This window comes from Engystomops pustulosus, chromosome 8 (genome assembly GCF_040894005.1).
Source record: "Engystomops pustulosus chromosome 8, aEngPut4.maternal, whole genome shotgun sequence".
NCBI classification, from domain to species: domain Eukaryota; kingdom Metazoa; phylum Chordata; class Amphibia; order Anura; family Leptodactylidae; genus Engystomops; species Engystomops pustulosus.
In genome coordinates, this window is record NC_092418.1 from 41,823,374 (window position 1) to 41,895,462 (window position 72,089).

The 72,089-nt window shown below is 44.4% G+C and overlaps 1 protein-coding gene across 1 annotated transcript; it reads left to right on the top strand.

Annotated features, from left to right (window-relative positions):
- Positions 1–8,005: 8,005 nt before the first annotated feature.
- Positions 8,006–30,857, top strand: TMEM114 (transmembrane protein 114). Its single transcript, XM_072120771.1, has 4 exons — positions 8,006–8,439; positions 8,531–8,611; positions 18,073–18,210; positions 28,083–30,857. The coding sequence occupies exons 1-4, from the start codon at positions 8,256–8,258 to the stop codon at positions 28,310–28,312; spliced, it is 633 nt and encodes a 210-aa protein (XP_071976872.1). The 5' UTR covers positions 8,006–8,255; the 3' UTR covers positions 28,313–30,857.
- The last annotated feature ends 41,232 nt before the right edge of the window (positions 30,858–72,089 follow it).

A 72,089-nucleotide genomic window follows, 5' to 3' on the forward strand; every position in this document is an offset into this window, starting at 1 on the left:
TACAAATCCAGGATTGACCAGTAGAACACTTATTGAACATTGGTAAATGGAAGATGAGAGGAAGGATAGGGAGGGGGGAATGCAGATCCCTTTATGCAGCTTGTTAATTTGGTTATTTTATGAAAAAGGATAAATATTATGTTTGCGTACAAGTTTGTATAAAAGCCTTATGTGATTCCTTACTGTAGCAGTGAATCTATGAACTAAGCTAAGCATACTTTAATATTGTTTAAGTCTTAGATTCGTGGTATGTCTACGTTTAGTGTTTTCATTTCTTTTAACCAGTCTGGGATTTTGGGAGAGGTTGGTTCTAGCCAATCTCTAGCTATCACCATTTTGGAAGCTTCCCACAAGTGAGAAACAGTCTTGTATTATCCGCACGGTTTTGGTGTATCAAAAAAAACGATAATTTTTTTTTCATTTTCAAAATAAATCAAGTATTAAAATGAACCCATTACACTGCTCCTATGTTCTTGGATCAGTTGGAAAGACTGTGTGGGACCTATTTCAAATAAAAAATAACTTTCTATATACTAAATTGTTGTAAAGCAATGTCTCTACTGAACTAACGCCTGGTGTGCAATCAGGAGAAACACGGCGTGGCTTCTCTTTTGGCCTGGTAACTAAAGGCAGGGTGATGTATAACAATGAACACTGATGTACAACGACATGAAATATGAGATCTTGCTGTGCACAATACACATAAATGTCAAATGCAATGACTCCATAGAAATAAATAAGCCTGTGTGCATTCAAGATTGTTATGAGCAGATGGTAGGTATTGGCATGGCGTGGAAGATAGTGACACCGCTGTCATTCATGGCATAAGTTTAAACAAGGAATGATTTGCGGTGAATGATCATGTAGAATCCATATGACGGCATAATGCAAAATAAAATGGCCACATAAATTGCTAAGTTTGTGCCACAAAAAGCAGGAAAGAATTAAGATTGAAAACTATTATCTACCTCCTCAATAACTGTTTTTATGCTTCTTTCAAAAATGAATAACAATACAAAAATAAAACTGACTACATTACTTTATTTGTGACAAGCAGGTTATAGGGGATACAAGCTCTTGTTGTAACAGGCAATGAAATAGACCACAATAAAAGTGTTAGTCACATGTTATGCGGCATTGAAGAAGGCAGGAATACCATAGTCAACTAACATCAGATTATCACTTAACCAAACACACACACAAGACAACACGAACAAAGTCACACCCTCCTCCAGGGAGATAACTTGAAGGGGGGAAGAGGGTGCGATCACAACCGGGCCCAGGAGGCCTAGGGGCCCACAAGGTGTCACTTTCCCATATGAGAAGACTATTACTCCTCAACGCCCCCCATAAACAGGGAAAATAGATATAGTAGGCAATCATATGGCAAGATGGGAATATGCAAACCATTTTGAACAGATGAAACTAAACTTTTGAGGAGTATAGTACATATCGAGTGGTAGTGAGGTCTGCGAGGGGGCTCTTGATGCTACTGAACATTTAATCACCATGCAAACATAATAAAGAACAGACCCGAAAGAAAATCTTGTCATAATGACCCCACACCACTTCCTATATCAGTGATGGCGAACCTTTTGGAGACAGAGTGCCCAAGCTACAACCTAAACCCACTTATATGTCGCGAAGTGCCAACATGACAATTTAAGCAGTAACTTATTGATCCCTGCTGTATCACAGGTTTTAATCGTATTGGCGTCCTGAGTTCACCAATACAATAGAAAGATGATGGAGAAATTTGGACTGTAGCTTCCCTAAAGGGTCCCCTGAAGAGGAAGAGTCAGGTAACCCAGAGTAGGAGCTCCAATGATAATCCATCTCTATCCACACCTTCTTGCTCCTCCAGTAGTCCTGGCAGCCAAGGATGTTGCTTGAAAATAGCACTGAGTGTGGCACATCCTGGGCTGTATTGGATCACAGGAGAAAGCCTTGAGTCCTATCTGGCAAATTGGGATGAAGGCCTGGGTGCCCACAGAAAGGGCTCTGAGTGCCACCTCTGGCACCCGTGCCATAGGTTCGCCACCACTGTCCTATATTATGCAATAACTGTCTTAACCTATTATTAAGACAGTTGCCCATCCACCTCCTAAATATCTGCTCTCTAATCTATTAGCATTCAAGCATACCAACAGCATTCAAGGAACCAGGCAGTAGAGTGGAGTAGTTAAAGGGGTTGTCCACTTTCAGCAAATATTTGATATGATTTGTGTAAAGAAAAGTTATACAATTTTCCAATATACTTTCTGTACCAATATCTCACAGTTTTCTAGAGCTCTGCTTGCGGTCCAGCTATAAAAGCTTCTATTTTTACTTCCAGTGGATAGAAATCTGTCCATGTGATGTGCTGTACAGGCAGGTGCAGAAACCGTTATTATTAGACAGCTCCTATTACTCTCTGTTATAATAACAGTTTGTACACCTGCATGTCCATAACATCACATGGACAGATTTCTATCCACTGGAAGTAAACAAAGAGCATCCTGTAGCAGGACAGCAAGCAGAGATCTAGAAAACTGTGTGGAATTCATACAGAAAGTATATTGGAAACTCTTATAAATTTTCCTTATACAAACCATATCAAATATTTAATGAAAGTGGACAACCCCAGGGCTATTCCCATCTTATCTATTCATTCATCTATCCACAGGATATACCTTCAGTTAAGGTCCCATTCAAATTTAGAATCAAGTGAAAATGATGAAAAAACACATTTGCGCCGTTTTCTTGTGGGCTTGGATTTTACAGTTTTCCATGAGCGCCCCAAATCACATGTCTAGTTTGTTTGGTTTGGTACGATCACGAGGATACTAAATTTGTACAGGTTTTATAATGTTTTCATACAAAAAAAAAATTCTTCATTTTGCCATGTTCTGGCACTAATAACTTTTTTATACTTCAGTGCACGGAGCTGTGGGTGGTGTCATTTTTTGCAAATTTTGATGACGTTTTTAATGCTTTCATTTTGAGGACTGTATGTGCTTTTGATCACTTTTTATAGAATTTTTAATATTTTTCAAAACGGCAAAAAAGTTGCATTTTTGACTTTGGGCGACAATTTCCGATACATACACCCCTAGAGGCACGAGGACGATATAGTTCGTCCTCGGTCGGCAAGGTGTTAAAAATCAAGAACCCCCCACTAACAGTAAACAATAATAACAAAATATACATGTCCCATGTATAACGCCATCAGCGCAGTTTTATCAGGGAAGATTATACCCTCTGAGGAACTTGCACATGTAAAATGTGTAATCAATCAATTGAAGAGATACAGATGAAGTGGGTTCAGGTGTAAACTGAATTTTTCCAAATTACAGACAGATATTTGGTGAAATTCTGCAAAAATTCTAGATTTTTTCGAAATTCAAAATGTTCTACTTTTTGTCATAACGGCAAAAAATTTGATAACTAATATTTAACAAATGTATGTTTTATGGTGACCTCTCATTTTTGTTGGTAGTTATGGGGCTTTGAACTTTAGGTGCGATTCTTCACATTTTCATAAAAAAAGCAAAATCATGCTTTTGAGGGACCTGCTCAGATTACACTTAGGTGCTCAAATTACACTTAGTACATTACACTGTGTTATGTAACACACTGAGCATCCTTCTGGCAGAAATCACTTCATATCCTGTGGAGAAGGGTGTCACACTGTAATATACAGCTGACACCTGCAGCTTCTGGCACGACTTATTTCGGCAGCCGGTGCCAGAAGCGGGATGTAGTGGTACGTCACGATGCTGCAATTCCTGGTGGCCCATGACTTACTACGTCGAATATCGATAAGGGGTTAAAAATTCAACTCAACCCACAAAAACCCAAGCCTGAAAAAGTTAAAGAGAACCTGCCATTGAAATTAACGCACCCAAAGAATATATCATTAAAAACTATTATTAAAAAGCATTGCCCTTATCCCTAAATGGCTACTTTCCATGGCTGCAATGTCAAAAAAATCAGTTCATAAACTTATATGCAACTCACCTGAGTTGAGTCCAATGAGGTCCTGCATATTCACTGGTTACTGCATTATCCTACATCAGTGGTGGCGAACCTATGGCACTGGTGCCAGAGGTGGCACTCAGAGCCTTTTCTGTGGGCACCCAGGTCTTCACCCCAACACAGAGTTTGCCAGCTACAGCACTGGACGTGCCAAGCTCAGGGCTATTTTAAAGCGACATCCTTGGCTGCCAGGACTACAAGAGGAGCAAGAAGGTGTAGATAGAAATGGATTGTCATTGGAGCTCCTGCTCTGGGACCCCTGATTCTGCCTCTTCAGGGGACCCTGGAGGGAAGCTACAATCCAAAATTTTTCCATTATCGTTCTATTGTACTGTATTTGTGACCTCAGGACGCCAATACGATTAAAACCTGTGATACAGTAGGGATCAATAAGTTACTTCTTAAATTGTCATGTCGGCACTTTGTGACATATAAGTGGGTTTAGGTTGTAGCTTGGGCACTCTGTCTCCAAAAGGTTCGCCAACACTGTCCTACATCCTTGTTTCCAATTGTCAGGTCCAGAACATGCTGCTGTATGGCACATTGAGAGAGAGACCTGTTATATTATTGGGCACTTGAAATCACCCTGGCCACATGAGTTTATCTAAGGTCTTGTTATCTCTGCAACAGCTACGACATGTTTGCCTCCATGAATTTCTACTCCTACCCATGCCTCCATGGAGTTTTACATCTTATGCTGTGACATGCTGTGATTTCATGTGATCAGATACATACATACAAATTGGGCACACATTCCAGATATAACAGGACCTTAGATGACATCACCCTGGTCATAAAATGAAGTGCTGAATCCTTAGAAGAGGCATTCGACATAAGGAGGAGTAGAATGGAGGGGCTGGCCAAGCAGGGCAAGCCCACTCTAATGCCAGGGAATATAACAAAGTTGATTTATGGGGATGTAAGGGAAACAATCTTTAGCTAATAGAAGGTTGTCAGTTAGTTTATATGGCTCTATGGGAACCTGTCAATAGCTGTATTTGTGAAAATGTGGTGACAGGTTCCCTTTAAACGTTATGGTATTTGAAAAGTGAAAAAGTTAAGAAATTTGCTTGGACATTTTGGTACACAAAGGCTGGTCACTAAGGGACTGATGTTACAGAGGACATGTTTTTTTTTATATCAGGAGACATCAAAATACTATACGGGGGCCAAGATTTATATTAGGGTGAATAGGGGCAGTATCATGCCTGGACATGATTTGTATAAGTGGAATATATCAGGTGAAAATATCAGGGGGCAAAATATAAAAAAGTAGGCAATTTGAAGGGACATTATTTGTAAAAGGCGTATTAGGGGAGTTTGGGGGCAGATTTTTAGAAAGGCAATATTTGAAGTTAATGTTTTATATAAGGAGGATCAGGGGCTATATTAGGAGTTATTATTTAAATAAATGGGCAATGTTATTGGGCATTACTTATATAAGAGCAGCCTCTTTCAGTGACCGTCTCTGTCGCCGACAGACTCTTTCAGTGACTGTCTCTTTCGCTGGCATTCTTTCAGTCACCGCCGGTCTCTGGCAGTTTCTTTTAGTGACCCCCTCTGTCGCTGCAGTCTTTCAGTAAACCTCTCTGTTGCCGGCAGTCACATTCCAGTGACCGTCTCTGACACTTTGTCTATGGGGAGATTTATCAAAGTGTCTGAGAGCAGAACTGCTCTAGTTGCCCATGGCAACCAATCAAAGATCAAGTTGTTTGAAAAAATATTTTATTTATTTATAAAAATACAGCTGATCTCTGATGGGCAATTGGAACAGTTTTACCTCAGACATTTCTGATAAATTTCCAGCTATCTCTGTATCCTCCCTATCCATCTTACCTCACACATAAGTATCTTATACTCATTACCTATAGTAACCATTCATAGCTCAGAGCTCATATTAATGACCTGATGAGAACAGCAGCCAATCACGGCTTAGCTTCCAACTGCCACAGCAGCAGACAATGGCTCCTGTGCATGGTGGTTAATAAGTGGATTTTGGAAAGTGTGGGGTGAAAATTTTGTCTCAAAACCTGTTGTATGAAATTCCCAGAGTCACAGGCAACAACTGTGAAAAATTTGGTGATTGTAAACGTCCTTTAGTGGACATACATACATATATACATACACACACCCACACACATATACACTCAGCTTTATATATATTAGATTAGGTTATGGACCCAATGGGTATATTCTTATTATTTGTGGGTTTTCGAAAATTCTAAAATAGAGCATAGTACATACAAATTAATCTGCGCATGCGTTACTCTATGCCGCCGCTTGTTAGGCATAAAGTAGCGTATGCGTACATAAATGCGGAGACTGTGCGACTGGCTCTGCTTCATCTGTGCATGTCTGGCCGCATGCTCTGCAGGATGCTGACTGCACAAGCGCAAGAATATCTGATGCAGTTGGCGAGGGTTGCTGAAGGGGAGCGGATTATCGATTGGTGATGTCCACGGGGAGAGGGAAACATGTCAGGGGGCGTCGATTTACCGGGTGATGGCCAGTTTTAGACATTTTAAAAAGACACGTAGAGAAGGGGTTTCCTCTGGGTGGGTGGGGCTCCTCTATAGCCACTCCCAGGGGATGAATGGACTAGTTACTACTCACAAGGCATTGTAAGGTAATATATACCATATATTTTTTCCTGTAAAACTGTTTTTTTATACCAAAACTTTGGCAGTGTATGTACTATGCTCTATAGGGACTAGGTGGATGCTAAAATTGGGTCTCCTGGTGACAGGTTCCCTATAACATCATGTGGGTATGGATACCCTTTGAATTCTAGTAGTATTTGTTAATGGCGTACCACTTTGCGTCCGGCTCCAGGGATAGTGAACCCACTGGACCACGACGGACGATGACGTAAGTCAACACCTGAGACCCTCTAAGTGGCACCCGGTTTTCACAAAAACCTGCTGCAAAGTGGGTTAGACTTGCTGTTGCGTGGTACCACCAGGTCGTTACACAGGTGCGACTTTGTCCGCAGTGGCAGCCAAGGCGAGGTACAGAAACGGAAGGCAGGTTCGTGGTCGGGGACAGTCAGGAGGTCAGGACAGGCAGTACAGGATCAATGTCAGAGGCAAAGCAGAAAAACAGGGCTGGCAGTGGAGGAGCGTAAACGTGAATGGGTCTGGGGTCACAATGAGAAGTGAATACATGAGCACGGGGCAACAATACAGGCTTTCTCAGAGGCATAAAGCACAAAGATCCGGCAGGGTGTGCAGGGAGAGGCAGGCTTAAATGGTATTCTGGGAAATGGGCAGCGCCAATTAACAGCGTGCCGGCCCTTCATAACGTCTGAAGGCGGCGCATGTGCAACCTTTGAGTTGGGGGCATGGAAGGCGAGGAAACAGAGACAAGAGCGGGGATAGGTAAGTGGACTCCGTGGGAGACCAGAACCACGTGTGAGCCTGCGACCCGAGACATGAGTCGCCAGAGCACCCGTGAAACTTCGTTCTAGACATCATATGTTTACCATTGTGGATCCCCAGTGTGACACTAATGTCTATGGTCATTAATGCCTCCATGTCTGTATCTAGGTCTTATTTTTCAAGACAGTTTGTAACTTAAAGCCTACTGCAGTAATGTATGTGGGTCTTGAGGTTAAGGCGAGATATCTAGTCCCACTACTGTCATGTTTAGTGTGGCTAAAGGTGTCAATTTGATAATATAACAGAATTACAAATAAAGCAATTAAATTGGATATTTTTAAATGACACAAAGGTGAACCTTTATTTTATATAAAAAAAATTAGAAGTACAACCAAGAGATCAATAAAGGGCCATATATATTTCATAGTTCTGAAATTCATCAATAATAAAAATGATCTGACCTTACTATTTATTCTAGAATTGACTAATTCATTACAAATGTATGTATGTTTTGCCATTGGCAAGGTACAAGGGGACTCATTACATGTGCAGTGCGTGTGCAGCTCCCAATACTGGATTCCTCTCTCCCTTCTTCATGGCTTATTTATAAGTGAGAGCAGAGAAGCTTTCAGTGCTCAGCTTGTTGCATGCTCAGAGCTGTGGCTGCTGAATTGTCATTCCTGCCACCGGCTGAACTATAACATCACTGGAACTGTATGAACCTTGAAGAAGACAGAATTTTGCAGTGGAACCGATGGGACTAGACTATATTTGTTTCATTCTGATGGAAGAACATTCCTTGGAAATCTTCTACCTATTTGACTACTGACTTATTGGAGTATATTGATAACCTTGTCTGCAATGAAGCTCAAGTTGAGTATCTTGTCTGTTTTTGTTGCTTTTGTGGGTATTTTAAGCTTTATATTTTTGGTAGTTGCTATTGGAACTGATTTTTGGTATATTATTGATGCCTCCAAATTGGAAATAAAGAACAACTTTTCAGAGACCATGAGCTCCCACTCAGGACTGTGGCGGATGTGTAAATGTAAGTATCATCAATAAGGTGTGAATATCTAATTTACCAGATGTCACTCACTTCCATTGTTTTCATCCAATTTCCCTTCTTTCTCTTTCAGTTAAGGACAAATGTTCCCCTTTGATAAATCCTTTCTGGCATGGGAACTTAAACTTTACAGACCCACAAAAACAACTTTTAAGTGAGTTTACATTTTAATTTCTATTTTGTGTGCTTAAATAACAATAATTTTTTACTCATTTTTTAATATTCCAGTAATGTCTCTCTGTACTAGAATAATATTTCTAGTATATTCCCTTCACAAATGGAACTGTAATAGATGCTTCTGGGGGAGTTGGAAGCAATAATAATTTCCAATAATTTATAATAGTTTCCATTTGCATGATTAAGTTAAAATTAAGTTAATTGTCTCCTATTTACAAAAGACAGTAAATGTTTATTTTACTCAGGTTACATTTATATACTAGAAAATTAAATTAGTATTTATGAGTATTTTGGGGATTTTGTTTTGTCTAATAATAACAATTGTAATCATAACAATATAAAAATGAATTTTTAAAATAGAATTTCTATTAATTATACAGTTTTAATATTTTCCTTTTTATATTTTCTGAATGTCTTTAACCTTGTAACCAGTGTTCCCCAATAACTCAATTAACACAGCTTTCACATCTATTTCATAGGGGAAAATAACTGAGCACCTCATATGGGTATAGAATGTAATTTTCTTCTTCTTATGTTACATTACCACCTGCAGGAAAGGTCTAGTATTGCCGTTAAATGTGAGAAGTTAGATTACTTAATTATTTTAATACTGTGAGTTGATTTTTTTTTTTTTTTATTATACATTGTATAACAAATAAATAGCAAATGATACTAAAAATGTTAATAAAGATAATTATACTACAATAGATACTTTTTAAAGTAAACTATGTTTATTTAGCTTTATATTTCTACAATAAAATACACATTTGATATACTGTATATACTGGCGTATAAGACTACTTTTTAACCCCTTAAAATAATGGCTACAGTGGGGGGTCGTCTTATACGCCGGATATACAGGGGCCGCACTGTGTGAGGTGTTTTTTTTCCCCGTCAGCGCGCAGAGGGCCGCTTCCTGGGACCGCCGCGCATGCGCGTCAGTCCGCCTCTCACAGTCATTAGAAGAGGCTTAGTACGCGCTGACGGGGCGGCGCGCTGTATGCTAATGCAGCCGCCCTGTCACAGCGGTCGGCGTCACAGAGCTGGGGGTCACAGACGGCACTTACAGAAGCATGTCGGATCTTCATTAATATCGCAGCTTACAGTTATAATCACCAATGCTCTCTTGTTTGTTTTGCAAAGTTTTAAGCAGACTTTTTTTCATTTGGGAGAGGGGTAGTCTTATACAGTGAGTATATACCAAATTCTATATTTTTAGGGCAGAAGTTGGGGGTCGTCTTATACGCCCAGTCGTCTTATACGCGGGCATATACGGTACATTAAATATAAAAATAAATTATTAGAATAATGTTTCCAGCTACAAAAACAGATGACGGACTGAAAAAAATATTCACAAAGTGATCCAAATTATTATTGAACATGTGTTCTTATTAGAATTCTGAACTATTAACCCCTTGCTTGTAACTATGGAACACCTCAGTTGGAACCAAAAAGTCCACATTGGATTAGATGTTACATCATGAGGCACAGGCAGATAAATAGTCAATGGGGCACATTTACTTACCCGGTACGAGGAGTTCACTGAAAGTGCATTGTCCGACGATCATGCACTCGATATCCTGCATGTGTCCCTTCCTCGCTCAGGTCCGACGGAGTTCACCTTATTCTTCCTGGTGTGAGTAAGTCCATTGTCTTGCGACACAATTTGAAACTTAAATCCCGCGCTCAATCCGAATCAGTCGGTTCGTCTGACAGCACGCCCCCACAATTTCTGTCGCATGAAAGCCAACGCATCTGCATCCGCCACAATCTGATCACGTGCGACACAATCCCAGTGCAAACCCTGTTAAATACCTGACAAAGCTGTGAATAATAATAGTGAATAAACTGACAAAAGTGCGATCCGCGACCCTTAGTAAATAAGCCCCAATGAGTTTGGTATAAATAAACACGTACAAAACTCTGATGACAAAATAACAATCCAATCTCATGACTAAGATACTGATAACAGATAGGATAACAGAAAATCACTGAATATCACTTGGGGATAGTTCCAACTAGACATTATCTATGCAATCATACACATATAGAGGACCATTGATGAATCTGGAGGAGTGACAAGCTTTTGTGGTTCACATGGGATAGATTATGCATGGACTATGAATATATATGTTGTTTGAGTACCGCATTAGTCACGACTTTACTGGAAAGTGAATAAGAGAATATCACTGTTGGGAAATACAGTGATTTAGATATATTGGCAGAAGGAAGTAAAGAAAGTCCATTATTGAACTTGAAAAATAGGTCACTCAAAACACCTTGACATGTGATAGTAGCATCATGTAATCGTAATGGAACACATCCTGCAGTCCACAGAACTGTATATACAAAGGTGTATGTTCCTGCTAAACATAAGGTTTAAATTGCAAAAGAAAGTCTAAGATACATATAATGAAAAATAATTAAAGTAATGGTAACAACATTTTGGTCCTGAAAAAAATTTAGTGAGGCAACTTTCTTAAATTGCATCTTTGTGCAGTTAAAAGCAATACATCACCAATTTTATTTCTATATTTATTTAATATGAAAAAATGGCTTTTTAAATTTTGTTTTCTGCACATGATTCTGGGACTTCCTTGTGACATGATATGCTTAACAGCAGTTTTATAGCTGTAAATGGCAATTGTGTGGGTTGGCATGTGAAATAAACAATGACATCACCTATTGTCAGTAGTGATGTAATGATAAGTCAGTGTAAGTATATAGAGACACTCTACTAGGAGGGGGTAGAGATAAACTGTGACATCATCTATTGTCCGTAGTGATATAATGATGGCTCAGTGTTATCTATATAGAGGTCATTGACCAGGGAGGGGGAGGAGATAAAGTGTGACATCATCTATTGTCAGCAGTGATGTAATGATGGCTCAGTGTTATCTATATAGAGGTCATTGACCAGAGAGGGGGAGGAGATAAAGTGTGACATCATCTATTGTCAGTAGTGATGTAATGATTGGTCAGTGTTATTGAAATAGAGGTCATTGTACAGGGAGAGGGAGGAGATAAGCTTTGACATAATTTATTGTTAGTAGTGATGTAATGATGGGTCAGTGTTCTTTATATAGAGGTCATTGTACATGGAGGGGGAGGAGATAAGCTGTAACATAATTTATTGTTAGTAGTGATGTAACGATGGTCAGTGTTCTCTATATAGAGGTCATTGTACAGGGAGGGGGAGGAGATAAGCTGTGACATCATCCATTGTCAGTAGTGATGTAATGGTGGGTCAGTGTTATCTATATAGAGGTCATTGTACAGGGAGGGGGAGGGGATAAGCTGTGACATAATCTATTGCCAGTAGTGATGTAATGATGGGTCAGTTTTATCCATATAGAGGTCATTGTACAGGGAGGGGGAGGAGATAATCTGTGACATCATCTATTGTCAGTAGTGATGTAATGATGGATCAGTGTTATGTATATAGAGGTCATTGTACAGGGAGTGGGAGGAGATAAGCTGTGACATCATCTATTGTCATTAGTGATGTAATGATGCGTCAGTGTTATGTATATAGAGGTCAGTGTACAGGGAGGGGGAGGAGATAAGCTGTGACATCATCTATTGTCAGTAGTGATGTAATGATGGGTCAGTGTTATGTATATAGAGGTCATTGTACAGGGAGGGGGAGGAGATAAGCCTTAACATCAACTATTGTCATTAGTGATTTAATGATGGGTCGGTTTTACATATATAGAGGTCATTGTACAGGGAGGTGGAGGAGACTGTGACATTATCTGTTTACAGTAGAGATATAATGATGGGTCAGTGTTATCTATAAAGAGGTCAATGTACAGGGAGCGGGAGGGGATAATCAGGGACATCATCTATTGTCAGTAGTGATATAATGATGGGTCAGTAAAACCTCTATATAAGTCATTGTGCAGGGAGGGGAAGGAGATAAGCTGTGACATAATCTATTGTCAGTAGTATATTAAATTAGATCTATGATTTAAATAAGTTGACTACCAGGAGTAACCACATACTGAGTTAGTGTAGCATCCATGCCAATATAATCTTATATCTGCGGAAGGTGACTTCAAAGGTGTTGATTCTCCTCATTGCTTTGTGTTTGGGAACTGTGGCTTAAGTTTCTGCTGATTTGGGATTCTTTGAGGCACATGCAGTTCCTCTTCAGCCCAGACCTGTCCACCTGTCCTTTCATAACATACGTTATGGACAGGCGATCCCGTCAACTGCTGGAAGTAGCAGACAGGAACTCCTTTATATATCTGCCCAGCTCCATTACACCTTGCTGGTTCTACTAGTATCCTCTTATCTATTCCTGATTTTTAATGATTATTACCATGCTATTCTGTGTATCTGACCTCTGCTACGTTTAATCAACCTCTCAATTAATTTGATTCTGTGGCTTTGCTGCCATCTTGGTTTTGACCCTTGTTCTACCCATCTCCGCTTGTTTGTCTTTATCTGTTTGTTCTCTTTACGCTGGTCTGTTTCTAGCTTCATCTTACACATCCGCTCCAAAATCTAGCCGCAGCCTGATGAAGTAAGCTCTCTCTATCCACTTACAGGGTCTCTTAGGGTAAGTTAGCAGATTCCGGATAGTAGGTTCACCTTTTTTAGGGTTGTTCATCTGCTTAAGGCTCCATGCACAAGACCATGTGGAGGACCTATGCACGGCCGCAAGCTTGCGTGAAGCACAATACCTTATCGCTCGGTACACGGGGAAAAGATAGGACATGTCCTATCTTACCCTGTGTTACGGCACCTTGTATCTCTATGGAGAGGGGAGAGGTCACCCCCTCCTCCTTTCCATGGTGCTGGACGTGTGCCTACTTGGCTACGGCCGGGTGGTCACACGTTTGTGGGCATGTAGCCTTAGGAAGGTCTGTAGCCTGCAGGGACATTGCAGGGTGAGTTCGCCACCTCTTACCCACACTTACAGAGAAACCACAACCAGACTTGACACAAGCTGTTTACTAGATAGGTAGCTGATAGGTAGTTTCAATCTATTATTAGGCTTAGTGGCCTAAATTCAAGATATTTTGCTGTTTAGTGACATGGAAATATAATATTAAGTATATTGGAAATTCTAGGTATAAAAATAGGTTAATTTTTGGTAACAAATTCTCTTTAATGTCCGCAGGATTATATTCTCAGTAGATAAGACCCAGGATAGTAGCATATGCTGTTTTGGGGACTGCAGGCTGTTTTAGTACGCTTAGTTGTCACTGGAATGATTTATTACACTTGCCTCTTATCAGCTTGCAGTCCTATCATCAGATTTGTACTTTCATGCTTATCTACTGAAAATATGTTTTCATTGTTATTAACTCTTTGCAGGCCATTTAAATCGCATATGGGGAAAGTTACAATGCTAAAAAGACCCGTGGCATGTTGAATAGCAGTTTGGTCTATTGACTCTAAAGTTGGGAGATACTGAAGAAACATATTAAGTACTGTAAAAAAATAAACATGTAATTAACTCCCGTTGCCCTCCAGACTGCAATCTCTATGGTCCATGCCTCATGTAAACCAACAGGGACACGGAAGCAACACTGTGCTCAGCTTTCGGCTGGCCACACCCACCTGTCCCTGTCCCCGGCATTGTATTATGCGGGCGGGTGGGAGGCCACCTCAGCCGGCTGGAAGCTGAGCGCAGTGCGGATAACCCACAGCGTGGATGACCCACATCCTGAGGAGAGTAAAGCTACAAACTACAGACAGATAAGAGCGCTAGAGAGATCATGAGGTGTCTACTTAGAAAGTCCCTCACACACTCTGGAATTTTACTCTGACCATCACTGAGTGATAGGAGCTAAAACAGCAATAAAACTGAGTTAAATTGTAAAATAATGGGTTAAATTATTTTTATTGTGTAAAAATCCCTAGGGGATTAAAATTTGAGAATTTTCTTTAATGGGCAATTCATTCTCTTCAAGAATTTGTGACGATTATAAAAATTATTACCAAATGAAATACCTTTTCACTAATATTTTCACTTTCGTGCACTTTCATATAAAATAAGATATTTGCACCGAATTTTTAGAGGAAAAGTGTCTGATCACAGATTTGAAACTCTGACAGATTCTTATCTAAAGTTTCCCATGAAGTGAAGGTAACTCATTCTGAGCACCTCGCTACTGTGCTCATTTTGACAATCTCCTTTTCCTCACTAGCGGCTGCATGTGTTTGATAAAGATTTAAATAGCCAAAAACGTTTACACATGCCGCAAGGAATTTTTCACTTTGCATCAAATGAATGGTGTGGCAGGATTTAATTTTTGCTATACTTCCTAGTTGTCAGGTCAGGTGAGGAATAAGGGTAGGTGAGCCCTGATACTAATCCCCCAGCTGTCCCTGCCTACCCACAACTACCCTAGGTAATGGCCTCCAAATAGGCAAAGTTCCATACACTGTACAATGTGAGGGATAAGAAAAAGTGAAAATAAACCGGAAAAGTTGGAAAACCGGGACTAAACCAGGAGAATGTGTCAAGGCAGTGGATTTGAATAATAACTGGCAGTGAATCCAAGACTTGAAGGGGTTGGCCAATTTAATTTGTGTATTTTTAGGGTGGAGGGTAGGATGTTAGGTAATTTACCAATATACATCTATTAAAGGGCATTTACCACCAGGATGAAGGACTGCATGCAAATGAGCCTGAAGGGCGCCACGCTCCATAGATGTTAATAGAGCCTGGAGCCCATCAGGCTCATTTGCATACAGTCCTTCAACGTGGTGAAAGATGCCCTTTAAATGTTATTTCTTGAAATGTAACGTAAAGTCTGGTGCATTAATGTCTTTTGCACACATTAGTGTCTTACACACACATTACACAAACCCCTATAAGAAAGCTTTATACCTGGCTTATAAGCTGGTTGAGAACGTCCTATATGCTAACTCTTATCCACCTCACAGCTCAGAACTAAGAGGTGTAACTAGGAGAGCTACAATCACACATTTATACACTCATACGCTCACATATAGACTATATACACACACATAGAGTGCCTTATACAAACATACAACAAATATACATACATACATACAGCATATACACATCACAGATACAACATATATGAAGCACATATATGTTATAGATATATTATACTGTACAATCTTCAACATAATATGTATGTTATGGTGCACATCCCCTCTCTTTAGTGTGCCAGGTTAATGATGGAGCGCCCTAACACTGTGGGCCCCATAGCAGCTGCTATGGCTGCAACCACTGTAGTTACACCCCTGCCCACACTGCCACTTGTTTAACTTTTAGACACTATTAGTAAATCTATCTAATTTTAATTAAATGATTTGGACATGTCACCTTTCCCGAAACATCTGTTTTAGTATATACTCCATGATCATTTTGAAGGTGCTCTGGAAGGGTAAATGCAAAGTTGTCAATGCATAGATTTCTATGTGGGGTATGCAATATTAACTAAGACATATAAGAAAATCTTGCTCTAAAAATTCTGAATTTCTCTAGCCACAACCAGGTGGAGTTTAGGTTCTTACACAAAACAATTCTCATTTAATTCAATATATATTTGGTTTAATTGCTTGGCTCTACTGTACTGACATTTCAATTCATAATGAATGACCCTAGTCCAATAAGGATGTTAAAAGCCAGCGTAGGATTCAACGCAAGTTTGTAGTATCATAGTATAATTCAATTATAGTATATAAGGCTGGAAAGTCCAACCTTTAAGAATTAAATAAATGTTTTATCCCCATAACCCGTGATATTTTTTCTCTCCAGAAAGTCATCCAGGCCTCTTGAACATGTACATAGAGTTCGCCATAACAACCGGCAGAGAGTACTATAGCACTATACTGAGGTGAATTCTCTCCTACTCAGCTCCCTACCTACAGATTGCATTAGGCTAGGAGATCAGAGTCAGCTGTTTACTTACTGGCGTTACTTACTTGACAGCTCTGTGGCTTGAAAAGTGTATTTTTCTTTTAAAGTGTTTATAAGTGTAATAGTTAAAAAGACTTTAAAATAATAATATAGATACTGCACAGATAGATCATCTTTTGCACAGCAGACAGTAAATTGAATATGTTATTAAAAACACCAAAATTATATTAAAGGGTATTAAAGGGAACCTGTCACCATGGAGCTCATTTTCACTAAAAACAGGTTGGAGAAGCCCATTACAGCTGCATTGCACATATGCTGTCCTGCTTTCGCTAATAATTTGCTTTACAATACAATTGTGTGTTATAATTTACCTTGCACCCCAACAGAATCCTCTGTGTAGTCCCAGGGGTTGGGCTTTGGTTTGTATGTTTGTATGCAAAAACAACATGTGAATTGTCTGTGCTGCTCACTCCTCAGCTCTCAGCCCCCACTTTTGTGGGGAGGCATACAGGAGCACAAAGGTGGGGGTTAAGAGCCAAGGAGTTTGCCGCAGAGACAAGTCATGTGTTGTTTTTTTAAAATGCATCCAAAGCCCAGCCCCTGGGACTGCACATAGGATTCTGTCAGGGTGCAAGCTAAGTTATAACACACAATTATATTGTAATGCAAATGCTTACAATAGTCAGAAAGGTATATTTGTAATGTCTTTTGTGAAAATGAGGTCCCTGGTGAAAGGTTCCCTTTAAATTTCTGAATAAATTTTATTCTGTTCTTTACCAAAAAGGGATTTAAGTAGTAAATAGAACTTGCTAAAACAAGCCTGTTATGATGAAAAAAGTTTTAACAGCTATGTATTTTTGAACGTGAAGTTAAAGGGCCCCAGGCTCCATTAACACCTATGAAGCCTGGATCCCCTCTGGCTCATTTGCAATCAGTCCTTCATCCTGGTGGTAGATGTCCTTTAAAAAAAAACAACCAAAAATGCTTGGAAATGTAACTTTTAAATCAGGTTAGTCACTAAGTTGGTAAGTACAAAACTAATATTTTTATACAGCAAGCCATGGAGCTAAAGCAAGAAATAGAAGAAAAAGTATATCATGTTCATAAGAAAATGGGGGGAATTTAACATACCTCGTCCGCCAGTTTTTGGGCTTATTAGGCAGGGATAAAGAAGACCAATTTCTGATAGGGTGGGCAGGGTGCAGCAGGTTTGTAAAGGGTATAACAGGGGAAGACTACATCTGAAATCTCCACCAGTCAGAGTGCACTAATCTTATTAAATTTCTTCCAATGTGCTGTTGTTTTTGATGTGACATTATCCTTAACATTTTAATGGTCATGAGCGGAATCCAAATACGTGAATAATGTAATTACACATAATAATTTGCTCCAGAACATTGAAAGCATTATCTAATTCAAAATCCAATTCATATTTTAAGCTTTTCCTTTGTGTTTTTGTTCACGCAATTATCCAGGATCAGATTGATGCAAATGAATAGATAATTGAAAGCTGTAGTTATGTGCTCCACATTAACACTGTGAACTGGAAATCATTACTTTTTAATAACAATCAACATTTTTTGCAGGTATGCATGGGACACTAGTCATATTACTACCTCTCAGTCTCATCCTGATGATATTCGGAGGAATGACTGGTTTTGTTAGTATACTTGCAAGGGCATATCTACTCCTTCTCCTGACCGGAATGCTGTTTCTTTTTGGAGGTAAAGTATACATTAATTACTATATGAATCACTGCAGCTATGCATTTCATATCCAGTGATTATTAATTCAATACAGGCGGTCCCCTACTTAAGGACACCCAACTTACAGACAACCCATAGTTACAGACAGACCCTCTGACCTCTGGTGAAGCTATCTAAATGCTTTACTATAGTTCCAGATTGCAATAATCAGCTGTGAGGAGTCTGTAATGAAGCTTTATTGATAATCCTTGGTCCCATTACAGCAAAAAATGTTTAAACTCCAACTGTTACTGGGGCCAAAATTTTTTTTGTCTGGATCTACAATTATAAACTATACAGTTTTGACTTACATACAAATTCAACTTAAGAACAAACCTCCGGACCCTATCTTGTACGTAACCCGGGGACTGCCTGTACTCTCTAGACCCTCTATAGCAGTGGTGGAAAACCTATGGCATGGGTGCCAGAAGTGGCACTCATAGCCCTTTCTGTGGGCACCCAGGACATCACCCCAGCATCTTTTGCTAGACAAGGCCTCCTTCTGCAGTTTGGAGAAGACCAGGACATGCCATGCTGAGTGCTATTTTAAAGTGTCACATCCTTGGTCTTTCTGGAACTAGTGGAGGAGGGGGAAGGGGGAAAAATACATTATCATTGGAGCTCCTGATTCAGGCCTTCTGATTCCACCTGGATGCAAGCTTCGATGATAATCTGAATTTTCCCACCTTCTTTCTACTGTTTTGGATTGGTGTCCTCAAGACATTGATAGGTTTGAAAGCTGTGGCAGGACAAATGACAAAATAAGTTACTGCTTGACCATGTTGGCACTTTGGGATAAATAAGTGGTTTTTGGTTGTAGTTCAAGCACTCGGTTTCTAAAAGGTTTGCTGTTAATCTACATTTTCTACAGAAAATCTTTCATTAAAGGGGTTCTCTGGAGGTGGAAAAACATGGCTGCAGTCTTCAAAAAACAGTGCCTCACCTGACCATGGGTAGTGTTTGGTATTGCAACTAAGCTCCATTCATTTCTATACAGCTGAGCTGCAGTACTGGCAGTAACCATGGTCGGGTGTGGTGCTGTTTTTGGAAGACTGCAGCCATGTTTTTCCACCTCCTGAGAACCCCTTTAAAGCTACATTCACACTGCCATATGGGGGGTGTATATTGGCCGTATATACTTCGGCCGTATATATACGTCCTCCATGTGGCAACATATACGCCGGCCGTATATATACTTCCCCCATAGAGGGCAATGTGGCACTGTACCACTCTGTACCCCATGAAAAGATAGGACTATCATTTCACGGCATACAGCGCCATGTGCCATGTATCCATATGGAGAGGGGCGGGGGTGAGCAGCGCTCACCTCCTCTCCCCGTGTGCTTCTGTGCTAGGGCACGGCGCGCAACGGCTGTGTGAATCCAGCCTAAGGCTTAAGATAGAAGCACCCATTGTTCTCTATTGTTGGTCAGTGATTTCACGTTTTTTCAAAGACAGTATTTTAGTGACATCAAATGCCCTTTTGTGTAAAAAAAAAAAAAGAATTACATAACATAAGCAACTCTCCCCCCTCAAAAGAAACCTTAGTCAATCTAATTTCATTAATTATATAGTTATGCACATTTTATGGTTGGGCTTAAATCATAACAATATACAGGGCCGGATTAAGGGTGGTGGGGGCCCCTGGGCGCAAACTGGTGGGGGCCCTTCCAAAAATGATTTTGGAGGTTGGTAACCTTCCAGCCCCCCTGTAGTATATAGCGTGCCAGCCCCCCTGTAGTATATAGCGTGCCAGCCCCCCTGTAGTATATAGCCTGACAGTCCCCCTGTAGTATATAGCCTGCCAGCCCCCTGTAGTATAAAGCCACCAGACCCCTGTAGTATAAAGCCACCAGCCCCCTGTAGACTATAGCCGCCAGTCCCCTGTAGAAAATAGCGATCTTGGCAATCTCCCCCAGCGAAGGCAGCTGTGTCTCACTGACACAGCTATCATCCTAGACCCCTATGTGCATTGCGAGCGGCCACCGGCCGCTGCCTATTGTGCACAGAGACACAGAGCTGAGCTAAGTCGCTAACTGTCCGAAACTGGTGGGGGCCCCTTAAAAAGTGAAAGTGGTGGGGGCCCAGGGGCTCGAGCCCCATGAGCCCCTCCTTTAATCCGGCCCTGACAATATATGAATATATGAATGTATAAATACTAAAGGAGATACTAATAAATAATTAAACGTAGCTAGAAATACTATTTTCATGATGTATAAGGTCATCACCTGCCCTTTCTAAATCATGTCCTTGAGTTTAATATAAAGAAACCTGAAGAGGGACACAAGCGGATGTTTAAGAATGCAAATGAGATGAACAGTGGAAAGAGGGATTTTTTTTTTATATTGTAAGGAAACCGTATTGTAAACCCCACTATTCTGTTTCTTTTTTTTTCCCAGAGAGTTTGAATGAAGTTACAGTACGATTGATTACAGTATAATAACCAGGGCATACACAATCAATGGAGCCTTGATGGCCCTCCTCAAATAGAAAACTAAAGTATCATAGGAATATGGTAGGCTAGGGGTTTTACTTGCGGTCATAGAATGATAAATTCATCTTCTTCTACAAACCATCACCATCACCATTAGGGTGAGGAACAATCATGATTTGTGGGAACCTTATGATGTATAACGACTTCTGTGGCGTCATAATAGAAATATGTTAAGATCTTAGACTATGCAATGAAAGATATGCAGAAGACTGACCAGTTGATTGCAAGGATCGGGAAATCAGTATTCTAATAAGCTGATGTAGACAGTGTCACGGGAGGCTGTGATGTAATGCAATATATATCAGAAATAGGTGTTTGGTAGTGTGTTACATTTGTATTAACTTATAATCATTCAACTATTTCTATTCTCTGGAATGTTCAAGTCTTTGTGACCCCACAGCTCCAGTGGGGGGGTGGATTTGGACTTGGGGCTATTGTTTGGTAATAAATTCCGACCACCCACTACTAGGTGATTACCAGGTAGCAGAGGAGGTGGGGGTGGAGTTGGGTGCAGGGCTATTGTTTGAGACTGGTTAGAGGCAGTTGTTGAGGAACCTCTGGCTGGAGAGCAAGCTGCGGCGCTCTTCCAAAGGACTTCGTTGATATGTAACTTGTTATTATACTGGAATAAAACCTCAGGAAATATCGCTCAGTGCTTGTCTTCTCTGATCACGAGAGCCTTCCGTGACAGACAGTATGGTTCTTTTGTCTTCTGAATGGTAGATCGTTGATTGCAAGGATCGGGAAATCAGTATTCTAATAAGCTGAAGTAGACAGTATGGTTCTTTTCTCTTCTGAATGGTAGAAGTAAAAATCTGTCTGATAACAGGAACATAAACAGTAGATCAGTAGATAACTAGTAGATCTATGTTATTTGTAAGGGGTCCAAAGAGTTGTAGAGAGATTGGAGAAGAACAAGGCTCATCAACAGGGTTGGATTGGGCCACCAAAGAGCCAAATGATCCTCTTGGCTCTAACACAATAATGAGTCTCAGAGGTTAAGCAGAAGACAACTTAATGTGGAAGCAAGTAGGGCTTTTTTTTCCCAAGGAATGATAATTGGTGGTCCCCCATTAAAATTTTATCTTGTTGGGCCAGAGGAATCCAAGTCTGAACTAATCATAAATACTCATTCAGGGACAATGATACCACTTTTTCATTTGCTGATATCCAAATAGCACAATATTTACTAGACTTTTGGAAATGACACTAAAATATGTCATAACAATGTGCTCCCTCTAAATAGGACACCATATTTTCATGAAATTTTTGCTTTAAGGAAGTTAAATTATTATATATAAGGTCACGTTTCAATTTATTTTATAGAATACAAATGCATTTGTATCTCTGCCATCAATAGATGGTTTTTCATAGCATTAGCAAAGCTCAAGAACGAAAGCTCTAAGAAATGACTTGTAATACGTTCCACTAGAGTGCCATAGAAACCACGTATAATACTGGATGGATATAAGATATCTATGCTTTTAGAAATGTCTGAACACAAAGTTCAGAGGTAAATCCCTTGATATCATCTGATGGAATGAAAAGTGAATAACAATCATATATAGAGCATCCATAAACCAGATGGCTCAGAGAATATATTGAATCTTGAGGGAAATCCATTGTGTGATCAACATCTGTCTAACACACTTGAAATCAAAGTGCCAAAAAAGCATTTGAGTATCTATTTCACTTTGGGTGTAGACTCTTATCGTTTTAGAATTTGGACCAATGTATGGTGAGAACATCTATTTTTTCGTTGTGTGTGCTTTAAACAAAAAATACAAAAACAAATAAAACAACTGCAAAATCTATTAAATTCTATTCATGTACAATGACAGTACAGTATATTACTGGTTTATATCAGTAGACACATCCATTTGACCCACTTTCAATTCTGAAATTAGATTAAAATTCCAAGAAAATGAGTATTTAATTACTAAGGATGAGGTTATAGTAATGGAGGCACCTTACTAACTACAATGTGAAATTGATTAGTTAGCCATTAATATTATTATTATTATTTTTTTTAAATCAGATAACGTTTATTAAAAGACAGTAGTAAATGACAATGACATGTTTGTGCGATTATTGTCTAATAATATTACAACAATTGTACAGGAAATAATTGTTCCCACAAAACAAGAACAACCCACCGCCCCCCCCCCTTTCTTAACCCTACGATCCGGCCCTTTGTATATCAATCACATTAAATCCCTTATAGGAGTGCTTTTTATTCTTTTTATTTCAGTATCACCGTCACCCACTTATGCCTAGGTAGGTGATGTCTAAAGTCCCATTAGTCCACCAGGTCTAGCTCTCATCCAGCAACGCATCAATTCCTCAGACGCTATCCCTTGACAGTCTACCCATTTCTTCCACTGTTTCTGAAACTTAGTTACCGCCTTTCTCTTCACATACACTCTCAATTCCATACGAATAGTATTATTCAATATACCCTTTATCTCCCCTATTACTGGAGGGGACTCATCTAACCAATGGCTTGCTATTGATTTTCGAGCTTGATACAGAATTTTTGCCACCGCCAACTGTTCCTTCTGAGGGACCTCCAGTTGACCTACGCAACCAAGCACACACACCTTGGATTCACTCGGGACCTGCACCTCAAATACCTCATAAATAAGTCTGCGCACATCCTCCTATAACCTTGACAAGCGAGGACAAGACCAGAACATGTGCATCGCATCAGTCTCATCCGCTCCACATCTTGGGCAACATGCATCTCCTCGCACCCCCATTCGCCTGAGCACCAATGGTGTCCGATATACTCTGTGTAAGAGAAACAGTTGTGATCTCCTCTGGGCCACATTTAGTGATAATACACTGGGGGACGCCACCACATCCTCCCACTCCTCATCCAATATGGGTCCCACATCACCCTCCCATTTTTCCCGGACAGCAGCCATCGGGTCTCCCAAGATCTTATCTAGAATTTCCCTATATAGTATGGATATCAGGCCCCTCATGGATGCGGCTTTAAGCACACCTGTCATTACCCCTAGAGATGAGAATACAGCCCCCTCCTGTTCAAACTGTGCCTGCAAGGCGTGCCTAATTTGCAAGTATTGAAAGAACACCGATTGCGGCATGTCAAATTCGTCCTTCAATGCCTGAAAGGTTTTCAGGACACCATCCTGATACAGCTGTTTCAAACACTGTATCCCCTTTCTGTGCCATACCTGCATGCCCTCCAACATATATATTTCCCCTAAATAGGGGTTATCCCACAGTGGAGTGTATTGAGTCCATGGTCCTATCCCCAACAGCTTCCTATACGTACCCCAAACTTTTTGTATAAGTGCGAAGGTAGGTCGATGCCTCACTATTCTTCCTAAAGTCCTAGCCTCCAACATCGCAACCGGTGCCAGTCGTCCACCAAAATGCCTCAACACCCTTGGACACCATGTTCCCTCCTCTGGTACTGCCCACCCACCAAACTGTTGGCACTGTGCAGCCAGAAAGTACGCCCACACATTTGGGATGGCCAACCCCCCTTTATCTTTAGGTAGCTGTAATTTTTCCAAACGAATCCTGGGGACCCCTCTTTTCCAAAGTAGGTCCCTAAACAGACTGTGCATCTTCCGGAACCACAACTTTGGGATCCAAACCGGCGCGTTATGTAATACATATAACAACTGGGGCAACAATATCATTTTGATCAAATTAGCACGTCCCAGAGCTGAGATGGGCAACTTGTTCCATACCTGAACCCTATGACGGATCTCTAATAACAGGGGGGCTAAGTTCATATCAATAAACTCAGAGACATTTCTAGATATCCTTAAACCTAAATATTTAAAAGTATCTACCACTGGAATGTCCTCGTTCTGTACCTGGGAGTAGCCTGTGGGGGACAGTGGCATCACCGCAGATTTAGACCAGTTGATTCGTAGCCCAGAATAGTTACCAAATTCAGTAATGACACTTATTGCCACAGGAAGAGAGCTCTGTACATTTGAAAGAAACAATAACATATCATCCGCATATAGAGCGACTCTTTCCTCCCCCCCCCTATACCGGAATCCCTGCAATTCGGAGTTTTGTCGTAGCAAGCATGCCAACGGTTCGATAGCTAAGGCGAATAGCAACGGCGACAGCGGGCACCCTTGCCTTGTGCCCCTCTCTAAGCTGAATTTACGTGAAGTCAACCCATTCACCCTTACATTCGCCAGTGGTGTCTTATTCAGTCTGCGGTCCCCCTCCATCTCACCACATTGAATAGTACCCAACATTGGAGAGTGGTCCGACAACCTCCGTGGCAGATAGGAGATATCCTGGACTCTGGGCAGCATACTTGAAGAGCCCAGCATCATGTCGATGCGTGACAGGGATCCATAAGTAGAGGAAACACAGGAGTATTGACGTATCCCTATGTTGCGTTCCCTCCATATGTCATGCATACCCATTTCCGCACACCAACGTCCTAGAGACGTGAGTCCACCCCCCCTTCTACCGTCAACCGTTGGGAACCTATCCATTCCTGTATCACACACCATATTGAAGTCGCCCATTATAAGTAGTGGGGCCTCCGGCATAGTGGATAAACGCAGTATCAGATCCCGCAAATGCGTACTTGAGTATGGAGGCGGGACATACAAGACCACCAACACACAATCCCACCTATATAACCTGCAGTGAACTCCAACATACCGACCCTCCGGGTCCGAAAAAGAGGCATGACACACAAATGGGATCGATCTATTAATCAACAGGCTCACGCCTCTAGAGTAGGAGGTATGATAAGAATGGAAACTATGTCCAACCCACGCTCTATGAAGCATCTGTACTGTCTCTTTCGTAAGATGCGTCTCCTGCAACCCAACAACTGAAGCCGAGTGTTCCTTAATGCAGTTAAACATTGCTTGACGTTTCCTAGCATTACCTAAACCCCGGATATTCCAGGACATACACTTAACCAATTCCATCATGCTGATTTGAATTAAAAAGCGTAGCACTCACCACCCAGAATAACCAATATAACCATAAGGACCAGAATCTCCCGGGCCGGATCTCCCTCCCCCCCTCCCCCAACCTAGTAAACATTAAACCTCCCCTCCGTAAAGGGTTAGGGCTATCAGATAGCCTTCTATCGAGTAGTGCAGAGTATCTGCCGTTACAGCGCATCTCACTGAAGTGGGGAGAAACAACGGCTCCCCTGAGACTACGGACGACCAGCATCCTACGCGCTGCCACAGCACCACTCAGAGCACAGAATAGACTCAATAAACGTATAACAATCTGCATTACAACACAACTGCTTGCTGTCTCCTCCGCCGCTACCACACAGTAGTATTCAACCCTTTGTAACTATGCCCTCGTATATGCTACTAAGGGTACCCTTACCCAGCACCCCCACTGGCATACAAGTATGCCATACATGTCAATCCCCCTCATTGTACAGCACTGATATTTAACCATACTCAGAAAAGAGAGAAAAAAAAAAAAATGAGCAGATAGAGAAAAAACAAAAACAATCACAATCACTGTCCTCCAGGTGCATTTTGGTGCCTCCGCAGCCGCGCCTCGTTGGCATCCAACCACTGCAGGGCAGCTCCCGGGTTGTCAAAGAACTGAGTGGAGCCCAAAGCTACCACCCTCAGGCGAGCCGGGTACATCATAGAATATGAAACTTCCAGAGCACGAAGACGTCTTTTGATGTCTTGAAACTGTAGTCTCCTCTTTTGAACCTCTGCTGAAAAGTCCTGGAAAAATGCAATGTGCGCTCCATTGATGGTGATATCATTACGGCTTCTTGCTAGGCGCAATATGCGGTCCCGGTCCTTATAATGTAGCAATTTCACTAGCACCGGACGTGGAGGCCTCCCAGGCGGGCCCGGTCTAGTAGGCACCCGGTGTGCCCTCTCCACCGCAAATAAAGGAGTTAGGTTATCTTTACCGAAGACTTCTAGTAGCCATTTTTCAAAATAATCATCAGGAGTTTGCCCCTCTATCTTCTCCGGGACCCCAATTATTCTAACATTATTTCGGCGTAGCCGATTTTCAAGATCGTCGGCCTTAGCCTGCAACTGTAGTACAGCATGGGATTGATCTCTCATCTCTTGGCGCATCGGAGGTAATGCTGTTTCAACCTCCCTCACTCTGGATTCCACCGCAGTCGTTCTTTCAGCCACCTTGTGCAGGTCGTGTCTCACCTGGAGAATGTCCTCTTTCAATCCTCCCATCTGCCCGGTGAGCTTTACAAGTGTGGCAGCATTAGATTGTACTGCACGCAACACATCTGCCAATGTGGGCTCCCCTTCCTCCTCTGCCTGGGGCTCCTGGGTTTGCACACTGTCCAGACACTCTCTCCCCTCAGTATCACTATCCTCCTCCTCTCCGGACTGCATGTCACTCAAGACCGCATACCTGGACCCTGGTGAGGCTGCTGATGACTGCTGCCGGTCCTCCGGGTGGCCCTGCTGCTTCCTTCCCCCTCCTGACACTTCAGCACGGGCAAAGCTGCCTAACTTAGCAGCGGTATCCGGTCGCAGAGGCTTGGCCGCGCGGCTGCCTGCCGCATGGCGGCCGCCATCTTGTGTGCCGCGATCTGGCTGCTTATCTCCCGCTCGCAGGCGTTTGGGGCCCGTCATACTCTGTCGCCCGGTGGAGGATCGTGTCCCCGGTGTCTGGGTGGGTAAGTCTGCCGTTCCCGGCTGTCCACTGACGGGTAAAAGGATGCTTGACAGGATACGAGCGGCGGAGCTCCGGCACCCTGCGTCCTCTTACATTCGCAGCTAGGCCACGCCCCCGTTACCAATATTATTATTATTATTACAAATTACAAATACAATACACATTTATTAAGTAAATGGGCACTTTACCATTTGCATAATTTTCGTTTTTTAGTACAGGCAGTCCCCGGGTGACATACAAGATAGGGTCTGTAGGTTTGTTCTTAAGTTGAATTTGCATGTAAGTCGGAACTGTATATTTTATCATTGTAATCCCAGCCAGAACTTTTTTGGTCTCTGTGACAATTGGATTTTAAAAATGTTGGGTTGTCATAAGAACCATGATTAACAATAAAGCTTCATTACAGACACCTGTGATAACTGTTATAACTGTTGATTGTAGCCTAGGACTAAAGTACAATAAATTACCAATATCCAGTGGTCCGTTTGTAACTAGGGGTCGTATGTAAGTTGAGTGTTCTTAAGTAGGGAACCGCCTGTAACTATATTTAAATGCCTCCAATTCTACATTGATTTCTATGGAACAAATTAACAAAACATCTTATAATCACTGTAAAGCATTAAGGTATTTATGTATGCTAATGTTATCATTCATGTTTTTCAGTTTCATGGCTTAATCATATTTCTTTTTAATTCTCCCCTAGCATTGGTGACCCTGACTGGAATCAGCATCTACATTGCCTATTCTGCTGCAGCATTTAACTATGCTCTGTACTCCTTAGGCAGTGCAATTCTCTCTGAAATCGACATACGCTTTGGATGGTCCCTGGCCCTTGCGTGGATATCCTTCATTACAGAAGTGCTCACTGGGATGGCATTTCTATTGGCTGCCAGAGTTACCGGTCTTAAACGAACTCGAGACCAGGTTATTTAAATTATAGACAGAATCCTGAAAACAGTGACTCAATCTTACCATCACTTTTTCACATGTAGAGACCTGTCATGATATTGGATATGTACTCTATTGGATATTATGGGCTTTTCAAAGGAACTTTGCCGAGAAGACTATGTTTTATTTACCCCAAAGTGGGAGATGGACTTTGTATGTATAGGTATCGGTTACTTTAGAGTATCTTAATAGTGAAAGGGGTTTTCCAGTATTCTGGAAAACATTTAGGGTGGAAGTATTTGTATAGAAATATAAGTTACACTTCAATGATGGCTTTCTACTGCTTCTGGTACCTTCAGACCCAAAGTCATAATGTCACCTACAATGGGCATGTGATGGTTCAGACAATTTTTGGCCGAGCGGTCTGAATAAACAACACAAAGTATGCCAGCAAAAAATGTGTGCGACATCATGACTTTGGGAAGCGGAAGACATTGGAGAGGCGTTGCTACAACCAAGGCAATCTTCCAGAGAGGTAAGTATTTTTTCCCATTTTTATACAAAATGTTTCCACCTTAGGATTTTCAGGATAAGAAAATACCACTTTAAATTTGTTTTCCCTGCCCCGCCCCATGCGTTTACTACAGAAGATATAGATGGATGTGCCTTGTGATCATCAGTGTTACCTCACTTGACATGTGTTAATATTGTAAACATTGACTTTTGTATTAAATGAACGGAAACTTCTTGGAAACAATCATAAAAACAACCAATTTGTAGTAAATGAGAGTATTAATTATCCAGGTTTTCTGAGCTAATTTGCCATAATAAACCTAATCATGGAAAAACAATACTGTAATATAGTACTATTCTGCACCTGGATAGAGGAGAGATTTCAACTATATACTACTTGATGAGATTATTGCTACAGTAACCAGGCAATTAGAAGAGTAGCTAATGTATCCACAGAACTTGAGATGCCTATTCTGCCGTTTTGGTGGTTCAACAGCCGGGATTCTCTGGATAGGGAATAAATATAATTAATGACATAACCCCTTTAAGAGACTTGCCTATCTAAGTGGTAGGTGATTATTAGTTGAATGGTGGGAGTGCAGTAACCAATACTCTCACCGACCTGCTGCTAGGCTCTATGATTAGAACCCGAAGTTCTGTCCACAGTGTATTGGCCATCAGCATGCATTGCATGTTTTATTCATTTTTATGCTTATTCACTACTAACATGGATGATTTCACCCACAATCAACTCTTAATCACATGTTCTATGGAAAGTTCAATAATAGTTTTGGCCTGAAAACTTTTTTAAGTCTCAGCTCTACTTTTTTACAACTGACTAGCGTCCCTTTATTTGGTAAGAACAACACTTTAATTTACATAAGTGACTACTTATTTTGCAACACATTGTTATTTATGTTAGGGGTAACTGAGCAATATATAATTTTCATTTTTAGAAAAAATATTTGAAATGTAATGAAAATGTGGGTGGAAAAAAAATCACAATTTAACTCTTATTATTTAGTATGTGAAGAATCTCTATCTATGCTTGTTTGGCATCATTTTAAGGCCTTTTTATTTTATTAGAATATCAGAAGGTTTTTTTTTCAAGTAAGAATCAAATTTTTATGGACCAATAGAGTGTGTGGCATTATGGATGTGATGTTGGTTTTGAATAGCTGTAACTACATGCTGGGTTATACAATTGCAAAGGAAATAATCTGACACTCAGGAACTATTGGATACTTACTGTAGGGTGATATTTGCTAGTTATGAGATGACTACCTTGGCTTTTGGCACCACAAGCTTATTTGCCAGAAAAGTGTTTATCCAGTATTGACTAAGCACACTTTATATACAAATGTTGAGGGGTCAGGTTAAAAACACACATATGATAGGTCTATACTTCAAAAATGATTTTAACTTTACAATGGTTGTCATGGGCTTTATAGCAATCTTCCAAAGTTTGTAGCCATCCTAAGGGCTGGACTTAAATGTATCACTTAAATGGTGTGATATGTTGAAAGTTACCATGGGTTACTTTGTTATGGTTGATTCTTGAGTGGAAAGGGTACCTTGGCAAAAGGGGGACAAATGAATTGGGGCTTGGGTAATGTATAATAAGTATGTGTTGCACAGCCATGGCAATATAGCCTGCAATGGGTTGATATTTGCATAATGTCCCACTGGAAAGGACCACAGATGTAAATAAGTAGGAATGTCCACCAAAAATGTGGTGGTGACATCCTTGTGCCATGACACGGAACAATACACAGTCTGCAAAAGACATATAGAGATGAAAAAAACTACAGGTACCATGGTTCTCTCTGTATTAGACTGTGTAGACTAGGATCGCTTGCCATACGACAAAAGGGTCAGAGTCTGACAGACTGCAGGTGTCAAGGAGAAATCGGCCAGGAGCCAATGTCTCTAGAACACAAACTCAGTAGAGAGAAAAAGACAAGAATGGGAGTGCAAAGACTAAAAAGCCCCCTAAAGGAAAAGTAAAATGGACCACAATCAGCCATCTGCTTCTGTACCCACTGTTATAGTATGCTCAATAAAAGTTGGTAAAGTTTTGGTGCCATCTTTGAGTCTTTTCTCTCTCCAAGAAACTGTTTAAACAATAGAAGGTACAGGACAGGGGAAGTCATATAGATTACAACATTCTGCAGGTACCATTAAAATACAATTTTGACCTTGCTATTTTTTTCTTTATTAAATGTTATTAAAAGTTTTTTTTTACACTTAATAAAATATTATCCTTTTTTTACACATAACAATTATGAAATTGAACGAAACTTATTGGATATCAGACCACTGCAAATCTACGAAGACTTGGCCTAACTCTAAACCTTCATCTCAAACAAGGAGAAGACTGATCAGATATGTACCCAAGAGGCCCGCGATCAAGCTCGATGAACTGCAGAGATCTATAGCTGAGGTGGGAGAGTACAACAATCAGTCGTTCACTGAACAAATCTGGCCTTTATGGAAGTGGCAAGAAAAAAGCCATTTCTCAAAGATATCCATAAAATAACAAGACAATGATCCAAACATAAAGCAAAATCTACAATGGAATGGTTCACAAAAAAACATATCCAGGTGTTAAAAAAGCCAAGTCAAAGTCAAGACCTTAGGCTATATTCACACTGACGTATGGGGGACGTATATACGGCCGACGTATATACGGCCGATATACGTCCCCCATAGACGGCAATGGGCGCACGGCGCCCTACGGGAGCGGTACGGTGCAGCACACGTGCACCATAACTTCCTATGGAGAGGGGCGGGGGTGAGCTTCACCTCCACCTCCTCTCCCCGTGCACTGCCGTTGCCCGCTACGGTACGGTACGGGCGGGCAACGGCAGTGTGAATATAGCCTAAATCCAATCAAGAATCTGTGGAAGGAGCTGAAAACTGCTGTTCACACATGGTCTTCATTCATCCTCACCGAGCTCGATTTGATTTCCAAGGAAGAATGGGCAAGAATTTCAGTCTCTTGATGTGCAAAACTAATGCCCCAAGTGACTTGCAGCTCTCATGGTAGCAAAAGGTGGCACTACAAAGTATTAAATTAAGGGGGTTGCAAGCCCTACTTTTCAGTTTGTTATTTTTTTACAAATGTTTAAATATCCAATAAATTTCATTCCACTTCACAATTGTGTCCCTCTTGTTGTTAATTCTTCTCCACAAAAATTACTATAATTACATTTTAGATCTTCATGTTTGAAGCCTGAAATGTGGCAAAATATAGAAAAGTTCAAGGATGTTCCTCATATATCACTATATTTGATGAAGGATAGCTACATCCTAATAGAATTTTTTTTTTTGCCTTCCATGACATCTTTCCCTTACTCTACACCACTCGCCCCCTCCAAAAAAAACCCCACATCCTCTCTGTCTATCTATTGCTATTTCTCTATCTTGACCTTACTACTAGTGTTTGACATGTAAACACTGACATTTTAAAACCCTATAGTAATTGCATGGATGAAAGAGCACTAAAAAGATTTCCTGTAATAGTTGCTATCTGACCCATGTCTTGCCCAGTTCCTACAATTAAAGGGATATTCCCAGATTCTTAAATATACTCAGGATAACAAAATAATATACTCTCTCATTTAGTGTTATTAGGAAAAATGCAGCATTCCAGATATATAATTGTAACCTGTTTCTATCAGTACTGTTGTTTACAATTAGCTTGTTCCTGGATCTGACAGTAAACTCCTGACTATGGTGGGGCACATTCTTTTCATGAATAGCTTCTCTTGTCTGCATGCTGCAGTGCTCCCTACCTCCTGCTCATCCCTCAGCATTACAAGACCAGCATACAGACAAAGGTAATTCCTGCCGGCAAGCAGCAGCGTGCAGAGACTTACTCTACTAGCTACCGACAAGATAAGGTCTTGATCCGAGGGGAGGGGGAGGCATAGCAGAGCTGCCTGTGCTTGTTATAGGTGAGATAGCAGAACTCTTCGTTGCGTCTTATATCCATCTCATTACTCTGAACGGTCTCATTTCTCTTTTACTATTTGTCAGAAGCTAGACTGTTGAGAAGCTAAATAAAAGTGAAGATAAACCCCTTACTGTGATAACCTAAGAACATTGTCAGCACACAGCATCTAATAGCACAGAGGAATCATGAAGTGTCTGCTTAGAGAGTCCCCACCCACACTCTGAAATTTTTACACTTACCAACACTGTGAGAGTCCTGAAAACAGCAGTTAAATTGCAAAGTATGAGGGTTAAAAATTATTTATTTTATTGTGTAACTATCACAAGGAAATTTTGATAACTTTCTTTCATGGGCAAACCCCTTTAATGATCAATAAAAGAGTGATATTGAAGTGCTTATCTATGTTCTGTGCATGCAAGGTACCTCATTTATCAGAGCTGAGTACACAATAAATATGTTAAATACACAGACATATGAAGCTAATAGCAGAGAAATATTGACATTTACATTGTTAAATGAGGAGAGAAATAACTCACTAATTGCCGTCTCATGAAATTTTACTAGTGTTCCTCAGAATAAAAATGAAAAGTATGGACTGAACTGTTTATTATAAAATTATATTTGTATTTTAATTTTGGATACATTTCGATTAACCCCACCCCCCAGTGAAATATGACTTTATCAATCTGTGAATAAAAATCATAAATCCTTTCTTTTAGTAACAGATGGCAAACTCTATATCAATTATATGCCTTAAAGCTGTCTACCCTCATATTCTTCAACGTAATTGTAAAACATCTAAGAATCTTCACCTAAACATCATAAGGAGTAATAATTATTGTATGCTCATTTTCACAGATGTTATGACTTTGCATGTATTTTTTTCTTTTTTTCGTTTGATTTGTAATCAGTGTAAACATTATATATATCTTCAGGGACAATAATAAAATAATTTTCCTAATAGGTTTTCATGACAAATTGTGATTGGTTTGTTTTCTGTAGATGCTTGTTTTTACATCCACTGCAGGCTTGCTGGTTCTTTCTTCATAGCAATCTTTTTGAGGAACATCTTGCCAGATCACTCCATTCTTACTTGTATTCTTCCACAGTGCTGCGGTGGGACCATGAATTGTGTACTGTGTCATGAACTGGCCATAGTGGGGCATATTTACTTACCTTATCTGGCGACACAATTTGAATTTTAAATCCCGCGCTTGGTCCAAATCAGTTGGGTTGTCCGACGGCCACGTCCCCCGATTTGTGTCGCGTGAAAGTCGGATTGCGCGCGCCAAAGACACCTGTTAAAAAAAACCCTGTGCAAATTGGACCTTGGAAAAAGCATAATACTTTGTGCCAAGCACCTTTTTGTAATTCCTATTCACCTTTGTGATGTACCGCCACTCAGGTCACAACATGGGGTGCACATACAATAGGAAGCTTCACAATTTAACACATAAAAGCCCACCCACCTATCCAAGGTGGTATTTATGCTAAATTCTACTCTCTTGTTGCCCAGCTATACTTTACTTATACTTTACTTACTAAGAAGACGATAGACACCTATCTACATAAATTCCTCAACAATTTAATACGGATGAACCAATTAGCTATAAAATTCCCTAAAATGAGTACTAGTAGCATTATCCATCATCCCTATGAAAACTTAAGTTCTGTAAGGCTACAAGTAGACTTATTAGGTTTTAAAGATTTAACACAAAGATGTGCAGTGCAAACATAAAAAGATGAGTATACTGCTATTTTCAAAGAATATAAATACAATACATATATAAATAGTTATAAAATAAAAAGGGCAAAATAAATATGATGTACTGATGAATAGTAGAATTACTTTTGCCTTTAAGTTTCAGTAAGAATGATTCAGACTGCTCCTCCATGTGAATTCCCCAAAACACTGACACCTGGGCATTCCTCAGCTCACTCTTTTAAGACTAGTGGGTTTTAACCTCCCACCACCAAGCTTGTGATGTCACTGAGAGGGGGATATTCACAATCGAATGTGGCTGACCCTTGTACTCAGTGAGGAGTTTTTTCATTAATCTTCATAATAAAACTGTTATTATTGTACGATTGCCTCCAATTACCATTACCTATCACTCCATAGAAAGGTGGACTAAAATAATGAAAGAAAACCATTTTTCCTGACTACTACCACAACCTCTATTAGAGTTCCAAACAGAGCATAGCTCTGCTACCTGAGTTTTACATAAACTATTCTCATCCTGCTTGCAGATGATTAAGATGGGCAAACCCTTTTAAGTTAAGATGGTTTCTACCAACAAGTTGTCCAATATTATAGTGCACGGAATCTGGGACTACTAGTATTAATCTATGCTTATGAAAGAACTTGGCACCATTGGTTAAATTCAATTGTGGAGTTGTGGAGGCCATACAATATTTTATCCTTTAATGGGATACACACTGCTGAGTCTCTGCTGCACATTGCAGTAGGCTGGAAAGCAAGATGTCAATATAACACACCCTGTGATTCGAGATTCGAGATGCAAGCCTATGTTTAATAAACAGAAATGCCAGGTTGACCATGAATGATGCTGAATCTACAAAAATAAGAATTATGCTACTTATTTGTGCTATGTTTAGCAATCCAACAAGCCATTTCCTTCATGTTGCAAAAAACTGAATCATAGATAATCATTTATAATCTAAAAACTGAATCATATTCATTTGATGCAGAATGTAATCTAAAGGGATACTGATGTTGATGTAGATGTCACACTGTTATCCTTGTACATTCTAACACATTGGAAGTCAGCCTTAGAAAAGTGTAACAAATCTATTTATTTGCAGCAATAAATAAGCAAAACCATATCAAATATTATAGAATTTTTCATTTAATGGAGCCATGCGTGCCTTAGATCCACAGGGTAGGGTGTAGGAGAGAGAACACATCTACGCACATCTAACCACCTCTACATTTGCATAAAGCCGGGCCAATACATACTGGTCAACATTTATAAAAAAACAAAGCAAACAGCACTAGGTGCAGTTTGCAAGGGCTGCCAAATTTATGAATTGTGGTGCACGTTCTTCGTTAATCTGGCGCACCCTGCACCAACTTTTTTGGTGCACCTATAACATAGAGTGTGCAACACAATTCTGTCAGACACTGCATGATAAATGTGGCGCATGGTCCGACTGTGCATTGGAACACCTGTTACAGTGGAGAATTTTGTCTTGTGTCGGTTATAGTGCAGCTATGACACAAATGTATAGATATGGACAAGCAGTTTGCACTGAAAAAATCCCACAAAAAAACGTGCAAGGGTTTTAATAAAGGTGGCCATTATGTGCAAATTCAATTCAGTCCCTTCTTGGCATAGAACATACACTCACCGGCCACTTTATTAGGTACACCTGTCCAACTGTTCGTTAACACTTAATTTCTAATCAGCCAATCACATGGCGGCAACTCAGTGCATTTAGGCATGTAGACATGGTCAAGACAATCTCCTGCAGTTCAAACCGAGCATCAGTATGGGGAAGAAAGGTGATTTGAGTTTCTTTGAACGTGGCATTGTTGTTGGTGCCAGAAGGGCTGGTCTGAGTATTTCAGAAACTGCTGATCTACTGGGATTTTCACACACAACCATCTCTAGGGTTTACAGAGAATGGTCCGAAAAAAGAAAAAAAAAGTGAGCGGCAGTTCTGTGGGCGGAAATGCCATGTTGAAGCCAGAGGTCAGAGGAGAATGGGCAGACTGGTTCAATAGAAAGGCAACAGTGACTCAAATCGCCACCCGTTACAACCAAGGTAGGCAGAAGAGCATCTCTGAACGCACAGTACGTCGAACTTTGAGGCAGATGGGCTACAGCAGCAGAAGACCACACTGGGTGCCACTCCTTTCAGCTAAGAACAGGAAACTGAGGCTACAATTTGCACAAGCTCATCGAAATTGGACAGTAGAAGATTGGAAAAACGTATCCTGGTCTGATGAGTCTCGATTTCTGCTGCGACATTCGGATGGTAGTGTCAGAATTTGGCATCAACAACATGAAAGCATGGATCCATCCTGCCTTGTATCAACGGTTCAGGCTGGTGGTGGTGGTGTCATGGTGTGGAGAATATTTCCTAGGCACTCTTTGGGTCCCTTGGTACCAATTGAGCATCGTTGCAACGCCACAGCTTACCTGAGTATTGTTGCTGACCATGTCCATCCCTTTATGACCACAATGTACCCAACATCTGATGGCTACTTTCAGCAGGATAATGCGCCATGTCATAAAGCTGGAATCATCTCAGACTGGTTTCTTGAACATGACAATGAGTTCACTGTACTCACATGGCCTCCACAGTCACCAGATCTCAATCCAATAGAGCATCTTTGGGATGTGGTGGAACAGGAGAATCGCATCATGGATATGCAGCTGTCAAATCTGCGGCAATTGTGTAATGCCATCATGTCAATATGGACCAAAATCTCTGAGGAATTCTTCCAGCACCTTGTTGAATCTATGCCACGAAGAATTGAGGCAGTTCTGAAGGCAAAAGGGGGTCCAACCCGTTACTAGCATGGTGTACCTAATAAAGTGGCCGGTGAGTGTACTTTCCACAAAAAGTCACATTAAGTCCAATGCACACATTAAGACCTCATGTGCCAGATAGTCTAAACCACTATGATAAACCTGACATACAAAAAGCATAAGCCAGTCTAAAAACAACTGGTGCAAACAGTTTGCCTTATGATAAATCTCTCTCCCTCTGAATTCTCTTTAAAAAAAAATGAAAATAATGGTCCATAAAGTCAGCTGTCTTTTAAGAGGGCATTTTATGATCTGGAGCTGCTTTTTTTTTAAATATTTCTTACTAGACCTTTTGGGCATAGGTCTATGTATCGAACAAGATTCTTAAAAGGAACCTGTCATCAGCAATTGGCCTAATAAACCACTACCAGTATATTGTCAAACATCCTAATACCTTCTAGCTTTTTATTCTTTCATGGCCCAGTGTGGTGGCATCATCTAGAATATCACCTTTGAAGTGAGATGTAAATTGGTTGTATAAAGTCAAGGTATTGAGCTCTGAACGCCTCCTCCTCTGTGATTGAAAACATGCACCAGACTTCAGGAGATCTGGTTAGTGATGTCTCTGGATGCAGGACATCATACAGTGAAGGGGCTTTCTAAGGAAGAGAGAACTTGACTTCAGTGTTAAACTCTCCACCTCCTTGACTTTATACAACCAATTTAAATCTCAATTCATAGAGGATTTTCTGGATGATGCCACCACACTGGGCCATGAAAGAAACATGATTTGGAAGGTGTTGAGCTGCCAGATCAATATACTGGTAGTGGTTTATTTGGTCAATTTCATCCATTTAAAGGGGTTTTCCATTGAAAGTCATTTGTGGCTTTTATACAAGATATATAATAAATATCGGACAGAAAAAGATCCATCCTATCTCTAGAATATCACCCACTGTGCTGCTGTTTTCTATATAACATCAAGTTACAGAAACTTGCAGAAACTGACTCAAGAGGTATTGAGGAATATTAGACAATATTATAACATAACTTGTATTAATGAAATATATACAAATTATTAACACAGGGATTAAAGTCCTGGCACAGTCAGGTAAGTAAAAATAGAGGGACTTGTATCAGTAATTGGCTTCCAGTGAAGATTCCTATTGTGATGGGGTTTTATTAGTTTCTGGCATACACTTATGTGCACCGCTAGTTGGCAACCACATGTGTTTGGGCATACAATGATTAATAAATTGTAGTGCAAAAAAATAAACTAAAAAGTGGGAATAATTTGTTCCTAGTCTTCGTAGGGAATATTTTCTCACGTCTCTTCTCAATGTGTTGGAGATACATCAGGAGACATGACAATTACTGACTGTGTTTGTCCATGCACCCTTATAGATGGTAAAGTGCCATAGCCCAATCACAAAACCTAAAGTACTGCTTAGCTGACTGGCTGATACAACAGGGATTGTAAGCTGACTATTGATGATATAGGCCTGCATACAAGGCTTTTATGCATTGTGAACCAAACATACCTTGAGAATGCTGTAGAGACACTGATGCAGAACATATCTTGTTTAATTCCTCAACGGAGTGGTTTTGCTGAAAAACCAATTATAATGAAGCTCTTACCCTAATTATGCTCTCCTCCAGCATGCATAAGGCTGGCTCATCCTGCCCCCATACCCCTTCCGAAGAACTTGTGACGTCAAACAGATTTCCCAGTATCCTGCAGATCATTATGATGCAATGTCATTCAGGAACTTTGGAAAGCTGGGTGCAGGCTGGTTGCCATGGATAAACACATTATTTCCACATACACAGGAGCTGTCTGCACTTCCCAGGCAGGACTTATCAACCTGAGCTGGATGACTCATACACAGCAGCTCGGGGATGTTGCAGCAATTGATTACTTCTTCCAGTCAGGGGCAAGACAGCGCTCCAGGCTTATGCCGGACAGCACAAGGCTGGAGTAGTGCATAATTAGGGTAAGAGGAGAGCACTCCCCCGGGTGGCTACTGGAGCGACAGAGCCTCATTATAATCATTTTATAATTGTTTTTTTCAGCAAAAGCACTCGGATCAGGGATTAAACCAGATATGTTTCTGCATATGTTTAGCTACAGCATTCTTAAGGTATGTTTGGTTCACAATGCACAAAATCAAATGGTAGATTATATTTAATAAAAGTTACGTTTTAATGTAGTTTCATATTCCCCAGTGCCTCTTGAATCAGTGATAGTTTGTATGTAACAGATAAATATTAAAGCATTACATTAAGAAAATTGTATCTACAATGTAATAAAAGCATTACAAAATAGAACTAATCTTATAGCAGGTTTAAACACTCCTGAATATAAAAGCATTTTAATTTAATAATATTAAAAAGAAACAAACAATAGCTCTTGTCTTCTTGATAAGAATGCTTTTTCTGCCATCTAGTGTTAATTTAGAGTAGCACATGAACAACACAAAACTGACAATATTCCAAATGGCATCTACCTTGATGTTACCTGTAATATAACGTATACCATTTCTTTTTCAGTGAGCAGACAGGGATTCATTGATTTAATTTGGAGAGTGATTTTGTTATGGATTTTCCAAATGACAAAAACCATTGTGTGCCTTAGAATTCTGCCATCTAGTGTTCAATTATAGTAATACATAAATAGGAGAATAATATAGTACACCAACACTAGTATAGAAATAGTATATTATTCGACCAAATATACTTTATCAAAGTAATATGTTTGAACTTCCCCATTTCCCTTCCTTTGTTCCTACTTTTAAAAGTGTGTAAAAAGCAACTTTCTGTTCTGTACTATACTGACAAATTATAGATAAGAAGCTCATCATTACATAACTCTTCAGTGCACAGTCTAAGATACTTACAGAACTGAATCATCAATGGCAATATTCACTAGGTATGGAAAGAGTTCATCTTTAGCCTCTTGTCCTTATCTATCTGATGGGTTGGAGTAGATAAGCCTTTCGGATCCACTTGTCACTGCAAGAGAGAGTAGAAATATTTAACAAAGTATATTACAGAGCTAACTACCATCACCTGCTCTATTAACTCACCCCAGACCACCCACTGATAAAAGACGTCAGTGGTAGCGGGTCACGTGTCTACAGCAACATCTGACAATCTCTCTCCATATTTGGTTTGACAAAAATGCATGGAAAATGAGAGTGACATAAAGTATGCCAAACCAGATCTGACCCACATTGCTAAAATGAAGCTGGAGCAGGCCCATAGATTAGTGCCCAGCCTAGACGGTAATAGGAGAAAAACCGGTAATTACTCACCGGTAATTGTGTTTCCTTGAACCACGACAGCACCCAACCAGAGAGAGGGATCCGCCTCCAGGGATAGGAAATCCAGACTTTAAATTGTGCGGTACGCCCCATCTCCTTCAGTGGATTACAGAGACTGTATGGGACTTAATGTTCTTGATTATTTCTGACCACCGTATCATTCAGTATCACTTTCAATGAGAGATTCTCACACCTCTGTGACACACACATAACGCTTAACACCCAAGTGTGAAACTGAAAAGAATTTACAAGGGAGGGAATAACCAGGGTGCTGTCGTGGTTCAAGGAAACACAATTACCGGTGAGTAATTACCGGTTTCCCCCTCTCACCACGACAGCACCCAACCAGAGAGAATAACATAGACGAAAAATTTAGGGAGGGATTACCGAAGACAGAACTCTTCGCCCAAAGGAAAGCTCCTGTGCACCTACTACGTTCAGCCTATAGTGCCTGTAGAAAGTGTGAGGAGAAGACCAGGTGGCAGCCTGACAAATCTGATTAACCGATACCTCTCTAAATTCTGCCCATGAGGAAGAGACTGCTCTGGTAGAATGGGCTTTTAGACCCTCTGGTATCGGCTGGCCTGCTGCTACATAAGCGGAGCTAATAGCTTGCCTGATCCACCTGGCTATAACTACAGCTGAGGCCTTTTGCCCCCTATTCTTGCCTCCAAAAAGAACAAAAAGACTATCAGATTTTCTCCAATCTCTAGTCCTATCTAAATAAACTTCAATGGCCCTTTTAACATCTAATTTGTTAAATTCTCTCTCCCTATCCGTAGAAGGGTTACTACAGAAGGATGGGAGCCTGATCTCCTGGGATCTATGGAATCTAGAGACTACCTTTGGTAAAAAGGCCGGGTCTGTCGTCAGAACTACCCTGTCATCCAGAACCTTAAGGAAAGGCGCTCTACAGGATAGAGACGATATTTCTCCAACCCTACGGGCTGAAGTGATTGCTACCAAAAATACTACTTTAATAGTCAACCACTTTAGTGAACAAGTCTCCAGGGGGTCAAAAGGGTCTTTTATCAGATAATTTAATACCAGAGTGAGGTCCCAAGAGGGTCATAAATGGGGTCATACGAGATGCCGCCTTTATGAACCGAGATATCCAGGGATGAGAGGCTAAGGGGGACTCAAACAGGGAGCTAAGGGCAGAAATCTGTACTTTAAGGGTGGCTGGTTTTAGGCCCTTATCTAATCCTGCTTGCAGGAAATCTAATATCTTAGCTATATTTGGATGAGCTAAGTCTATTTTGTCTGGAGTACAAAAATCTGAGAATACTCTCCAGACCCTGAAATAAATTTTAGAGGTAACTAACTTCCTACTCTTTTGCAGGGTTGTAATGACCTTGTCCGAGAGGCCTTTTTCCCTCAAGATACGCCTCTCAAATTCCAGGCCGTCAGATGGAGGTTCGCAATCTGCGGGTGGAATACTGGGCCCTGGGAGAGGAGATCGTGACTCTCTGGGAGGATCCAAGGGTCTGATATCGATAGCTCTCTCAGTATTGAGAACCATGCCCTCCTGGGCCAGAAGGGGGCTATAAGAATAACTCTGGCCTGGTCCTGCCTTATCTTCTTCAGAACCCTCGAAAGGACAGACAGAGGTGGAAATGCATAGGCGAGGCTGAAGTTCCACTTTATTGAGAAAGCATCCAGACTCAATGATCGATCTCTCGGGTCTAGGGAGCAGAAGAGTCTGACTTGTCTGTTCCTTCTTGTGGCGAATAAATCTACCTCTGGTTGACCCCAGAGTCTGGTTATCTTGGAGAACACCCTCCGATTCAGGGACCACTCCCCCTGTCGTAAGAGATGACGGCTTAGGAAGTCTGCCTCCAAATTGTCCTTGCCCCTTTTGTGTATCGCTGATATTGATTTTAGATTGGCTTCTGCTAGCTCTAGAATCTGATCCGAGAGGCTCATTAAGGACCCGCTTCTGGTACCTCCCTGGCGATTCACAAATGCCACCACTGTGACATTGTCCGAGGCAATCTCAGGTCTGTCCCCCGAATCATCGGCAAAGCTCGTCTGATTGCCTGCAGGATGGCCTCTAGTTCTCTGTAATTTGAGGACCTCCTCCTGGATTCCTCGTTCCATGACCCCTGGAATAGGAGGTCTCTGACCTGGGCTCCCCAACCCGTAGAGCTCGCATCCGTAATCATGGATAGGGGATTCTCCTCTCTCCAAGGCCTGCCTGCCTGGAGGTTCTCTTCTCTTAGCCACCATCCCAGCGAATCCAGGATCTGTCTGGGAAGTGTAATCCTCTGGTCCAAGGAGGACTGGTCCCCTCTCCAGTTCTCCAACATGAAGAGCTGTAAGGGTCTTGTGTGATGCATCGCCCAAGGTACCGCTGGAATTGCTGCTGTAAAGAGACCCAGAGTCCTCATAATCTCCCTTATGGTAGGGGATGGCTGTCTGTACAGCTTCTCCACCGAGGTTACTACCTTCACCACCTTGTCCTGAGGAAGGAAAGATTTCTGTTGAATGGAATCTAATCTGATGCCCAGAAATATCTTTGACTTGGCCGGAGTAAGGGAGGACTTTTTCAGATTCACCATCCAACCCAGGCGATCTAGAATCTTCATTACCACCTTTATCAGAATCTCTAATTTTTCTGATGAACCTGCAATCAGCAGGAAGTCGTCTAGATATGGCACAAAAGTGCCCTGATGTCTCCGTACGTAGGCTCTCACTTCCGATATTAGTTTTGTGAAAACTCTCGGTGCTATCGCCACTCCAAAGGGTAGAGCTCTGAATTGAAGGTGCTCTATCTTGCCGTCCATTATCACCGCCACTCTCAGGAATCTCTGACTGTCTGGATGAATAGGGATGTGGTAATATGCATCCGCTAAGTCTATGGAAGCCATAAAACAATCCTGAAAGAGCAGGTTTATGGTTGACTTTATTGATTCCATCTTCAATTTTTCCACCTGTAGGTAGCAATTTAGTGGTTTTAGATTTATAATGGTCCGGAAGGCGCCGTCCGGCTTCTTTATAAGGAACAGGGTTGAATAGAATCCTGTCCCCTGATCTTGCAGTGGCACTTGCCGTAGCACCTCCTTTCCCAATAAGGATCTCACTTCGGTTTCCAGAGCTTGTTTTTCTGCTCTTCCGGCCACTGAGGTTATCCTGAAAAGCTGTGGGGGAGGGGATAGAAAAGGTAACTTTAGGCCATCTTGTATGATCCCCAAAATCCATTTGCTCCCTGTAATCTTCCTCCACTCCTCCTTGAACAGGGAGAGCCTTCCCCCCACAGGACCCCTGGCGTCATTGCTGACCGGGGCGTTTACTGGAATCCTGAGGTCGGGAAAACATGAACCCCTTAGACCTCCTAAAGGATCGCCACCCCTCTTTCTTGTCTCCGGATCTCTGGGGAGATCTAAATCACCTTGAGGGGCGAAAAAATTTCCTTTCTTGAGGCCTTGTACTAGGAAAACCTCTCTTCCTGTCTGCCGCTTTCTCCAAGATGTTGTCCAGAGCAGATCCAAACAAGAATTCTCCCTCACAGGGAATACTACACAGATGGCTCTTAGATGGAAGGTCACCTGTCCAGTTTTTCAGCCATAAGGCCCTTCTGGCTGAATTGGATAAGGCCACCGATCTTGCTGATAACCTTAAGGCGTCCACCGAGGCATCGGCTAAGAAAGAAGAGGCTTTTTGTGCAGTGGTAACCTCTGAAATAAGATGTGACCTGGACGCACCAGTCTTAATCTTTTCCTCCAGTTGGGAAAGCCAAACAAATAGGGACCTAGAAACGCATGTAGCCGTGACGTTGGGTTTGAATGCGCCCACTGCTGCTTCCCAGGAGCGCCTTAGGAAGCCATCTGCCTTCTTATCCATAGGATCTTTAAGCACACCTGAATCCTACACTGGAAGCGCACTTCCTAGAGACTTTAGAAACGGCAACATCTACCTTCGGTGCCTTGTCCCAAATCTCTGTCTCTTTCTCAGGAAAGGGATACTTCCTCTTCATTGCCCTAGGGATAAAAACCTTCTTGTCCGCCTTGCGCCATTCTGCCTGGATAAGGGAGGAAATATTATCATGGATGGGAAAAACCTTTCTCTTCCTTTCTCCTAGACCCTGGAACATAACGTTTACAGAGCGTTCCTCCTTTTCATCTTCCAATTCCATAGTCGATCTTACTAATTTAACTAGATGATCAATATCTTCGATAGGAAACAGGGGTCTGCCTGACCTGTCCTCCTCTTTGACTCAGATGACTCCCCCGAACTAGGGCCAGAATCTTCAAGTTGCCTGGAAGTGCCCAGGGAATTCTCTGACCTGAGGGATCTCCTTATTTCCTGCACAGAACTCCGCACCTCCTGCTGGATTAGCATACGCATGGATTCAAACAAGGCTGACTGATCCTGTGCTAACAGGCGCTGAACACATTGGTCACAGTTAGGTTTTAAATATGAGTCAGGCAGATTATCTCCACAGATTCTACATGCACGATTCTTAGACTTTACAGTGGCTTTTCCCTTACGAGATTCTTCCCTCTAAAACAAGAATCACATAAGACATCATCATAACCAGTTTAAAGGCATGGTAAGGCCACACTCACCAATCAGCGGACTATCCCCCTACTCAAACTTTACCGTAGCGGTGTCCACCGACTCTCTACCACCTTCATTAGAACTCATCTTATTCAGTGGTGAGGGTACAGCTCCGTTTCTTCCACAACTGGAGCAACTCCTGTGGCTGGCTGTGGGTGCTAGAAACAACACACAGGACTCCTGTGTGGGATCTCCTTTTAAAATCTCCCGCTTCTGACGTCACATCCCACGTGGGACGCTGAACGGCGCGCCACTTCCGGTCCCCGCCGGAAGTGGAGTCGGCGTCATTTTCGAGAAGACCACTGCGGGGAGGAAGAAACCTGCGCTCAGCCGCCTTCCTACGCACGCCTCCAACTCCGGGATCGGAGGCGCGCCGGAGTCCGTCTGCACCCACAGACTGCGCTGCACCTCGCAGCATTCACCTACGCGCCCCGCCGAGTGACCCCCCTACGGTAAGCCTCGGCGGGGGATTTTGTGCAGCCACCTGGGGGTACCTGGGACTCCCATTCCCCCCTTTTACCGCGACTCCTGAGCCTCACCGAGACTCACTGGATCCCCCGTCAGGGACAGGAAACCACTGAAGGAGATGGGGCGTACCGCACAATTTAAAGTCTGGATTTCCTGTCCCTGGAGGCGGATCCCTCTCTCTGGTTGGGTGCTGTCGTGGTGAGAGGGGGAAAAATGGCTAAAATTGCAAAGTAAGGAGTTATAAATTATCGTTATTGGGGCACATTTACTTACCCGGTCAGTTTGCAATCCAGCAGCGTGTTCTCTGTGCTGGATTCGGGTCCGGACGGGATTCACTAAGGTAGTTTCTCCGACGTCCACCAGATGGCACTGCTGCGCTGAAAAGCATCTAAACGCACTGGAATTCACCGAGCCCGACCAAGTGAAGGTAAGCGCGTCCCAAGCGACCCTTTTTTTGTTTTAAATGCAGTGGTTTTTCCGAATCCGTCTGGTTTTCGCTCGCCACGCCCCCCGATTTCCGTCGCGTGCATGCTAGCGCCAATGCGCCAAAATCGGATCGCGTGCACCAAAATCCCGGGGCAATACAGGGAAAGTCGGTGCAAATCGGAAATATTCGGGTAACACGTCAGGAAAACGCGAATCGGGCCCTTAGTAAATAACCCCCAATGTGTAGACATCATAAAGGGACATTTTTTTCAATTTTCACTCACGGGCAAACCCCTTCAATATATTCATGTAATTCAGTCAGTGTTCTAGCTCATAGTGAATACCATAAAACAGCATTATATATATATTTATATATAAATATGTATATATATTATCTCAATATCAAACTATTTTCTTACAAACAAAATGGTTGTATTTCTCATAGTTTAGTTTTTAATAAATGAAATAGTGTCCAATGTGACGATATTTCTCAATATCTCCATTTCTTTTGGTAATTTGCTGCCATCTTGTGGATACATAGCAATATGATCTGATGTTTTAAGATAATATTAAACAATATAACATAAAGACATCATAATAGATTAACAAAACCTGCTTACAGTGAAGAATACAGCCATACGGTGAGGAAGACTAGCCCCATACAGTGAGGAATACAACCGCCATACAGTGAGGAACACTACCCCCATACAGTGAGGAATACTAAACCCATACAGTGAGGAACACTACCACAATACAGTGAGGAACACTACCCCTATACAGTGAGGGACACTACCCCCATACAGTGAGGCACACAACCCCCATACAGTGAGGAACACTACCCCCATACAGTGAGGCACACTACTCCCATAAAGTGAGGAACACTACCCCCATACAGTGAGGCACACTACTCCCATAAAGTGAGGGACACTACCCCCATACAGTGAGGAACACTACCACCACACAGTGAGGGACACTGCCGCCATACAGTGAGGAACACTACCCCCATACAGTGAGGAACACTACCGCCATACAGTGAGGGATACCACCCCCATACAGTGAGGAACACTACCCCCATTCAGTGAGGAACACTACCCCCATACAGTTAGGAACACTACTCCCATACAGTGAGGAACACTACCACAATACAGTGAGGAACACTACCCCCAAACAGTGAGGAACACTACCGCCATACAGTGAGGAACACTACCCCCATACAGTGAGGAACACTACCTCCATACAGTGAGGAGCACTACCCCCATACAGTGAGGAACACTACCCCCATACAGTGAGGAACACTACCGCCATACACTGAGGAACACTACCCCCATACAGTGAGGAACACTACCGCCATACAGTGAGGAACACTACCCCCATACAGTGAGGAACACTACCCCCATGCAGTGAGGAACACTACCCCCAAACAGTGAGGAACACTACCCCCATACAGTGAGGAACACTACCCCCATACAGTGAGGAACACTACCCCCATAAAGTGAGGAACACTACCGCCATACAGTGAGGAACACTACCCCCATGCAGTGAGGAACACTACCCCCATACAGTGAAGAACACTACCACAATACAGTGAGGAACACTACCCCCATACAGTGAGGAACACTACCCCCATACAGTGAGAGACACTACCCCCATGCAGTGAGGAACACTACCCCCATACAGTGAGGAACACTACCACAATACAGTGAGGAACACTACCCCCATACACTGAGGAACACTACCCCCATACAATGAGGAACACTACCCCCATACAGTGAGGAACAATACCCCCATACAGTGAGGAACATTACCGCCATACAGTGAGGAACACTACCCCCATACAGTGAGGAGCACTACCCCCATACAGTGAGGAACATTACCCCCATACAGTGAGGAACACTTCCCGCATACAGTGAGGAACACTACCGCCATACAGTGAGGAACACTACCGCCATACAGTGAGGAACACTACCCCCATACAGTGAGGAACACTTCCCGCATACAGTGAGGAACACTACCACCATACAGTGAGGAACACTACCACCATACAGTGAGGAACACTACCGCCATACAGTGAGGAACACTACCCCCATACAGTGAGGAACACTACCTCCATACAGTGAGGAACACTACCCCCATACAGTGAGGAACACTACCCCCATACAGTGAGGAACACTACCCCCATACAGTGAGGAACACTACCCCATACAGTGAGGAACACTACCTCCATACAGTGAGGAACACTACCCCCATACAGTGAGGAACACTACCCCCATTCAGTGAGGAACACTACCCCCATACAGTTAGGAACACTACCTCCATACAGTGACGGACACTACAGCCATACAGTGAGGAACACTACTTCCATACAGTGAGGAACACTACCCCCATACAGTGAGGGACACTACCTCCATACACTGAGGAACACTGCCGCCATACAGTGAGGAACAGTACCCCCATACAGTGAGGAACAGTACCTCCATACAGTGAGGAACACTGCCGCCATACAGTGAGGAACAGTACCCCCATACAGTGAGGAACAGTACCCCCATACAGTGAGGAACACTACCTTCATACAGTGAGGAACACTACCCCCATACAGTGAGGAACACTACCCCCATTCAGTGAGGAACACTACCCCCATACAGTTAGGAACACTATCACAATACAGTGAGGAACACTACCCCCATACAGTGAGGAACACTACCCCCATACAGTGAGGGACACTACCCCCATACAGTGAGGAACACTACCCCTATAAAGTGAGGAACACTACCCCCATGCAGTGAGGGACACTACCCCCATACAGTGAGAGACACTACCCCCATACAGTGAGGAACACTACCCCCATACAGTGAGGGACACTACCTCCATACACTGAGGAACACTGCCGCCATACAGTGAGGAACAGTACCCCCATACAGTGTGGAACAGTACCCCCATACAGTGAGGAACACTACCGCCAAACAGTGAGGAACACTACCGCCAAACAGTGAGGAGCAGTACCGCCAAACAGTGAGGAGCACTACCGCCAAACAGTGAGGACCACTACCGCCACACAGTGAGGAACACTACAGCCAAACAGTGAGGAACACTACAGCCAAACAGTGAGGAGCACTACCGCCAAACAGTGAGGAACACTACCGCCAAACAGTGAGGAACACTACCGCCATACAGTGAGGAACACTACCGCCATACAATGAGGGACACTACCTCAACACAGTGAGGAACACTACCCCCATACAGTGTGGTACGCTACCGCCATACAGTGAGGAATAATAAACCTATACAGCGAGGAACACTACCGCCATACAGTGAGGGATGCTACCGCCATACAGTGAGGAAAACTATCCTCATACGGTGAGGAATACTACCGCCGTACAGTGGGGAACACTACCCCATACAGTGAGGGACACTACCCCCATACAGTGAGAAACACTACTGCCATACAGTGAGGAACACTATGGCCATACAGTGAGGAACACTACCCCCATACAGTGAGGGACACTACACCCATACATTTAGGAACACTACCCCCATACAGTGAGGAACACTACCGCCATACAGTGAGGAACACTACCCACATACAGTGAGCAACACTACCCACATACAGTGAGCAACAGTACCCTCATACAGTGAGGAACACTACCCCCATACAGTGAGGAACACTACTCCCATACAGTGAGGAACACTACCCCCATACAGTGAGGAACACTACCCCCATACAGTGAGGAACACTACCCCCATACTGTGAGGGACAATACCGCCATACAGTGAGGAACACTACCTCCATACAGTGAAGAACACTACCCCCATACAGTGAGGAATACTACCCCCATAAAGTGAGGACCACTACCTCCATACAGTGAGGAACACTACTTCCATACAGTGGGGAACATTACCACCATACAGTGAGGAACACTACCGCCATACAGTGAGGAACACTACCGCCATACAGTGAGGAACAGTACCCCCATACAGTGAGGAACAGTACCCCCATACAGTGAGGGACACTACCGCCATACAGTGAGGAACACTTCCCCCATACAGTGAGAAACACTACACCCATAGAGTGATGAACACTACCACCAAACAGTGAGGAACACTTCCGCCATACAGTGAGAAACACTACCCCCATACAGTGAAGAACACTACCGCCAAATAGTGAGGAACACTTCCGCCATATAGTGAGGAACACTTCCGCCATACAGTGAGGAACATTACCCCCATTCAGTGAGGAACACTTCTGCCATACAGTGAGGAACACTTCCGCCATACAGTGAGGAACACTACCCCCATACAGTGAAGAACACTACCGCCAAATAGTGAGGAACACTACCGCTACACAGTGGGGAACACTACCGCCAAACAGTGAGGAACACTACCGCCAAACAGTGAGGGATACTACCACCATACAGTGAGGAACACTACCCCCATACAGTGAGGAACACTACCCCCATACAGTGAGGAACACTACCCCCATACAGTGAGGAACACTACCTCCATACAGTGAGGAACACTACCTCCATACAGTGAGGAACACTAACCCCATACAATGATGTACTCTACCGCCATACAGTGAAGAACACTACCTTAATACAGTGAAGAACACTACCTCCATACAGTGAGGAACATTACCTCCATACAGTGAGGAACACTACCTCCATACAGTGGGAAACATTACTGCCATACAGTGAGGAACACTACACTCATACAGTGAGGAACACTACCCCCATACAGTGAGGAACACTACACCCATAGAGTGATGAACACTACCGCCAAACAGTGAGAAACACTTCCGTCATACAGTGAGGAACACTTCCGCCATACAGTGAGGAACACTTCCGCCATACAGTGGGGAACACTTCCGCCATACAGTGGGGAACACTTCCGCCATACAGTGGGGAACACTATCCTTAAACGATGAGGAAACTACCGCTATACAGTGAGGAACACTACTGCCATACAGTGCGATACACTACCCCCATACAGTGAGGAACATTACCCCCATACAGTGAGGAACACTACCCCCTTACAGTGAGGAACACTACCCCCATACTGTGAGGGACAATACCGCCATACAGTGAGGAACACTACCTCCATACAGTGAGGAACACTACCCCCATACAGTGAGGAATACTACCCCCATAAAGTGAGGAACACTTCCTCCATACAGTGAGGAACACTACTTCCATACAGTGGGGAACATTACCACCATACAGTGAGGAACACTACCGCCATACAGTGAGGAACACTACACTCATACAGTGAGGAACACTACACCCATACAGTGAGGAACACTACACCCATAGAGTGATGAACACTACCACCAAACAGTGAGGAACACTTCCGCCATACAGTGAGGAACACTATCCCCATACAGTGAAGAACACTACCGCCAAATAGTGAGGAACACTTCCGCCATATAGTGAGGAACACTACCCCCATACAGTGAGGAACATTACCCCCATACAGTGAGGAACACTTCTGCCATGCAGTGAGGAACACTTCCGCCATACAGTGAGGAACACTACCCCCATACAGTGAAGAACACTACCGCCAAATAGTGAGGAACACTTCCGCCATATAGTGAGGAACACTTCCGCCATTCAATGAGGAACATTACCCCCATACAGTGAGGAACACTTCTGCCATACAGTGAGGAACACTTCCGCCATACAGTGAGGAAAACTACACTCATACAGTGAGGAACACTACCCCCATACAGTGAGGAACACTACACCCATAGAGTGATGAACACTATCGCCAAACAGTGAGAAACACTTCCGTCATACAGTGAGGAACACTTCCGCCATACTGTGAGGAACACTTCCGCCATACAGTGAGGAACACTTCCCCCATACAGTGAGGAACACTTCCGCCATACAGTGAGGAACACTTCCGCCATACAGTGGGGAACACTATCCTTAAACGATGAGGAAACTACCGCTATACAGTGAGAAACACTACTGCCATACAGTGAGGTACACTACCCCCATACAGTGAGGAACACTACCCCCATACAGTGAGGAACACTACCCCCATACAGTGAGGAACACTACCCCCATACAGTGAGAAACACTACTGCCATACTGTGAGGGACACTACCGCCATACAGTGAGGAACACTACCCCCATACAGTGAGGAACACTACCCCCATAAAGTGAGCAACACTACACCCATATAGTGAGGGACACTACACCCATACATTTAGGAACACTACCCCCATATAGTGAGGAACAGTACCCCCTACAGGGAGGAACACTACCCCCGTACAGGGAGGAACAATACCTCAATACCGTGAGGAACACTACTCCCATACAGTGAGGAACACTACCCCCATACTGTGAGGGACAATAGCGCCATACAGTGAGGAACACTACCCACATACAGTGAGGAACACTACCCCCATACAGTGAGGAACACTACCCCCATACAGTGAGGAACACTAACCCCATACAGTGAGGAACACTACCCCCATACAGTGAGGATCACTACCCCATACAGTGATGAACACTACCCGCATACAGTGAGGAACACTACCGTCATACAGTGAGCAACACTGCACCCATACATTGAGGAACACTACCTCCATACAGTGAGGAACACAACCGCCAAACAGTGAGAAACACTTCCGACATACAGTGAGGAACACTTCCCCAAATACTGTAAGGAACACTACCCCCATACAGTGAGGAACACTACCACAATACAGTGAGGAACACTACCACAATACAGTGAGGAACACTACCACAATACAGTGAGGAACACTACCGCCATACAGTGAGGGACACTACCCCCATACAGTGAGGAACACTTCTGCCATACAGTGAGGAACACTTCCGCCATACAGTGAGGAACACTACACTCATACAGTGAGGAACACTACACCCATAGAGTGATGAACACTATCGCCAAACAGTGAGAAACACTTCCGTCATACAGTGAGGAACACTTCCGCCATACTGTGAGGAACACTTCCGCCATACAGTGGGGAACACTTCCGCCATACAGTGAGGAACACTTCCGCCATACAGTGGGGAACACTTCCGCCATACAGTGGGGAACACTATCCTTAAACGATGAGGAAACTACCGCTATACAGTGAGAAACACTACTGCCATACAGTGAGGTACACTACCCCCATACAGTGAGGAACACTACCCCCATACAGTGAGGAACACTACCCCCATACAGTGAGAAACACTACCCCCATACAGTGAGAAACACTACTGCCATACTGTGAGGGACACTACCGCCATACAGTGAGGAACACTACCCCCATACAGTGAGGAACACTACCCCCATAAAGTGAGCAACACTACACCCATATAGTGAGGGACACTACACCCATACAGTGAGGAACACTAACCCCATACAGTGAGGAACACTACCGCCATACACTGAGGAACACTACCCCCATACAGTGAGGAACACTTCCCCAAATACTGTAAGGAACACTACCCCCATACAGTGAGGAACACTACCTTCATATAGTGAGGAACACTACTTCCATACAGTTAGGAACACTACCCCCATACAACGAGGAATACTACCGCCATACAGTGAGGGATACTACCGCCATACAGTGATGAACACTACCACCATACAGTGAGGAACACTACCTCCATACAGAGAGGAACACTACCTCCATACAGTGAGGAACACTACCTCCATACAGTGAGGAACACTACCGCCATACAGTAAAGAGCACTACCCCCATACAGTTAGGAATACAGCCATACAGTGAGAAAGACTACCTCCATACAGTGACGAACACTTCTGTTATACAGTGAGGAAAACTACGCCCATACGGTGAGGAATACTACCCCCATACAGTGAGGAAAACTACCGCCATAAAGTGAGGAACACTACCCCATACAGTGAGAAACACTATCCCGAAACGGTGAGGATACTACCCGCATACAGTGAGGGACACTACCGCCATATAGTGAGGAACACTTCCTCCATACAGTGAGGATCACTTCCCCCATACAGTGAGGAACACTACCCTCATACAGTGAGGAACACTTCCCCCATACAGTGAGGAACACTTCCCCCATACAGTGAGGAACACTTCCCGCATACAGTGAGGAACACTACCACAATACAGTGAGGCACACTACCCCCATACAGTGAGGAACACTTCCCCCATACAGTGAGGAACACTTCCCGCATACAGTGAGGAACACTTCCCGCATACAGTGAGGAACACTACCACAATACAGTGAGGAACACTACCACAATACAGTGAGGAACACTACCGCCATACAGTGAGGGACACTACCCCCATACAGTGTGGAACACTACCCCCATACAGTGAGGAACACTACCGCCATACAGTGAGGGACACTACCCATACAGTGAGGAGCACTACCGCCAAACAGTGAGGAGCAGTACCGCCAACCAGTGAGGAACACTACCGCCACACAGTGAGGAACAGTACCGCCAAACAGTGAGTAACACTACAGCCAAACAGTGAGGAGCACTACCGCCAAACAGTGAGGAGCACTACTTCCATACAGTAGGAACACTACCCCCATACAGCGAGGAATACTACCGCCATACAGTGAGGGATACTACCGCCATACAGTGAGGATCACTACCCCATACAGTGATGAACACTACCACCATACAGTGAGGAACACTACCTCCATACAGTGAATAACACTACCTCCATACAGTGAGGAACACTACCTCCATGCAGTGAGGAACACTACCTCCATACAGTGAGGAACACTACCGCCATACATTGAAGAGCACTACCCCCATACAGTGAGGAATACAGCCATACAGTGAGGAACACTACCTCCATACAGTGAGGAACACTACCTCCATGCAGTGAGGAACACTTCCCCCAAACAGTGAGGAACACTTCCCGCATACAGTGAGGAACACTTCCCGCATATAGTGAGGAACACTACCACAATACAGTGAGGAACTCTACCGCCATACATTGAGGGACACAACCCCCATACAGTGAGGAACACTACCTCCATACAGTGAGGAACACTACCTCCATGCAGTGAGGAACACTTCCCGCATACAGTGAGGAACACTTCCCGCATACAGTGAGGAACACTACCACAATACAGTGAGGAACTCTACCGCCATACATTGAGGGACACAACCCCTATACAGTGAGGAACACTACCCGCATACAGTGAGGAACACTTCCCCCATACAGTGAGGAACACTTTCCGCATACAGTGAGGAACACTTCCCGCATACAGTGAGGAACACTACCACAATACAGTGAGGAACACTACCGCCATACAGTGAGGGACACTACCCCCATACAGTGAGGGACACTACCCCCATACAGTGAGGAATCCTACCCGCATACAGTGAGGAACACTGCCACCATACAGTGAGGAACACTACCGCCATACAGTGAGGGACACTACCCCCATACAGTGAGGAACACTACCCCCATACAGTGAGGAATACTACCCGCATACAGTGAGGAACACTTCCCGCATACAATGAGGAAAACTTCCCGCATACAGTGAGGAACACTACCACAATACAGTGAGGCACACTACCCCCATACAGTGAGGAACACTTCCCCCATACAGTGAGGAACACTTCCCCCATACAGTGAGGAACACTTCCCGCATACAGTGAGGAACACTTCCCGCATACAGTGAGGAACACTACCACAATACAGTGAGGAACACTACCGCCATACTGTGAGGGACACTACCCCCATACAGTGAGGAATCCTACCGCCATACAGTGAGGAACACTGCCGCCATACAGTGAGGAACACTACCGCCATACAGTGAGGGACACTACCCCCATACAGTGAGGAACACTACCCTCATACAGTGAGGAACACTTCCCGCATACAGTGAGGAACACTTCCCGCATACAGTGAGGAACACTACCACAATACAGTGAGGAACACTACCCCCATACAGTGAGGAACACTTCCCCCATACAGTGAGGAACACGTCCCGCATACAGTGAGGAACACTTCCCGCATACACTGAGGAACACTTCCCGCATACAGTGAGGAACACTACCTTCATACAGTGAGGAACACTTCCCCCATACAGTGAGGAACACTACCCTCATACAGTGAGGAACACTTCCCCCATGCAGTGAGGAACACTTCCCCCATACAGTGAGGAACACTTCCCGCATACAGTGAGGAACACTTCCTCCATACAGTGAGGAACACGTCCCCCATACAGTGAGGAACACTACCCCCATACAGTGAGGAACACTTCCCCCATACAGTGAGGAACACTTCCCCCATACAGTGAGGAACACTTCCCGCATACAGTGAGGAACACTTCCTCCATACAATGAGGAACACTACCGCCATACAATGACAAACACTTCTATTATACAGTGAGGAAAACTACGCCCATACGGTGAGGAATACTACCCCCATACAGTGAGGGACACTACCCCCATACAGTGAGGAACACTTCCCCCATACAGTGAGGAACACTACCGTCATGCAGTGAGGGACACTACCCCCATACAGTGAGGAATCCTACCCCCATACAGTGAGGAACACTGCCGCCATACAGTGATGAACACTACCGCCATACAGTGAGGGACACTACCCCCATACAGTGAGGAATACTTCCCCCCTACAGTGAGGAACACTTCCCCCATACAGTGAGGAACACTTCCCGCATACAGTGAGGAACACTTCCCGCATACAGTGAGGAACACTACCACAATACAGTGAGGAATACTACCGCCATACAGTGAGGGACACTACCCCCATACAGTGAGGAATACTACCTCCATACAGTAAGGAACACTTCCCCCATACAGTGAGGAACACTTCCTCCATACAGTGAGGAACACTTCCCCCATACAGTGAGGAACACTTCCCGCATACAGTGAGGAACACTTCCCGCATACAGTGAGGAACACTATCGCCATACAGTGACAAACACTTCTATTATACAGTGAGGAAAACTACGCCCATACGGTGAGGAATACTACCCCCATACAGTGAGGGACACTACCCCCATACAGTGCGGAACACTACCCCCATACAGTGAGGAACACTACCCGCATCCAGTGAGGAACACTTCCCGCATACAATGAGGAACACTTCCCGCATACAGTGAGGAACACTACCACAATACAGTGAGGCACACTACCCCCATACAGTGAGGAACACTACACCCATAGAGTGATGAACACTATCGCCAAACAGTGAGAAACACTTCCGTCATACAGTGAGGAACACTTCCGCCATACTGTGAGGAACACTTCCGCCATACAGTGGGGAACACTTCCGCAATACAGTGAGGAACACTTCCGCCATACAGGGGGGAACACTATCCTTAAACGATGAGGAAACTACCGCTATACAGTGAGAAACACTACTGCCATACAGTGAGATACACTACCCCCATACAGGGAGGAACACTACCCCCATACAGTGAGGAACACTACCCCCATACAGTGAGAAACACTACTGCCATACTGTGAGGGACACTACCGCCATACAGTGAGGAACACTACCCCCATACAGTGAGGAACACTACCCCCATAAAGTGAGCAACACTACACCCATATAGTGAGGGACACTACACCCATACATTTAGGAACACTACCCCCATATAGTGAGGAACAGTACCCCCTACAGGGAGGAACACTACCCCCGTACAGGGAGGGACAATACCTCAATACCGTGAGGAACACTACTCCCATACAGTGAGGAACACTACCCCCATACTGTGAGGGACAATAGCGCCATACAGTGAGGAACACTACCCCCATACAGTGAGGGACACTAACCCCATACAGTGAGGAACACTACCCCCATACAGTGAGGATCACTACCCCATACAGTGATGAACACTACCCGCATACAGTGAGGAACTCTACCGTCATACAGTGAGCAACACTGCAACCATACATTGAGGAACACTACCTCCATACAGTGAGGAACACAACCGCCAAACAGTGAGAAACACTTCCGACCTACAGTGAGGAACACTTCCCCAAATACTGTAAGGAACACTACCCCCATACAGTGAGGAACACTACCTTCATATAGTGAGGAACACTACTTCCATACAGTTAGGAACACTACCCCCATACAACGAGGAATACTACCGCCATACAGTGAGGGATACTACCGCCATACAGTGATGAACACTACCACCATACAGTGAGGAACACTACCTCCATACAGAGAGGAACACTACCTCCATACAGTGAGGAACACTACCTCCATACAGTGAGGAACACTACCGCCATACAGTGAAAAGCACTACCCCCATACAGTTAGGAATACAGCCATACAGTGAGAAAGACTACCTCCATACAGTGACGAACACTTCTGTTATACAGTGGGGAAAACTACGCCCATACGGTGAGGAATACTACCCCCATACAGTGAGGAAAACTACCGCCATAAAGTGAGGAACACTACCCCACACAGTGAGAAACACTATCCCGAAACGGTGAGGATACTACCCGCATACAGTGAGGGACACTACCGCCATATAGTGAGGAACACTTCCTCCATACAGTGAGGAACACTTCCCCCATACAGTGAGGAACACTTCCCCCATACAGTGAGGAACACTTCCCGCATACAGTGAGGAACACTACCACAATACAGTGAGGCACACTACCCCCATACAGTGAGGAACACTTCCCCCATACAGTGAGGAACACTTCCCGCATACAGTGAGGAACACTTCCCGCATACAGTGAGGAACACTACCACAATACAGTGAGGAACACTACCACAATACAGTGAGGAACACTACCGCCATACAGTGAGGGACACTACCCCCATACAGTGTGGAACACTACCCCCATACAGTGAGGAACACTACCGCCATACAGTGAGGGACACTACCCCATACAGTGAGGAGCACTACCGCCAAACAGTGAGGAGCAGTACCGCCAACCAGTGAGGAACACTACCGCCACACATTGAGGAACAGTACCGCCAAACAGTGAGTAACACTACAGCCAAACAGTGAGGAGCACTACTTCCATACAGTAGGAACACTACCCCAATACAGCGAGGAATACTACCGCCATACAGTGAGGGATACTACCGCCATACAGTGAGGATCACTACCCCATACAGTGAGGAACACTACCTCCATACAGTGAGGAACACTACCTCCATGCAGTGAGGAACACTACCTCCATACAGTGAGGAACACTACCGCCATACATTGAAGAGCACTACCCCCATACAGTGAGGAATACAGCCATACAGTGAGGAACACTACCTCCATACAGTGAGGAACACTACCTCCATGCAGTGAGGAACACTTCCCCCAAACAGTGAGGAACACTTCCCGCATACAGTGAGGAACACTTCCCGCATATAGTGAGGAACACTACCCCCATACAGTGAGGAACTCTACCGCCATACATTGAGGGACACAACCCCCATACAGTGAGGAACACTACCTCCATACAGTGAGGAACACTACCTCCATGCAGTGAGGAACACTTCCCCCAAACAGTGAGGAACACTTCCCGCATACAGTGAGGAACACTTCCCGCATACAGTGAGGAACACTACCACAATACAGTGAGGAACTCTACCGCCATACATTGAGGGACACAACCCCTATACAGTGAGGAACACTACCCGCATACAGTGAGGAACACTTCCCCCATACAGTGAGGAACACTTTCCGCATACAGTGAGGAACACTTCCCGCATACAGTGAGGAACACTACCACAATACAGTGAGGAACACTACCACAATACAGTGAGGAACACTACCGCCATACAGTGAGGGACACTACCCCCATACAGTGAGGAATCCTACCCGCATACAGTGAGGAACACTGCCACCATACAGTGAGGAACACTACCGCCATACAGTGAGGGACACTACCCCCATACAGTGAGGAACACTACCCCCATACAGTGAGGAACACTACCCGCATACAGTGAGGAACACTTCTCGCATACAATGAGGAAAACTTCCCGCATACAGTAAGGAACACTACAACAATACAGTGAGGATCACTACCCCCATACAGTGAGAAACACTTCCCCCATACAGTGAGAAACACTTCTCCCATACAGTGAGGAACACTTCCCGCATACAGTGAGGAACACTTCCCGCATACAGTGAGGAACACTTCCCGCATACAGTGAGGAACACTACCACAATACAGTGAGGAACACTACCGCCATGCTGTGAGGGACACTACCCCCATACAGTGAGGAATCCTACCGCCATACAGTGAGGAACACTGCCGCCATACAGTGAGGAACAAAACCGCCATACAGTGAGGGACACTACCCCCATACAGTGAGGAACACTACCCTCATACAGTGAGGAACACTTCCCGCATACAGTGAGGAACACTTCCCGCATACAGTGAGGAACACTACCACAATACAGTGAGGAACACTACCCCCATACAGTGAGGAACACTTCCCCCATACAGTGAGGAACACTTCCCGCATACAGTGAGGAACACTTCCCGCATACAGTGAGGAACACTTCCCGCATACAGTGAGGAACACTTCCCGCATACAGTGAGGGACTCTACCCCCATACAGTGAGGAACACTACCTCCATACAGTGAGGAACACTTCCCCCATACAGTGAGGAACACTACCCTCATACAGTGAGGAACACTTCCCGCATGCAGTGAGGAACACTTCCCCCATACAGTGAGGAACACTTCCCGCATACAGTGAGGAACACTTCCCGCATACAGTGAGGAACACTTCCTCCATACAGTGAGGAACACGTCCCCCATACAGTGAGGAACACTACCCCCATACAGTGAGGAACACTTCCCCCATACAGTGAGGAACACTTCCCCCATACAGTGAGGAACACTTCCCGCATACAGTGAGGAACACTTCCTCCATACAATGAGGAACACTACCGCCATACAGTGACAAACACTTCTATTATACAGTGAGGAAAACTACGCCCATACGGTGAGGAATACTACCCCCATACAGTGAGGGACACTACCCCCATACAGTGAGGAACACTTCCCCCATACAGTGAGGAACACTACCGTCATGCAGTGAGGGACACTACCCCCATACAGTGAGGAATCCTACCCCCATACAGTGAGGAACACTGCCGCCATACAGTGAAGAACACTACCGCCATACAGTGAGGGACACTACCCCCATACAGTGAGGAATACTACCCCCATACAGTGAGGAACACTTCCCCCATACAGTGAGGAACACTTCCCGCATACAGTGAGGAACACTTCCCGCATACAGTGAGGAACACTACCACAATACAGTGAGGAATACTACCGCCATACAGTGAGGGACACTACCCCCATACAGTGAGGAATACTACCTCCATACAGTAAGGAACACTTCCCCCATACAGTGAGGAACACTTCCTCCATACAGTGAGGAACACTTCCCCCATACAGTGAGGAACACTTCCCGCATACAGTGAGGAACACTTCCCGCATACAGTGAGGAACACTTCCTCCATACAGTGAGGAACACTTCCCCCATACAGTGAGGAACACTACCCCCATACAGTGAGGAACACTTCCCCCATACAGTGAGGAACACTTCCCCCATACAGTGAGGAACACTTCCCGCATACAGTGAGGAACACTTCCTCCATACAATGAGGAACACTACCGCCATACAATGACAAACACTTCTATTATACAGTGAGGAAAACTACGCCCATACGGTGAGGAATACTACCCCCATACAGTGAGGGACACTACCCCCATACAGTGAGGAACACTTCCCCCATACAGTGAGGAACACTACCGTCATGCAGTGAGGGACACTACCCCCATACAGTGAGGAATCCTACCCCCATACAGTGAGGAACACTGCCGCCATACAGTGATGAACACTACCGCCATACAGTGAGGGACACTACCCCCATACAGTGAGGAATACTACCCCCATACAGTGAGGAACACTTCCCCCATACAGTGAGGAACACTTCCCGCATACAGTGAGGAACACTTCCCGCATACAGTGAGGAACACTACCACAATACAGTGAGGAATACTACCGCCATACAGTGAGGGACACTACCCCCATACAGTGAGGAATACTACCTCCATACAGTAAGGAACACTTCCCCCATACAGTGAGGAACACTTCCTCCATACAGTGAGGAACACTTCCCCCATACAGTGAGGAACACTTCCCGCATACAGTGAGGAACACTTCCCGCATACAGTGAGGAACACTTCCCCCATACAGTGAGGAACACTATCGCCATACAGTGACAAAAACTTCTATTATACAGTGAGGAAAACTACGCCCATACGGTGAGGAATACTACCCCCATACAGTGAGGGACACTACCCCCATACAGTGCGGAACACTACCCCCATACAGTGAGGAACACTACCCGCATCCAGTGAGGAACACTTCCCGCATACAATGAGGAACACTTCCCGCATACAGTGAGGAACACTACCACAATACAGTGAGGAACTCTACCGCCATACATTGAGGGACACAACCCCTATACAGTGAGGAACACTACCCGCATACAGTGAGGAACACTTCCCCCATACAGTGAGGAACACTTTCCGCATACAGTGAGGAACACTTCCCGCATACAGTGAGGAACACTACCACAATACAGTGAGGAACACTACCACAATACAGTGAGGAACACTACCGCCATACAGTGAGGGACACTACCCCCATACAGTGAGGAATCCTACCCGCATACAGTGAGGAACACTGCCACCATACAGTGAGGAACACTACCGCCATACAGTGAGGGACACTACCCCCATACAGTGAGGAACACTACCCCCATACAGTGAGGAACACTACCCGCATACAGTGAGGAACACTTCTCGCATACAATGAGGAAAACTTCCCGCATACAGTAAGGAACACTACAACAATACAGTGAGGCACACTACCCCCATACAGTGAGGAACACTTCCCCCATACAGTGAGAAACACTTCTCCCATACAGTGAGGAACACTTCCCGCATACAGTGAGGAACACTTCCCGCATACAGTGAGGAACACTACCACAACACAGTGAGGAACACTACCGCCATGCTGTGAGGGACACTACCCCCATACAGTGAGGAATCCTACCGCCATACAGTGAGGAACACTGCCGCCATACAGTGAGGAACAAAACCGCCATACAGTGAGGGACACTACCCCCATACAGTGAGGAACACTACCCTCATACAGTGAGGAAAACTTCCCGCATACAGTGAGGAACACTTCCCGCATACAGTGAGGAACACTACCACAATACAGTGAGGAACACTACCCCCATACAGTGAGGAACACTTCCCCCATACAGTGAGGAACACTTCCCGCATACAGTGAGGAACACTTCCCGCATACAGTGAGGAACACTTCCCGCATACAGTGAGGAACACTTCCCGCATACAGTGAGGGACTCTACCCCCATACAGTGAGGAACACTACCTCCATACAGTGAGGAACACTTCCCCCATACAGTGAGGAACACTACCCTCATACAGTGAGGAACACTTCCCGCATGCAGTGAGGAACACTTCCCCCATACAGTGAGGAACACTTCCCGCATACAGTGAGGAACACTTCCCGCATACAGTGAGGAACACTTCCTCCATACAGTGAGGAACACGTCCCCCATACAGTGAGGAACACTACCCCCATACAGTGAGGAACACTTCCCCCATACAGTGAGGAACACTTCCCCCATACAGTGAGGAACACTTCCCGCATACAGTGAGGAACACTTCCTCCATACAATGAGGAACACTACCGCCATACAGTGACAAACACTTCTATTATACAGTGAGGAAAACTACGCCCATACGGTGAGGAATACTACCCCCATACAGTGAGGGACACTACCCCCATACAGTGAGGAATCCTACCCCCATACAGTGAGGAACACTGCCGCCATACAGTGAAGAACACTACCGCCATACAGTGAGGGACACTACCCCCATACAGTGAGGAACACTGCCGCCATACAGTGAAGAACACTACCGCCATACAGTGAGGGACACTACCCCCATACAGTGAGGAATACTACCCCCATACAGTGAGGAACACTTCCCCCATACAGTGAGGAACACTTCCCGCATACAGTGAGGAACACTTCCCGCATACAGTGAGGAACACTACCACAATACAGTGAGGAATACTACCGCCATACAGTGAGGGACACTACCCCCATACAGTGAGGAATACTACCTCCATACAGTAAGGAACACTTCCCCCATACAGTGAGGAACACTTCCTCCATACAGTGAGGAACACTTCCCCCATACAGTGAGGAACACTTCCCGCATACAGTGAGGAACACTTCCCGCATACAGTGAGGAACACTTCCTCCATACAGTGAGGAACACGTCCCCCATACAGTGAGGAACACTACCCCCATACAGTGAGGAACACTTCCCCCATACAGTGAGGAACACTTCCCCCATACAGTGAGGAACACTTCCCGCATACAGTGAGGAACACTTCCTCCATACAATGACAAACACTTCTATTATACAGTGAGGAAAACTACGCCCATACGGTGAGGAATACTACCCCCATACAGTGAGGGACACTACCCCCATACAGTGAGGAACACTTCCCCCATACAGTGAGGAACACTACCGTCATGCAGTGAGGGACACTACCCCCATACAGTGAGGAATCCTACCCCCATACAGTGAGGAACACTGCCGCCATACAGTGATGAACACTACCGCCATACAGTGAGGGACACTACCCCCATACAGTGAGGAATACTACCCCCATACAGTGAGGAACACTTCCCCCATACAGTGAGGAACACTTCCCGCATACAGTGAGGAACACTTCCCGCATACAGTGAGGAACACTACCACAATACAGTGAGGAATACTACCGCCATACAGTGAGGGACACTACCCCCATACAGTGAGGAATACTACCTCCATACAGTAAGGAACACTTCCCCCATACAGTGAGGAACACTTCCTCCATACAGTGAGGAACACTTCCCCCATACAGTGAGGAACACTTCCCGCATACAGTGAGGAACACTTCCCGCATACAGTGAGGAACACTTCCCCCATACAGTGAGGAACACTATCGCCATACAGTGACAAACACTTCTATTATACAGTGAGGAAAACTACGCCCATACGGTGAGGAATACTACCCCCATACAGTGAGGGACACTACCCCCATACAGTGCGGAACACTACCCCCATACAGTGAGGAACACTACCCGCATCCAATGAGGAACACTTCCCGCATACAGTGAGGAACACTACCACAATACAGTGAGGCACACTACCCCCATACAGTGAGGAACACTACACCCATAGAGTGATGAACACTATCGCCAAACAGTGAGAAACACTTCCGTCATACAGTGAGGAACACTTCCGCCATACTGTGAGGAACACTTCCGCCATACAGTGGGGAACACTTCCGCAATACAGTGAGGAACACTTCCGCCATACAGGGGGGAACACTATCCTTAAACGATGAGGAAACTACCGCTATACAGTGAGAAACACTACTGCCATACAGTGAGATACACTACCCCCATACAGGGAGGAACACTACCCCCATACAGTGAGGAACACTACCCCCATACAGTGAGAAACACTACTGCCATACTGTGAGGGACACTACCGCCATACAGTGAGGAACACTACCCCCTACAGGGAGGAACACTACCCCCGTACAGGGAGGAACAATACCTCAATACCGTGAGGAACACTACTCCCATACAGTGAGGAACACTACCCCCATACTGTGAGGGACAATAGCGCCATACAATGAGGAACACTACCCCCATACAGTGAGGGACACTAACCCCATACAGTGAGGAACACTACCCCCATACAGTGAGGATCACTACCCCATACAGTGATGAACACTACCCGCATACAGTGAGGAACTCTACCGTCATACAGTGAGCAACACTGCAACCATACATTGAGGAACACTACCTCCATACAGTGAGGAACACAACCGGCAAACAGTGAGAAACACTTCCGACCTACAGTGAGGAACACTTCCCCAAATACTGTAAGGAACACTACCCCCATACAGTGAGGAACACTACCTTCATATAGTGAGGAACACTACTTCCATACAGTTAGGAACACTACCCCCATACAACGAGGAATACTACCGCCATACAGTGAGGGATACTACCGCCATACAGTGATGAACACTACCACCATACAGTGAGGAACACTACCTCCATACAGAGAGGAACACTACCTCCATACAGTGAGGAACACTACCTCCATACAGTGAGGAACACTACCGCCATACAGTGAAAAGCACTACCCCCATACAGTTAGGAATACAGCCATACAGTGAGAAAGACTACCTCCATACAGTGACGAACACTTCTGTTATACAGTGAGGAAAACTACGCCCATACGGTGAGGAATACTACCCCCATACAGTGAGGAAAACTACCGCCATAAAGTGAGGAACACTACCCCACACAGTGAGAAACACTATCCCGAAACGGTGAGGATACTACCCGCATACAGTGAGGGACACTACCGCCATATAGTGAGGAACACTTCCTCCATACAGTGAGGAACACTTCCCCCATACAGTGAGGAACACTTCCCCCATACAGTGAGGAACACTTCCCGCATACAGTGAGGAACACTACCACAATACAGTGAGGAACACTACCACAATACAGTGAGGAACACTACCGCCATACAGTGAGGGACACTACCCCCATACAGTGTGGAACACTACCCCCATACAGTGAGGAACACTACCGCCATACAGTGAGGGACACTACCCCATACAGTGAGGAGCACTACCGCCAAACAGTGAGGAGCAGTACCGCCAACCAGTGAGGAACACTACCGCCACACAGTGAGGAACAGTACCGCCAAACAGTGAGTAACACTACAGCCAAACAGTGAGGAGCACTACTTCCATACAGTAGGAACACTACCCCCATACAGCGAGGAATACTACCGCCATACAGTGAGGGATACTACCGCCATACAGTGAGGATCACTACCCCATACAGTGAGGAACACTACCTCCATACAGTGAGGAACACTACCTCCATGCAGTGAGGAACACTACCTCCATACAGTGAGGAACACTACCGCCATACATTGAAGAGCACTACCCCCATACAGTGAGGAATACAGCCATACAGTGAGGAACACTACCTCCATACAGTGAGGAACACTACCTCCATGCAGTGAGGAACACTTCCCCCAAACAGTGAGGAACACTTCCCGCATACAGTGAGGAACACTTCCCGCATATAGTGAGGAACACTACCACAATACAGTGAGGAACTCTACCGCCATACATTGAGGGACACAACCCCCATACAGTGAGGAACACTACCTCCATACAGTGAGGAACACTACCTCCATGCAGTGAGGAACACTTCCCCCAAACAGTGAGGAACACTTCCCGCATACAGTGAGGAACACTTCCCGCATACAGTGAGGAACACTACCACAATACAGTGAGGAACTCTACCGCCATACATTGAGGGACACAACCCCTATACAGTGAGGAACACTACCCGCATACAGTGAGGAACACTTCCCCCATACAGTGAGGAACACTTTCCGCATACAGTGAGGAACACTTCCCGCATACAGTGAGGAACACTACCACAATACAGTGAGGAACACTACCACAATACAGTGAGGAACACTACCGCCATACAGTGAGGGACACTACCCCCATACAGTGAGGAATCCTACCCGCATACAGTGAGGAACACTGCCACCATACAGTGAGGAACACTACCGCCATACAGTGAGGGACACTACCCCCATACAGTGAGGAACACTACCCCCATACAGTGAGGAACACTACCCGCATACAGTGAGGAACACTTCTCGCATACAATGAGGAAAACTTCCCGCATACAGTAAGGAACACTACAACAATACAGTGAGGCACACTACCCCCATACAGTGAGGAACACTTCCCCCATACAGTGAGAAACACTTCTCCCATACAGTGAGGAACACTTCCCGCATACAGTGAGGAACACTTCCCGCATACAGTGAGGAACACTACCACAATACAGTGAGGAACACTACCGCCATGCTGTGAGGGACACTACCCCCATACAGTGAGGAATCCTACCGCCATACAGTGAGGAACACTGCCGCCATACAGTGAGGAACAAAACCGCCATACAGTGAGGGACACTACCCCCATACAGTGAGGAACACTACCCTCATACAGTGAGGAACACTTCCCGCATACAGTGAGGAACACTTCCCGCATACAGTGAGGAACACTACCACAATACAGTGAGGAACACTACCCCCATACAGTGAGGAACACTTCCCCCATACAGTGAGGAACACTTCCCGCATACAGTGAGGAACACTTCCCGCATACAGTGAGGAACACTTCCCGCATACAGTGAGGAACACTTCCCGCATACAGTGAGGGACTCTACCCCCATACAGTGAGGAACACTACCTCCATACAGTGAGGAACACTTCCCCCATACAGTGAGGAACACTACCCTCATACAGTGAGGAACACTTCCCCCATGCAGTGAGGAACACTTCCCCCATACAGTGAGGAACACTTCCCGCATACAGTGAGGAACACTTCCCGCATACAGTGAGGAACACTTCCTCCATACAGTGAGGAACACGTCCCCCATACAGTGAGGAACACTACCCCCATACAGTGAGGAACACTTCCCCCATGCAGTGATGAACACTTCCCCCATACAGTGAGGAACACTTCCCGCATACAGTGAGGAACACTTCCCGCATACAGTGAGGAACACTTCCTCCATACAGTGAGGAACACGTCCCCCATACAGTGAGGAACACTACCCCCATACAGTGAGGAACACTTCCCCCATACAGTGAGGAACACTTCCCCCATACAGTGAGGAACACTTCCCGCATACAGTGAGGAACACTTCCTCCATACAATGAGGAACACTACCGCCATACAGTGACAAACACTTCTATTATACAGTGAGGAAAACTACGCCCATACGGTGAGGAATGCTACCCCCATACAGTGAGGGACACTACCCCCATACAGTGAGGAACACTTCCCCCATACAGTGAGGAACACTACCGTCATGCAGTGAGGGACACTACCCCCATACAGTGAGGAATCCTACCCCCATACAGTGAGGAACACTGCCGCCATACAGTGAAGAACACTACCGCCATACAGTGAGGGACACTACCCCCATACAGTGAGGAATACTACCCCCATACAGTGAGGAACACTTCCCCCATACAGTGAGGAACACTTCCCGCATACAGTGAGGAACACTTCCCGCATACAGTGAGGAACACTACCACAATACAGTGAGGAATACTACCGCCATACAGTGAGGGACACTACCCCCATACAGTGAGGAATACTACCTCCATACAGTAAGGAACACTTCCCCCATACAGTGAGGAACACTTCCTCCATACAGTGAGGAACACTTCCCCCATACAGTGAGGAACACTTCCCGCATACAGTGAGGAACACTTCCCGCATACAGTGAGGAACACTACCCCCATACAGTGAGGAACACTATCGCCATACAGTGACAAACACTTCTATTATACAGTGAGGAAAACTACGCCCATACGGTGAGGAATACTACTCCCATACAGTGAGGGACACTACCCCCATACAGTGCGGAACACTACCCCCATACAGTGAGGAACACTACCCGCATCCAGTGAGGAACACTTCCCGCATACAATGAGGAACACTTCCCGCATACAGTGAGGAACACTACCACAATACAGTGAGGCACACTACCCCCATACAGTGAGGAACACTTCCCCCATACAGTGAGGAACACTTCCCGCATACAGTGAGGAACACTTCCCGCATACAGTGAGGAACACTTCCCGCATACAGTGAGGAACACTACCACAATACAGTGAGGAACACTACCGCCATACTGTGAGGGACACTACCCCCATACAGTGAGGAATCCTACCCCCATACAGTGAGGAACACTGCCGCCATATAGTGAGGAACACTACCGCCATACAGTGAGGGACACTACCCCCATACAGTGAGGAACACTACCCTCATACAGTGAGGACCACTTCCCGCATACAGTGAGGAACACTTCCCGCATACAGTGAGGAACACTACCACAATACAGTGAGGAACACTACCCCCATACAGTGAGGAACACTTCCCCCATACAGTGAGGAACACTTCCCGCATACAGTGAGGAACACTTCCAGCATACACTGAGGAACACTTCCCGCATACAGTGAGGAACACTTCCCGCATACAGTGAGGGACACTACCCCCATACAGTGAGGAACACTACCTCCATACAGTGAGGAACACTTCCCCCATACAGTGAGGAACACTACCCTCATACAGTGAGGAACACTTCCCCCATACAGTGAGGAACACTTCCCCCATACAGTGAGGAACACTTCCCGCATACAGTGAGGAACACTTCCCGCATACAGTGAGGAACACTTCCTCCATACAGTGAGGAACACTTCCCCCATACAGTGAGGAACACTACCCCCATACAGTGAGGAACACTTCCCCCATACAGTGAGGAACACTTCCCCCATACAGTGAGGAACACTTCCCGCATACAGTGAGGAACACTTCCTCCATACAGTGAGGAACACTACCGCCATACTGTGACACACACTTCTATTATACAGTGAGGAAAACTACGCCCATACGGTGAGGAATACTACCCCCATACAGTGAGGGACACTACCCCCATACAGTGAGGAACACTTCCCCCATACAGTGAGGAACACTACCGTCATACAGTGAGGGACACTACCCCCATACAGTGAGGAATCCTACCCCCATACAGTGAGGAACACTGCCGCCATACAGTGAAGAACACTACCGCCATACAGTGAGGGACACTACCCCCATACAGTGAGGAATACTACCCCCATACAGTGAGGAACACTTCCCCCATACAGTGAGGAACACTTCCCGCATACAGTGAGGAACACTTCCCGCATACAGTGAGGAACACTACCACAATACAGTGAGGAATACTACCGCCATACAGTGAGGGACACTACCCCCATACAGTGAGGAACACTACCGCCATACAGTGAGGGACACTACCCCATACAGTGAGGAGCACTACCGCCAAACAGTGAGGAGCAGTACCGCCAACCAGTGAGGAACACTACCGCCACACATTGAGGAACAGTACCGCCAAACAGTGAGTAACACTACAGCCAAACAGTGAGGAGCACTACTTCCATACAGTAGGAACACTACCCCAATACAGCGAGGAATACTACCGCCATACAGTGAGGGATACTACCGCCATACAGTGAGGATCACTACCCCATACAGTGAGGAACACTACCTCCATACAGTGAGGAACACTACCTCCATGCAGTGAGGAACACTACCTCCATACAGTGAGGAACACTACCGCCATACATTGAAGAGCACTACCCCCATACAGTGAGGAATACAGCCATACAGTGAGGAACACTACCTCCATACAGTGAGGAACACTACCTCCATGCAGTGAGGAACACTTCCCCCAAACAGTGAGGAACACTTCCCGCATACAGTGAGGAACACTTCCCGCATATAGTGAGGAACACTACCCCCATACAGTGAGGAACTCTACCGCCATACATTGAGGGACACAACCCCCATACAGTGAGGAACACTACCTCCATACAGTGAGGAACACTACCTCCATGCAGTGAGGAACACTTCCCCCAAACAGTGAGGAACACTTCCCGCATACAGTGAGGAACACTTCCCGCATACAGTGAGGAACACTACCACAATACAGTGAGGAACTCTACCGCCATACATTGAGGGACACAACCCCTATACAGTGAGGAACACTACCCGCATACAGTGAGGAACACTTCCCCCATACAGTGAGGAACACTTTCCGCATACAGTGAGGAACACTTCCCGCATACAGTGAGGAACACTACCACAATACAGTGAGGAACACTACCACAATACAGTGAGGAACACTACCGCCATACAGTGAGGGACACTACCCCCATACAGTGAGGAATCCTACCCGCATACAGTGAGGAACACTGCCACCATACAGTGAGGAACACTACCGCCATACAGTGAGGGACACTACCCCCATACAGTGAGGAACACTACCCCCATACAGTGAGGAACACTACCCGCATAC

Bases quoted from the DNA above. Each gene is read 5' to 3' on its own strand.
- TMEM114 (XM_072120771.1), top strand. From the start codon at position 8,256: ATGAAGCTCAAGTTGAGTATCTTGTCTGTTTTTGTTGCTTTTGTGGGT. The intron at 8,612-18,072 runs GTGAGTTTACAT...CATTTTTTGCAG, and splicing joins CCCACAAAAACAACTTTTAA to GTATGCATGGGACACTAGTC. The intron at 18,211-28,082 runs GTAAAGTATACA...ATTCTCCCCTAG, and splicing joins AATGCTGTTTCTTTTTGGAG to CATTGGTGACCCTGACTGGA.